This window comes from the organism of the source record quoted next, unplaced genomic scaffold (assembly GCF_019419815.1).
Source record: "Pyrus x bretschneideri cultivar Hongxiangsu unplaced genomic scaffold, Pyrus_bretschneideri_v1 Contig4, whole genome shotgun sequence".
Taxonomy (NCBI): Eukaryota; Viridiplantae; Streptophyta; class Magnoliopsida; order Rosales; family Rosaceae; genus Pyrus; species Pyrus x bretschneideri.
The window spans coordinates 13203286-13275374 of NW_025999723.1; the positions used below are offsets into that span (position 1 = coordinate 13203286).

The 72089-nt window shown below is 36.3% G+C and overlaps 2 protein-coding genes and 2 long non-coding RNA genes across 8 annotated transcripts; 1 reads left to right on the top strand and 3 right to left on the bottom strand.

Moving 5' to 3' along the window:
• The first annotated feature begins 12003 nt into the window (after positions 1-12003).
• On the top strand, positions 12004-14332 carry LOC103956315 (heavy metal-associated isoprenylated plant protein 39). Its single transcript, XM_009368286.3, has 3 exons — positions 12004-12158; positions 12535-12610; positions 13566-14332. Exons 1-3 carry the CDS (start codon positions 12153-12155, stop codon positions 13979-13981), a joined length of 498 nt encoding a protein of 165 aa, XP_009366561.1. The 5' UTR covers positions 12004-12152; the 3' UTR covers positions 13982-14332.
• An 8097-nt stretch (positions 14333-22429) lies between these two features.
• LOC125468673 lies at positions 22430-25998 on the bottom strand. The gene is made up of 5 exons (XR_007251062.1): positions 25720-25998; positions 25071-25599; positions 24581-24819; positions 24250-24467; positions 22430-22671 (listed from the first exon to the last, which is right to left on the bottom strand). It is a non-coding gene; the product is annotated as an uncharacterized LOC125468673 (long non-coding RNA).
• A 10843-nt stretch (positions 25999-36841) lies between these two features.
• Positions 36842-40766, bottom strand: LOC103956316 (1-aminocyclopropane-1-carboxylate synthase 1-like). The gene is made up of 4 exons (XM_009368287.3): positions 40561-40766; positions 40301-40432; positions 40038-40198; positions 36842-38196 (listed from the first exon to the last, which is right to left on the bottom strand). Exons 1-4 carry the CDS (start codon positions 40729-40731, stop codon positions 37173-37175), a joined length of 1488 nt encoding a protein of 495 aa, XP_009366562.2. The 5' UTR covers positions 40732-40766; the 3' UTR covers positions 36842-37172.
• A 22322-nt stretch (positions 40767-63088) lies between these two features.
• On the bottom strand, positions 63089-66988 carry LOC125468758. 5 transcript variants are annotated; one of them, XR_007251176.1, is made up of 9 exons: positions 66617-66988; positions 66210-66459; positions 65509-65630; positions 65294-65403; positions 65002-65100; positions 64307-64918; positions 64017-64186; positions 63477-63548; positions 63089-63298 (listed from the first exon to the last, which is right to left on the bottom strand). It is a non-coding gene; the product is annotated as an uncharacterized LOC125468758 (long non-coding RNA). The 5 variants fall into 5 exon arrangements; XR_007251174.1 differs by having other exon boundaries at positions 64011-64186; positions 65287-65403; XR_007251173.1 differs by having other exon boundaries at positions 65287-65403; positions 66617-66987.
• Between the last annotated feature and the right edge of the window lie 5101 nt (positions 66989-72089).

The window sequence follows — 72089 nt, forward strand, 5'->3', positions numbered from 1 at the left end:
AAAGGGGAGTGGGAGATTCATGTCATCTCCAGCCAAACCACGGAAGCAACCGCCGAGTCTCCTTGCACTCTTGTCGTTAAAACCTTGACTGTTATGCAAGCAGACCTTCCCACTGGTCAGGCACCTAAGGTTCATCCTGCTCACCTTGTCATGGTCGAGCCAACCGCTGCTCCTGTAGTTCCAAGGTTGGCTGTTGCTCCTGTCTTGGAGGAAGTGGCCACCTTGGCCAGGAAAAATCTCCCCCCAAATCCAAAACCAATGGTCGTTCTGGAGGAAAAGGTATGATGATGTTTCTAATTTTTTTTTTTTTTTTTTTAATTTCGGATGCTAATAACTCTTATTTCAGGACGACGACAACAAAGAAATCTCGCTAATGAGTCATCCTTGACCAACTAACCCCCAGGCCACTGATCCTTCACCTGTGATGGAAACGACTAACCAGGTCGATCCTTCTGCAACCATTCGCGGAAAAGGGCCTCTTCTCGAGCCTGAAGCAACGACGGAAACACTAATCCATCCGCAGGATCAAAACCTTGGCATTCTTCCTCAAGAAGTTACTTCGGTTTTAGTAAAATTCGATTCCTTTTTCTCGTTACTTTTTACCATTAGAAGTCTAAACCAACAAATATTAAATGCTAGGTGCTTAGTTATTCATTTCACCGAAAATTTTATGCACCGAAGTGTGTTATCTACATTTCCTGGCCACCTCAGTGGCCGTCGAACGTAGATAACCTTCATCAGCCACATGAACTCAGAAGCAGTCTTAAACACTAGGCTCGGCCATTAAGCTTTTTAGGTTCAAGCAGTGATCTAAGGAACATGGGCGAAGTCTCATCTTGGCATGTCTAAAACAAATTCTCTCGTGACTATTCTTTACGATTTTTCTTTTGCCTAAAAATTTTTTTTATGTGCAGCCTTCATGGGAAGTTGAGCTTGACGCTCTCCTCTCAAATATTTCTGGAGTATCTGGGTCATCTGTCGCGTCGCTCGAGCCTTCTACGTCTGCGGCCAAATCCAATGCCTTCGCCAAGTTGCAGGAACTCCTATCCCTTTCTGCCTCAGAAGTCCTTCAATGTAAAGGCCTCGACTCTGTAAGAGAGTGCCTAAATGATCTTGCAGCCAGTGGTTTGCTGAGCACCGAAACTGTTGTCCATCTATCCGATCTTCTAGAACAAACTTGGTAATACTTTACTATTTTTAAACAGGCTTTTCGAGTCGAGGATGACCTAAAAGCTGCAATAATTGCTCATAAAACTAGTTAGCTGGAGGTTGAGGCCATAAAAGCAAAGAAAATGTGGCTGGCTGGCCTTGATCATCAAATTGCCGAACTTCAACGTCAAATTGCCGAGTTTCAACAGTAAAGGTCGGCAGTCGCGTCAGAACTTGAAAAAGATTTTGAAGTAAATAAGGCTTAAATGACGGACTTTGCAGCTGGTGTAAAACAGGTCCAGCAACTTCAGCTTAATAAAAGGACGAGGCAAGCCAAAATCACAATGGGCAAAGTAAGATGGTTGGAACTGAATACCGCACTTGAAGTTTTCCTTCCTTCAACCCCTTAGGATTTTGGCCTTAGGAATCTTTTGTAACTCTACTTGTACGCCCTTTTTCAAGATTAATGAAATGATATTTTATTCTCGCATTTCCCAAGTGACTGGATAGTATTTCTCTAAAAAAAAATTGTTAATCAGCAATTTGTGAATCAAACCAGTCTAAACCTTGAGGTGGTATGCCTCTTACTAAGATCTTTGTGAACGACAAATGGTTCTTCCCAATTCGACGACCATTTACTAAACTTGGGGTCTTTAACCCCTACGGGCATCACAATTTGCAAAACCAATTCTCCCTCTCCGAACGTTTTTTGTCTGACTCGCTGATTATAGGCTCGCTCGACAATCTTCTTCTATACCATCAATAAGTTATAAGCCACAAGCCAAATTTCAAGGCTTGGTTGTACTCAGCACTTAGTAAAGTACGTTGTTAAATCACTCGTAATGAGTTTATACTTAGCTCAACCGATAACATCGCGTCGTGTTCATAGGTTAACGCGTATGGAGTCGTTCTGGTGGCTGATCGAAATGAAGTTCGATAAGCCCATAACGCTTCCTTTAACTTTAAATGCCACATACTAGGCCTCTTTTTTACCTTTTTTTTCGAGAATACCGATCAAAACCTTATTACTTGCTTTGACCTGTCCATTCGCCTGCGGGTAATACGGCATATATTGCTCGAGTCGAATTTTTAGATTTGCCGTATACTCCTTAAACCTATCGGATGTAAAGATCGTAACATTATTTGTTATGATTGTTTCTGGTATGCCGAATCTGGTCACGATGTTTTCTTCTACAAAATTACAGACTTCTTTAAACGTTAAATCGATATATGACTCGGCTTCGACCCATTTGGTGAACTAGTCTGTTGCGACGAGTATCCACACATACTTTGTTGACCCGAAAAACGGTGTAATTTTGCCAATTACATCAGTGGCCCATCCTCTGAACGGCCATGGTTTGGTGACCGAATGAAGTGATTCGGTTGGGACTCTTTGTATAGGCCCATGAATTTGACATTGTACACATCCTTGTGCGAACTCAATACAATCCTTCAATATACTCGGCCAGAAATAACTGTGTTGACGAAGCAACCATCGCATCTTTCGTCGGGATTGATGAGCCCCGCAGATTCCTTCATGAACCTCTGTGATTGCTTGAGCAGCCTCCTACGGGCCGAGGCAGAGTAATAATAAACCATCCTCGCCTTTGCGATACAACTCATTTTGGTACGTTACATAATTTGTGGCATGAACCCTTGTTTTACGATCATGTTTGCCATTAGGATTGTTGAGATACCGTATAATTAACTTGCTCCAATCATCTGGTATTGCCTCGACTGCACAAACCTCTATAAGGTCATTCCGCTCCAACAACGAGGGTAAAGACATGACTCGTGTAAGGATCATGCAATCACATTGGAGAACTTGCTGATTAACCAAAGTCGAGTGTGTTTGTCGTGACACATGTATTTCTCGAGCTAGTTTGCCTTCCAAGAGTTGTTCTCCAAAGACTATTTGAGCTAATTCGTCTGTATCAGTGTTTCAAACACATGAAATGTGTTTGAAAGTAACGTCGTCGAAAGACTTGGCCAAATAGCTAGCCACCATGTGATAGGGCGCCAGAGTGTAACTTATGCAACGATAAGTCTCATTAAGTTGGTTATCACAAGTTCGGAATCTTTAAGAATAAGGACATGAGTTGCCCGTAAATCGTGTAGGACACCGAGGCTACTGATAAGGGCTTCATATTCTGCCTAATTATTCGTACAGTCGAAATCGAGCTTGAGAGAAAAGTACTAGCGGCTGTGATTTGGGGATTGAATAACGATCCCTACACCAGCCGAGACCTAAGTATTAGAGCCATCAAAGTACATCATCCAGTAATTGTCACGTGTTTCCACCATGCCAATTTCAATGTCATTGCCCCCAGAACTGTATGGTGCAGGATGTTGGGCCAAGAAATCGACCAATGCTTGGCCTTGGACAGCTTTCTGGGGCACATATTGTAAACCGAATTTAGAGAGTGCCATTGTCCATTTTCTGATTTGACTTTTTACCATTGGCCGAGTAAGCATGTAGTGAATGGCATCGGTCTGGGCAATGACCTGAGTGACCGACGGGAGCATGTAATGTTTAAGTTTTGATGCAGCAAATAATAAGGCCAGGCAGAGCTTCTCGATGGCAGAATAATTAATCTTCGATGGGTTAAGATTTTGACTAAGATAAAAAATGGTCTGTTCTTGCCCAGCATCATTGTCTTGCGCAAGAAGGCATTTGATGGATTATTCGGCCGCTAAGATGTACAGTTGAAGAGGTCTGCTACGTCGTGGTAGGACCAAGACAAATGGAGTCGTGAAGGAGACCTTGATATAGGTAAACGCTTCTTGGTGTTCTGCATGTCATTTGAAGATATCAGAATCCTGAAGTCTCAAGAGCATGGAAAAGGCTTTCATTTTTTCGATCGAATTGGCAATGAATCGTCGGAAAAAGTTAATCTTGCCGAGCAAAGACTGTAGTTGTTTCTTAGTCGTCGGGGATAGAGCATTGATGATTACTCAAGCCTTATTTTCATCTACCTCGATACCACGATGATATACAAGGAATCCTAAAAAATTGTCGGCTGATATGGCGAAAGTACATTTGGCGGGATTCATTTTAAGGTTGTACTGGTGCATATGTAGGAAAACATGACGAAGATCATCCAAATGTGTCTGCCGACATTATGATTTGATTACAACATCGTCAATGTAAACTTCGACGGTAGTACCAATCAAATCATGGAAAATAGTATTCATGGCTTGTTGGTATGTAGCACCGGCATTCTTGAGGCTGAATGACATGACGACCCATTCATATGTGCCGAATGCCTCTGGGCAACAAAATGCGGTCTTATGAACATCAGCCTCAGCGATGAAAATCTGGTTATAACCAGCATGTTTGTCCATAAAGGATAAGATCTCGTGGTTTGCTGCCTCGTCGATTAACAAATCTGAAATTGGCATTGGATATTCATCTTTAGGAGTTGCAAGGTTCAAATTTCTAAAATCGATACAGTTACGCAAGACACCATTTTTCTTTAAAACTGGGACGATGTTTGCCAACCATTTGATGTATCGAGCTGTCCAAATAAACCCAGCCTTTAAAAGTCGAACAAGTTCGTCTTTTATGCCAAGTTGCACTTCGGTTGAGAAACGTCAAGGGGGTTGGCAGAATGGTTTACACCCAGGTTTAATTCGTAATTCATGTTCAACTTGTGTTCGATCTAAACCAGGCATCTCATGGTAACTCCAAGCAAAACAATCCTTAAATTCTCTGAGCAAATTACAAAGCTCGATTTTTACATGTTGAGGTACCAAAGCACTAACGAACAAAGGCCGTGGGTCTTCGGCCGTTCCAACATTTATTTCCTCTAAAGGATCTTTGACTTGAGGTTGACAATCCTCGAGCTCGGCTAGTGTAGCCTGAACTTTGTCTAGTGAGAGTACTGGGCCGTTGTCTCATTCGGCCAAAAATTCGACTACATTTATGCCTGAATTTGGTTGCTTGGAAATAGCATACCAATGGGCCAGCAGTCGTTCCATGGTAGATGAAATCGAGGCCCGACGTCTGTCCTGGCTATCTTTAGACATCAGTGTCTGTGATCAGATCGGCTAACCCAAGTCTCGTCGAATCCTGATGGACAGTCTCGGCGCCTACCTTGATTGTTTTCTGTACCGAAATTTTAGTCGGTCGTCTTTCTTCATTCAAACCCTGTAGGTTAATATAGCCGATGTGATCATCGTAATACCGTGCCTGAATCATATTGGCTTCAAACGGCTGATTGTCGGCTGGGTGAACCACAACTGATTTACCGTCTTAAAAGATAAGAACCTGATATAATGAAAATGGAATGCAATTTGTTTGATGGATCCAATCCTGACTGAGCAATGTATTATACTCGGTCTTAGAGTCGTCAATAAAGAAGGGGGTCATGTGAATACAACTTGCAACGCTTACCTCCAAATGAAGCACTCATTTGGTTTGGGATTTGTTGCCGACGAAACTGCTCATGGTTATTCCTGATGGAATGAGTTCGTCGTTAGATCGTCGTAGTGCCTTCATGGCAGATATGGGCATGATATTAATCGTAGCCCCACAATCGACAAAGATTTTGGAGATTGGATAACCTTTAATATGAGTCGTAACATACAGCGACTTCAAATGTTGAAGATTAATCGAAGAAGAGCGGATAAATAGTACGACCAGAACTGCTTTAAGTTTGTCATCTTTACTGGCTTGCCCATCTTCCTCGGTTGCGATGAAATCGACTTGTGTCACTTCATCGACAACTACGTCCCCAACTAAGAAATTTGGTTGGTGTGTGGTTGGTTGAAACTCAGCAAGTAGAACATAGACCATGCTGATTTCCATATTTTCGAGGACTGAAGGGCCCATCAGGTATTGGGCATCGTCCTCTTAGTTATCGAGTGTAGTGGTATGCTTTGGAGCGTCATCAACCTGATCAGCTTTTACCGTATTGGGTATTTGGTCTTGTGGTATATCGACTGGACCTGTTTCATTCTGGATGTAGTCCTCGAGCTTGTTCGTTGCTGAGGTTTGATTTTGTTCCTACAATGCTTTATAGGCTCGTTCTTTATAGGCAATTCGGGTATCCCTTATGTCTAAGTAGGCATCTAATCGCGCCACACGATCTTTCTCATCGACCGTAAGGCTGAAGAGAGATACGGCTGGAAAGACTTTAAAATGATGTCGTAAATACTGAAGGTCTTCAAAAGAAAAAAGGAGCTCGGCAGTGTCTATGTCTGTGTACGGGTCGACCTCGAAGCCGAGGGCCTAAGCTTCACATATGTGCTGGAACCTGGCCTTCATTGCTGGATCAATGGTTTTCTAAATAATCGATTTAGCATCAAAGCAATTTAGGGCCAGTTCAAGGGCTTCTTGACAAGCTTTGGGTAGGCTATACAAGTTATTGGCAGAATATTTCTTGTGAAATTCTCGCATGTACTCCAAAGATTCTCTGAGAAATGGAAGGTGCAAATTCCATCGGACTCTTATTAACGGCTCTTGCAGGGGTAATGAGGGAAGCTTGCTTTCGGCTTTGTTTCTGAAATGCTCGAAACGAGCTTTCATTTCCCTAAGCCGAAGGAAGAGTTTGATGCGCTTCTCGGACTCTTCAAGGGTGGTTTCAAATTCACGATCAATTACATTTTTTCCCTGTAGTAATTCGTCCATGATTGTCGAGGGTTGTCGGTCATTTCCACTTCCTGCTGCTTTTTTCAGCTACCATTTGGTAGCTGAAGTAGCCTGTCGTCGAGCCATGCAGTCTATCCATTGGCATCGACATTTTTGAGATTTGGATAATGCAGTATACATGCCGATAGAAGAATTGTAACTATACCAACATTGGTCTCGTGGCTTAGGTGGCTTGAAGGTTTTTTTATTCGTCGATGAACTTGAGCCGCTAAAGTTATGCTAGTAATAATCGTCATTATAAAACGGTGCGTCGAAACTAAGACGTCGTCTGGCTGAAGTTGGGCCATCCGTTCGTATTTGAGGGCCGAGCCTATTAAACACGTTCTGGCGCTGGCTTACACTGAGTAGCTTTGAAGGTGTTGCCGCAACAGTAAATGGTTGCCGTGATGTTGGAACCTGAGTTGGTTTCTCCTTTGGCTTGGTTAGGACGACGCATGTTTTACAATTGCCACACAAAACCATTGGTCCATTAGTTTCTTCTGCACTAGAGTTGGACATAGATTCGACTACGGCCAGGTCCCGACGATTCTGTAGGTGGTTCGTTTGAAAATAGATCAAGCTTGAGTCACGGCCAAGAATTCTGCTTTGGGACATGTTGTATTGGAGCGAACTCGGCTTTCCCCTTCCCTTTGCTCTTGGACAAATAAGCATCTACCATGCCAACTGTCGCTGAAGGGAAGGGATCAGTGTCGACAGTCATTTGTTTTTCAAGAAATTTTAGCTTACCTTTATAAATCCAACTTTGAATAGCATCACGGAATACGACGCAGTTGTTTGTGGTATGCTTATTAGAGTTGTGGTACTTACAATACCTTTTGCTTTTTAGCTCTTCGGCTTTTGGAATGTTATGCCCTGGCAGAAGTTTGATGATCTTTGCCAGTAACAACTGGTCAAAAATTGCATTGGCCTTGGTAATATCAAAGGTGTAAACTTTTGATGTTTTCATTGTCTCTTCAGAGGCCGAGCGGGTTTTCCTTGGAATTAATTTGAGCCAAAGCTTTGCACACGTACGGTTTATCTATCACTATCTCGACCGCGTCCATACTGGCGTATTAGGAATCCTTGCATTCGACCGATGCGTAGCTAACCGTGGGATACTTGTAAATCGTTCCTCGAGATGGAGACTTCGAGATCATTTCTTCTCGGAGCAAATAATCATATTGCTCGACGTGTTGGGCCAGTTCATATATATCTCGGAAGTTTGCTCCTAAGAATTTCTTTTTATATTCCACATCCAGGTTATTCAAGGCGATTTTGACAAATTCAACTTCAGGGAGAGGTACTCGGCACCAACTTCTAGCTGACTTGAACTTCGTTAAGTATTCCATTGGCGACTATTCAGATGTTTGAGCCATCCTAGCCAGTGATGAAACCAACATTTCCATTCCCGGCCGGTAGAATTGTTCATGGAATTTTTCGATCAGTTCCGTCCAATTTGGATGGTATTGGGCGGGAGGTTGATGTACCAAGCAAATGTTGAACCAGTTAGTGAGAAGTTGAATAATCGTAGTTCATAGAAGTCGCTATTAACATCTCTACATTATGCAGTGAACCAAGCCACATGTTCTAACGAAGACAGGGATGATTCGCCAGTAAAAAGGCTAAAGTCTAGGATTTTGAAACCTTTAGGATATTCAACTTCTCCACATAAGCTAGGTACGGATGGATGAACTTTGGGAACTTCGGCCCCTTTGTTAAGACCGAATCAATCATTCTTTGAAACTCGATCACATCGATGGATGTTGTTTCTTCTCTCTGATCAGATCCGTCTGATCTACTATTTGATCCTCATTTTTTCTCCCTACTGTTTGATCTTCCTCTTTTCTCCAAATCGATCAATTTGAAACGAGCAAATCCTATTTCGGACTTTAATGTTGACATTGGATTACCCTTAGGTGGAAGTTGCTGGGATCGATCGGTGGGTCCATTGTTATGGCCCTTATTAACTAGAGTGTCTCATATTTCTGTTAGTATGTTTATTTCTCAGCTGAACCACTGCTCAAACTGCCGAGTTTGCTCATCAAGTCGTCGTCGAAAAAATGATCTAGTTGGTGGGTCCGAAGCATCACCACCGTCTTCGTCACAATCTTCCACTATTCCTTCGACCAAAACCCCTTTCGTCATTTTAGTGAAGATTCCTGTATCACAAAGTGGCTCACAGAGACAAACTTTCCTTTCTCGACGTGTCGCGCTCAATGTCTCGGGTGTCACGGCAGCAGTAATCTGTGCCTGTGACAAGCCTTCTGGCCCTGGGTTCTGGGTGGTAAGGTTTGCGATCGATTTTCCCATGGCTATTTTCTTCTTTACTGACCGTGTTTCAACAGGCATGAACTTCATAGTTTTAGCACAAGGGTCCCACTGGATGTGCCAAAATGTTGACCCTAAAAACTAATAAGTTTACGTGGCGCACAGGCCAAGTAATTAATAAGTTAACTACATCCTTCGGTTGTGTGCGGGGCGTGCCAACTCATCAGCCAAGCTCAGCCAGGGAGTAAAATGAGTTGATGTTGCGTTGAGAGCACTGCTAACTTCTTGACCTTTTCTATTGCGACCAAGGAATGAACACGTCTTGACCTTCGGGTTCTCGAGCCTAAAGACAAAGCTGCTAGTTCTGTGAAGTTTACGGATCGTCGGCGCCGGGTTCGATCACAGCGATTATATTCATAAGAGTATAAGCACGCTGAATCGACACCAAACTATATGGACACAAATACTCGAAAGAAATATATGTCTTGATAGTGAATGTGGTTCGGCCATCAGAATGCCGAACTCTAAAACTTACTTGTGAGTCCAATCATAAAACAACTCAGATTAGGATTCTTTATCCTAATCCAACCAATTCTCGCCCAATCCTTACTCCATTAGGACTTTGAACCAAACTCTTTATCCGGCCACATTCATTTCTCAAATCTCAGCATCCTCATCCCATTGAGACTCCTTGTTATGCTAGGATTTGACTTTCCATCAATCCATCTCATACTAGGACTTGGCTAATCTTAACTGAACGGCCTACTAGAATTCGTAATAATTCTAAAAGCATACTGCCGGGCCGAGAGAACAACTCCTAACTCGGCCCACACCAATATTTTGGGCCCAAACAGTAGTAATAAGTGTTATAAGTATCAAACTTCAACTGCCTGATGCCTATATATAAGTATCATGCTCCCTCAAACTCTTATTAAAAGACTCAATATAAATATATTATTGTATTAAAAAAAACTTTTTTTTTTATAACAAATAATATTATCTACACTAAGCAGGAAAGGGGGTAGACTAAGCCTCACAATGAGCTAGCAATGTGGTTCAATTGCATCTTTAACGAGAATCGAACCTAAAACCTCTCACTTACGAGTGAAGAAGAATAACACTATATCATAATACTAAGTGATGTATTAAAAAAACCTTTAACTCTTGATAAACACTAAAAAATTCTTCAAGAGCATGCTCTAACATATACTCAATAATGCCCAATAACTCAAAGAAATAGAATAAAAAAAAAGAGAATTATCTTGAGTTTTAATTTAGGTTGTCTCATACGAAATGGAAGCTCATGCAAAATGTTGTTGGATAGTGTTGTTCACATACTCATTTTTATCCTTCACACATTCTTATTAATTTTTTTGCCATTGATCATCTTCAATTCATTCATCTGACAGTCAAAAATTGAGAGGTCGTGTGAGAAGTAAAAATGAGCGTGCGGTTAGCATTACCCTTATTTTTTTATTAACAATTGTTGTAGATGAAATTTGAACCTAGGATTTCTTTCCAGGCTTATTTTTAATCTCACTTTAACACTTGCACTCTTCCTCAATGTCCTACTTTACCCTGTTTCATCAAATAAGTTAAGAGAGTCGTTAATTGTATTTAAGTGGCATGGACAATTTAGTCTTTTCAACTACATTGGTTGTGTGACATGTGACATTGAGAGCATGTGGTAAAGTGAGTCAGTATAAAGTATAAAGACTAAAGTGAAATTTGATGAAGAGTATAAGTGTCATAGCTAAAAATAAGACTTCTTTCGATGCAATGAAAATTGAGTGTTGCTAGATCAAATGTTCATGTACAAATAAAAGAGAGAAATGATAATTACACATCATTTTTCTTGTCCTCCACACCCTTATTTATTTTTGGTATTTAGATTGAATTAATTAAACATAAACTATAAATAAGATTAAACAAGAATGTATAAAAATAAAAAATAAAAATAAAATAATGTATTGTTATCATTTTTCATATATAAAATTTTAAAATTAGCATTAACTTTTAATGTTGCCTAGAGAATACAAGAGTCACATAAAAGAAAGCTTCAATGTTTCGAAGACTTATCGAATTACGTGCGTAATGACATTAAAGAACAACAACACTTGGGATAAAACCGATGTAGTTTTTTGTGAAATACTCATTAAAATCCACCACAAGTTACACACACCTTCGTAATGATGGCAACTAACTACTTTACTAAATGGGTAGAAGCCTCAGCTGTAAAAATCAAGCTAGTGTGAGATTGTAAAACTTCAAAAAAAAAAAAATAATAAATAATAAATAAAACTTATTAAAAAATCTGAAACATGAAATATATTTGGTAAAACAACAAAAATAAATAAAATTTTAAATTGCTGTCAATAACAGTAAATACATAAAAAAACAGAAGCACCTGATTTGAAAAGCATTATCACAGAGAGGGTATTTTTTGAGGCTCCAAATTTGGGAGAAGTCATTTCAGGAAGGTGGGCTTTATAGGTCAGAGAGTAAATTGACGCGCCAACAGTTCGCGCGTGATTTGCAGTTTCAAGTTCCGAAAGGGCCATGGATATTGACTATGATAGCTGAACTCAAGTATATTGATTTAGTGATAAACCACATAAAACACCATAAGTATTTCTTTCTCTCTGAAGTATTTCACAACTTACCACATAAGTACTTCTTTCTCTCTGAAATACTTCACAACTTACACGTAAGTATTTCTTCCTCGTATCCTTCATTATCAAATTAGTTTCACTGGTCGCGCATAATTCTTGAACACGTTCTTGCACGAGCTTTCTCTCTCTAGCTTTTCTCTCCATCTCAGTTTCCACCCTCTCTTTCCTATTCTGCATTGCTTGTTTTGATACGGAAATTTTCTGGTGTGCCCAAACCAAACCCCCTCCTCTCTTTTTCATCTCTCTCTCTCTCTCTCTCTCTCTCGCTCGCCTTTTCAACAAAGCATTATTCGATTTCGTCTTGACCTCTCTTTTTTTCAACACCCCTATCTCTGTTTTCCCATTTTTCTTTCACAGCTTTCCTTCTCACAATCTCAGTTTTCAGGTTTCTTTTTGCTCTGCTTCTCTCTGGAAAAAGAAGGCAATTAGAAATGAAGGTCTGGAATCTGAAACCCTCCCCACTTTTGAATTTTCTGAATATTCATTACTTTTGCAGTCAAGATTTCCCCCTTGGGTTTTGATTCTTCTGATAACTTTTTTGGGTTTTTTTTCTCCTCAATCTTTTTTCCCTTTTGTTTTTAAGGAGCTTTAGGCATGATTGTTGATGGGTTTTGATTAAAATCTTATCAGTTTTAGAAGCTTAATTAGTCAGATGGTTCCTAATTAAGCACACAAGTCTCGATCTTGAAAGGGTCAAAAATTCTGCTTTTGGTTATTGTAGTTTTGGAGTTTCCATGAAAGAATTCTTCAGATTTGGAAGGTGTTTGTGTGATTCTAATCAGATCACTTGGTGTTTGTGTTTTGTTGTTGCAGAAGTTTGTACTGAAGTTGGATTTGCCTGATGACAAAGCCAAGCAGAAGGCTCTCAAGACAGTCTCTACTCTTTCTGGTACAAAGATATCATTATTTTACTAGATTGAATCAAGCTTCTTAATTTGGACCAAATTCATGATGTTAATTAATAATTGGTAGAAATATACTTAAATCTTTACCTTATTAATGTCATCTGTAATTGTTTGGATGGAAAGTAGTGGTTGGAAGATTCCTCCACTTTAGTTTCCTAAAGAAACAAGAGATGGGAATGCACGATTTTGTATAAAAAACAAATAAGTTATCTTTTTTGTTATTGTTCATATATGACAACTTAATTGGTTGAAAAAACAAACAGAAAGATGATGAAAGAAAGAGAAACAGATAAAATTCTTCAAACAAGGCTCTTTATTTGAATAATTTCGGAGAAGATGACAGCTAGCTAGCGGTGTAGTTTGCAGACGTATGCACTATAATTTGTGATTCAATTTCAAGGGGTTGAAATGTACTAGAAGTCTTACAAGTAATATACGTAATAAATTGGGTTAATGTCCTAAGATGAACTCTACGAGAACAAAAACCTCGTTTGGAACAAAAGGGTAAAAGCTCCTTTGATTAGGAATATACGTAATGAATTGGATTAATGTTTGTCTCTTTTTTTTTGTTTTTCAATTTGAAGGGTGAAATGTGTACTAAAAATTTACAAGTAATGAATGCATGAGCATGTCGAGCATAAATTCAAGCATTGATGATGAAGAAGCTTGCCGTTTGTTGTCGGAGTTGGTTATCCATGTTGCCTTCGGAGTTCTGTATAAAAGAAATATATTAGTAATGAATGGGTTTATTTTGGAAAACAATCTGTGTATGGTTTCTGCATGGTTTAGAGTTGCTAGTTTGCTCTGTCAGCAAGTTGATCGTATGTTACCACAAAATATAGGGTTCATATGGATCAATTCTTCTTGAGATAGTAGAGATGAAAACAGAGTTGAATAATTGAAATTCTCAATTAATTGTTTTGACTCTGCAATTTGTAGGCATCGATTCTATTGCCATGGACATGAAGGATAAGAAATTAACACTGATCGGAAGCGTGGACCCAGTGACTGTAGTGAGCAAGTTGCGCAAATACTGGCAAACACATATAATCTCAGTAGGACCAGCAGTAGAGCCTAAGAAAGAGGAACCAAAGAAGGAAGAACCCAAGAAAGATGAACCGAAGAAAGAAGAAGAAAAGAAAGAAGAAGAGGCGAAGAAGGAGGAGGCCAAGAAAGAAGAACCGAAGAAAGAAGAAGCGAAGAAGGAGGAGCCAAAGAAAGAAGAAGAGAAGAAGAAAGAGCCAGACCCCGTCTTAGAGCTCGTCAAGGCGTACAAAGCGTACAACCCCCACATGACTACATATTACCATGTGCAAAGCATGGAAGAGAATCCAAATTCTTGCGTTATTTGCTGAGCAAGCAAGCTTCTCGAACCCTGAGGTACTGAAATCTTCCCAATGCCAATAGGAGGCCAAAATCCCAAGAAAGTAGGAGCTGCATTTGTATATATAACATGGTCTTTGCCTCGTTGGAATGTTGCAAAACACTAGTAATGTGTGTAGAGCAAATAAATGTATTTTAGTGTTCTCTCTTAGTCTTATTACGGTTTGTAATGCCTCTCTTGGGAGCTTGAGCTCGCCAATTTGGTAATTTTTTTTACTGTGGTAAAAGAAAATGGAAAACTTCATTTTCTTTGGTTTTGTGGTTGGTTTTTTGTAGGGCACAGGTGAATTAAATAAAAGCATAGGTAACTCTGATTTTCTCAAGTTTGCATGGTGTGCCATGTGATGTGAGTGTATTCCTTTCAGTGTTTCTTTGTCTTTGTCCGTGAGCATACATGTGTATATGAACTGAAGGCTCATGGAGTCATGGTCCTCCACAGACGAGGATCCTCTCCGGATCCTCTTTGTGAGGTTCTTAGGGATTCTCACATCCTATTCATTTATCGTACATCATATGGTCAAAAATCATTAGGTACTATTTGTGTTTAATTTTAAATAAATGATTTTTGACCATATCATGTATGATGAACGGATAGTGACACATCCCGGCCCGGGATCTACCACATCCTAGGCCCGCTCCACCACCATAGCACAATATTGTACGCTTTGGGTCTCCATTACTCCCTCACGGTTTTGTTTCTGGGAACTCACACGAGAACTTCTCAATGGATCATCCATCATGGGAGTGTTCTCGGGCGCTACTTGCTTAACTTCAGAGTTCTCATGGAACCCGAACCTAGTGAGCTCCCAAAAGGCTTTGTGCTGCGTAGGGATGAGAATATACATATAAAGCTTACAGGATCCACTCCCTAGACGATGTGGAATGTTACAGATATAATGTGAGGATCCGGATGAGATACAAATCCCTCCTCGTTACCATTGTTTTCTGCCTGTCATTGATGTTTCTATTTTATATATAAGCTGCTTCTACAGCTGATGGGATCATGCGTGCATGGTCCCAAGGATTCACTTGTCAATCTAGTAATTATATTTTCCTTTTACTTGGTCCCTATTAGTGTAGTAGTAGTGCCACTTGATTGGATGGTATAAGTTAGCTGATGGAGTTTTCTGCTTGAAGAATCATGGTTGGGTTGGTTGTTTCCAAATCCTTTTCAAGCTCTTCCAGCTACTTGTTTTAAAGTAGGTGTATTCAAAACTCAACTCCCTATTTATGTAATGCATGAGAAATTTTCGAGATTAAGAGTCATGATGTTATTATTAATTACGTATTATAATATGAATAGATGAAATGTTTTATGTTTTATGGAGTAGAGCATTAGGGTTTCGAACTTTGAGTTTAGGGTCTAGGGTTATGACACACAAATGCATGGTAACACTTGTTAATAATGAGACGATTTGCTTCAATTTTATACAAGGTAATTCAACAAACTTCCAAGAGTAGTACTTAAAAAGCATTTGAGGTTGTTTCATTTTATCATTGTTTAATGATAATTAAGCAAAAAGAACAATCCTTTGTTTATGGAATCCACATGAAGAGCCTAATTATTAATTTTCAATAACTAATCATATACTAATTGATAATTAACGACAGGCATGTGATGCTAAGAAGAATAATTTTATTCCTCATACCTGTTCTCGCCCTATGAAGTGGCAACAGATATATGCACAATCTATGACCGTACAAATATTCTTTTGACAAATAATTCTTGAATTTTAAGGTAAATTAAAAAAAAATGCATAGAGGAGATAGATACTGAACATTCAACAACATAGTGTGTATCGAAGACAATCAAAGATTCCATTACCACGTTTCAAAGCAAAACTATTTGTTGCAGTGGGTCTGCTCTTTTGCAACTCTTCTGTCAACCATTTTCTGTGGGTGGTTTCGGCGCAGATGGCTTCAAGTTGTAATGTTGTTTGTACAAAATTATGAATGAAAAGTCGATAGTTTATCGTTTAATTTTTTAATGTTGTAATAAAGCCGATAATCCTTCACCTACAGTCATGAATAAATATGGGGAAATAGGATCACCTTGACGTAAACCACGAGTCGAAGAGAAATTCGCAAAACAGTACCCCTGCATGAGAATTGAAAAGCCCACCGAAGTTACACACTTCACAACCAAGTTAATGAAAACCATCGAAAAATCCATCTTAATCATCATTTTCTTCAAGATACCCCACTCAACCCGATCGTATGCCTTGGCCATATCCAACTTCAAAATAACCTTCTTTCTCCCTTTCTTCCCCCGGACTTTCAAACAATGTATCGATTCAAAAGCCGCCAAAACATTATCATGAATCAAATGTTGAGGAATAAAAGCACTCTGAAATTCAGATATAACATACGGCAAAAGCCATTTCAACCCTGCTTTGGAAATGATCTTATACAGAACATTACATAAACTGATTGGTCGAAACTCAATTACTCTCGTGGGAGCCGCCACTTTAGGAATCAACGCAATCAATGTAGTATTAAGACTTGCAACATCACTATTACCATTCAAAACATCTAGGCACAGATTACTCACCTCATCACCCACCACATCCCAAGACTTTTGAAAAAATAATGCCGGCATACTGTCAGGCATTAGATATATATATATATATATATATGTATGTATGTATGTATGTATGTATGTATGTATGTATTGGAAGAATCTGAAAAGAGGTTAAGCTTGGTCATTGGGAAGTATCTGGAAGGTTTTGGAGCTTAAAATAGGTAACGCATGGAGTAATTCGAAAAATATTACAATTAGATCGAAAACAATAATTGGTGCACTTCAAATGTTTTCTTGCACAACCATGCATGCATTTTCTAATGACAGTATTTAAATGATGAGAACAACATATATGAAATAAGGTCACAACCATAGTGACATATTGGTCAATAAAATTTATCCTCCTAACGTAGTGTATTCCTTAAAAAAAAAAAAAAAAAAAAAAAACAAACAAACAAACACTTCTGCTAGGCATAAACATTTGTCTCCTAAAGTAGGAGTTTATCGCCTAAGATTTTGGGCAATGGAAATCCGTTGGCAAAGGTCGTCATGCAAAACAAATCGTTGGACATTTTACCCAACGAAAATTAATATCCATCAAGCAACAACACCTTCTCCGACAAACATTCGTCAGGCAAGCCCACATTGACCAAAGAGACCCAACGACAAATGTTTGGCTGACGAAATATTTTCCTTGCCAAATTTAAATTTTTGTGTTTTTTTAAAATAAAACCCTAATTTGCCCCACGAACAATTCGTCGGGCAAGCTTTATTAACAAAAAAATAAAATAAAAGATAAACCCTTAACCCAACGATTGATGTTGCATGGGGCGCTTATTCCAAATGAGGGCTCCTATCGATTGGTTCAATATTCCATGCCGGAATCCCGCACGCCTATGTTCTGAGTTGTGTTCAACCCTCATTCTTCCGTCATCTCTTATGAGGGTTCCGTCATCCCTTATGTGCGGTGCCTATTGCGCGTTCTAGGCATCTGAAGAAAAAATTGTAAACAATTTCTGAAATTTCTAAGCTTTTTAAAATAGTTTTAATATTTCATACAAATTTATAATATTTCCAGAATTTATTATATTACTTCAAAAAAAATTATATATAAAAAATTTATCCTACTAATTTATAATATATCTAAAAATTATAGTTAATATTTTCTAAAAGTTTGTACTAGTCCTTCTCACCTCCCCCAAACCCATCATTCCCACCCTACCCGTCCTAAACGTACCCCCCTAACCAGTCTTCCTCCTCAACACGTTCCCTCTCCCCCTACCCCATAACCTGTCCCTCTTCTCAACACGTCCCTCATACCCGCACCTCCACGCCGCCCCTTCCCCAACGCGTACCCCCTTTCTTCAACCCCTCAAATCATCCCCCACCCTCCTAAACTCGTCCTTCACCAATCTCCCCAATTTTTTCCAACCCAAATTTTCGTAAAAATTATAACCTACAAATCACAAATGCACAATATATATCATACATTCACAATATAAATCACAAGCGTGGATGCAAATTTCTTCCTCCATCTTCTTGGACAAAATTGTACTTACAAAACAATTAACACCTTAGGTTCAAGGCCAAGAGCCTCACGCGCTCACGATGAATTTGGGGAGGGGGGGCTTTGGCCGAAGAACCTCTGATGCCAAAGTTAGAATTTAGAGAGAAAACTATTTAGAGAGGTTTTGTAATTTTGCAAGAGTATCAACCTAGGTTTTTAGAGAAAAGTGGGTCATATTTATAGGGCATGGCTGGTCCTCTTTGGAGAAAGAGTGGCTGGCCCTTTATGTGTTTTTTGGGTGTTATTTAGTGATTTAATTAGCAATTAATATATTGATTAGGAATAAATATATTAATTGGCTAATTAACATGATAAAAGGAATGTTTTTGAGAGGTTATGTAATTTATGTGGAATATTTTGTAAGTTATGGAATGATAGCTTAGCTAAAAAGGGGAAAAAGTGGTAAAAAAAATATATGGAATGAGATAGGTTTCAGGAACTACCTTGTAAGAGGGATTTGATGAGATGGATTTTGAATTGTTACCTTGCTTGGGCATTTTTGACTTGGTTGAAGGATGATTGTCTGCTGCTCGCGCGTAGGAAACCTATTGCACCTCAAGGGTATTTTTGTCCTCTCCTATCCAAAAATCCACGTGTTGCCTTGTGATTATTTTTGGCTCCACAAATGCCCCTACACCTGTTGGGCTGTTCGCGGAAAAGGCAACAGGTGTGGAGATTTTCTTGCCTTAGGAAACTTTGAATTGTTTCCTATTTTGATGATGATTCTCTCTTTTAATAGGAAATTAGATCCTTCTAGGAAAAGGAAATAAATTTCTCTCAAAGCCTATTAAATCAACTTTGGAGAGCAATTTACTTTACCCTACAAGAGAGAGAGAGAGAGAGAGAGCTTAGATAATATTTGTTCCCCCTCCTCTAGCAATCTTCTATATCTTGCCCGTGCAAAGGATTGTCTTTCGTTGCTTGCTTCATCCTCTCATTGCTTCTAGTTAAGAAAAATTTAATTTCCTTGTCTTCATAATTTTTTTGGAAGCCTCGGGGCTTGAAATTTGGCTCGACAGAAGTCGATCAAAATAGGAAACAATTCAAAGTTTCCTAAGGCAAGAAAATCTCTACACCTGTTGCCTTTTCCGCGAACAGCCCAACAGGTGTGGGGGCATTTGTGGAGCCAAAAATAATCACAAGGCAACACGTGGATTTCTGGATAGGAGAGGACAAAAATACCCCTGAGGTACAAAAGGTTTCCTATGCGCGAGCAGCAGACAATCATCCTTCAACCAAGTCAAAAATGCCCAAGAAAGGTAACAATTCAAAATCCATCTCATCAAATCCCTCTTACAAGGTAGTTCCTGAAACCTATCTCATTCCATATATTTTTTTACCTCTTTTTCCTCTTTTTAGCTAAGCTATCATTCCATAACTTACAAAATATTCCACATAAATTACATAACCTCTCAAAAACATTCCTTTTATCATGTTAATTAGCCAATTAATATATTTATTCCTAATCAATATATTAATTGCTAATTAAATCACCAAATAACACCCAAAAAACACATAAAGGGCCAGCCACTCTTTCTCCAAAGAGGACCGGCCATGCCCTATAAATATGACCCACTTTTCTCTAAAAACCTAGGTTGATACTCTTGCAAAATTACAAAACCTCTCTAAATAGTTTTCTCTCTAAATTCGCCCTGATTTCAAATGCGCACTCCATTTTTTTTTTCCAAATTTAATCATTTTAGTTGAGTTTTACTAACAAGTCCCAATATTATGCTTAGGTGTGATTACTATCGGAGACTCCAGCTTCCCTCGCTTGAACGGCTTCGACTTCGCAAGTATCTATGAGTGGGTCTTTGCTTTTAAATATAATACATTTATTTAGTAATTTTGGAGAGCAATTTACTTTACCCTACAAGAGAGAGAGAGAGAGAGAGCTTAGATAATATTTGTTCCCCCTCCTCTAGTAATCTTCTATATCTTGCCCGTGCAAAGGATTGTCTTTCGTTGCTTGCTTCATCCTCTCATTGCTTCTAGTTAAGAAAAATTTAATTTCCTTGTCTTCATAATTTTTTTGGAAGCCTCGGGGCTTGAAATTTGGCTCGACAGAAGTCGAGGATTTGTGTATGCAAATTTCTTCCTCCTTCTTCTTGGACAAAATTGCACCTACAAAACAATTAACACCTTAGGGTCAAGGCCAAGAGCCTCACGCGCCTACGATGAATGGGGGGGCTTTGGCCAAAGGACCTCCGATGCCAAAGTTAGAATTTAGAGAGAAAAGTGTTTAGAGTGTTTTTGGAATTTTGCAAGAGTATCAACCTAGGTTTTTAGAGAAAAGTGGGTCATATTTATAGGGCATGGCCGGTCCTCTTTGGAGAAAGAGTGGCCGGCCCTTTATGTGTTTTTTGGGTGTTATTTGGTGATTTAATTAGGAATTAATATATTGATTAGGAATAAATATATTAATTGGCTAATTAACATGATAAAAGGAATCTTTTTGGGAGGTTATGTAATTTATGTGGAATATTTTGTAAGTTATGGAATGATAGCTTAGCTAAAAAGGCGAAAAAGAGGTAAAAAAAATATATGGAACGAGATAGGTTTTGGGAACTACCTTGTAAGAGGGATTTGATGAGATGGATTTTGAATTGTTACGTTTCTTGGGCATTTTTGACTTGGTTGAAGGATGATTACCCACTGCTCGCTCGTAGGAAACACGTTGTACCTCAAGGGTATTTTTGTCTTCTCATGTCCAGAAATCCACGTGTTGCCTTGTGATTATTTTTGGCTTCACAACAAGCACACAATGTAATCATAAATTCAAACATAGGACTCACAACTTCGAAATGATTGAGAAATAATATCATTCCTTTGTGGGAGTTTAGAGTTGGAGAGATTGTCGAAAGAGATAGCAAGTGTGAGAGCTAAGGAGGGATTTTGGAGCTGATTTTGCAGTGGGGGATTTTGTGGAGAGAGATAGAATTGAAAGTTGTTGCAAATGGAGAGATCTCGGCTTGATAAAGAACATAAGGCCTTTCACTACTACATTTAACACTTCTTGTGACGAAGCAAAGTTCGTCGTGCAAAGACATGTTCCGTCTTTTAATGATTAACACAACGAAAGCTTGGTTGCAAAGTTGTCGTCGTGCAAATCTTGTGAAAAAAGTGTTTGTATGTTGAATGAAATGTTGTTCCTCGCGCAAGGGTTCTTGCACAACGAAGCTTTGCTTCATCGCATAAAATATAGGGAATGAAGCTTGTCGTCACGCAGATAACAATGGTACAAAATCATCTTCATCAAGTAAACCTTTTTGCAACAAAATTCAAGTAATTTATTATTTAATTATGAAATTTTCGTCGTTTACGAATCTGTGCGACGAATACCTTTCTTGCTTCTAATATTACGCGATGAAGGGCTTCCTCGCCCAAAGATTATTTTGTTTATTTTTTATTTTATTTTATTTTTCATCTTTTATTAAATTAAATATATTTAATTTGTTTGCAATTATTTAATTAAATTATAAACAATAATTAATAAATAAACTATTTATTTATACTATACATGTAAATGTACACACAAGTGAGAAAAATTTAAAATATCTGGGAAAAAAAAGCTACGCAAAACGTTCCGTGAAGTCTACTGTGTCGGCATTGGTATGCCAGGTCTCTTTCAGGTGAAGGGTTGGGAGCTCGATGATGGAGGAGAAGTTGGTGGGAGACTTATGTTGCACAACTACATAGTCTGCAAGATATGAGACTTCTTACCCACATAGGCCGCCATCGTTTTCTCCTGGGCCGCAATGTAAACATCCTGGGCTGCAAACTTCTACTTCAGGTCTGCCACTTCTTGTGTTAAAGTGGTGACTTGGCTCGTGACTTTTTTGGAAGATGAGGCATCAATGAGCCAAAGTCGGGCATTCCTTATCCCCCAACAAACCTTACCAAGCCTCCGACTAAGTGTATGAACCAGGGTCTCAATTAGTATATGAAACCCTGCATCCTTGGTCAGAGTCACTTCCTCCAATGGGGTCTTTAGGGAAAGTTGCAATGCCACCTCCTAGAGAACAACCTTGCCCTTCTCTAGCATCGTCGCTTGTAATAATAAGAAAAAGCATATTAATAATTAATTAAAATTTAATTAACTTTTATGCTAATTACAAGTTTAAGAATAATAAGAATTAAATATACTTACATGTAGCTGCTCAGTTGTGTGGCATCCCACATCGCCTAAGGGAGTGATCCTTATATGTATATTCCCATCTCTACCTAGCACGAGGCCTTTTGGGAGCTCACTGGCTTCGGGTTCCATGGGAACTCCGAAGTTAAGCGAGAAGGGGGCTAGAGTAATCCCATGATGGGTGACCCACTGGGAAGTTGCTCGTGAGTTCCCAAAAAACAAAACCGTGAGGGAATGGTAAGCCCAAAGCGGACAATATTGTGCTACGGTGGTGGAGCGGGCCCGGGAAGTGATCCACCCCGGGCCGGGATGTGACAGTTGTCTCATCCCCAGGTCGAACATAATCGTCTTTAAACATGTCGATCTCGCGGAATTTGGAACCCGACCGGTGAAAAGGTATCTTCTTCAATCGATTGATCTTGTTGGCCTTGGCTCTCTTCTATAACACAAAATCAACATATTAGTTCAGTCCATTTTCAAATGGATTCGAAATCTTGGAATATATTCCTGGAATATTCTCTGGAAATTCCTAGCGTTGACTTTTTCGAAATTTTCTCGAAAACCCTCCTAGGCTAATTTTGACACCCCAGCCCTCTTTTTGACATCCATTAAGTGAAATTCCAAAGATTTAACGTAGTTAACCAGGTTGGCGCCTCAGTTGATTTTTTGGTTGACCATTGACTTTTCACAAAAATTTTCAAGGACCCTTCTTAGCGTATTTTGACGCCCTGATTTCAAATGCGCACTCCATTTTTTTTTTTCCAAATTTAATCATTTTAGTTGAGTTTTACTAACAGTTCCCAATATTATGCTTAGGTGTGATTACTATCGGAGACTCCAGCTTCCCTCGCTTGAACGGCTTCGACTTCGCAAGTATCTATGAGTGGGTCTTTGCTTTTAAATATAATACATTTATTTAGTTTCCATTTATGTATTTAATAAAAAAATTTCTACGTTACACTAGATTAGATTAACGTCTATAAGAATTAGTGCATCAACAAAATTTATGAAATGATTTTACGTCAAACGGGGCACATAGGTATGCATACTATAAAGGGTTCACTTAATTATATTTATGACCATGAATAGTACTATAATGACTAGAACTATTGTATTTTTGTGGCATGACCATATTCACGTTATATGCTCATCGTGTGCTATACTGGTGTTTGTACTCGCTCGATCAAGGGCCAAGCTTCACGTGTATGTTCATATCACACCACATGCTCACTTTGGATCCATTGTAGGTGTCAGTCCTGTCCTAGATTGCTATAGGCAATTAGGACTCATATGTGATGTGTATAGCACTAGTCTTCACGTGATTTTAGTATTACAGCATAAATCGTTATTACACTCATTCTTGCTCATGTCAGAATATCTTTGCATGAACTTGTGTGTCAGCATATGTTGATGAGCACTTGTTATGATATGTTTGTTTATGCGAGATTATGTGATTACCAAACGTTAGATGTTTATTTACGAAATGTTAAGGCATATTGAATTCTTGAGATATTGTAGGCTACAATAAGTATATTCATACTATACATACGTATATTTTGGAAACTATACTTGTTTTACGGTGAGGGGTTATTATGTTTTTGAAAATGTTTTTGCAAAGCTTTACTTTTAGGCCCACTCACCCTTAATTTTTTCACCCCTTCAAGTTTTAGTGGCAGAGCTTTTGTGTCGACGAGGATTCTTGGTAATCTAGGCATTGGAGATTACTTTCGATGGTATAATTCTCATTCTACTTTTACTGTACCTTACTTATGCTCTGACATCAAGTGTGAAATGGGTTCATTCCTGCTCACATACGCACTCTTCCATTTAGGCACTTTCAGTTTAAATTTATTCACATTTTCCACCTCACTACACTTCATGGCTTCGTCACCTTCTGGGTGACAGCCAACACAGCTCAATTTGGAGTCCAGGTGGACATTTCGGGTCCGAGTATGTAAAAAAAAAAAATATTAATAATATTACTAAGAAATTAATAAAATATTATTAGTATACGTACCAAATATTTCTTGTTCTGAAAATGCTTGCAAAGCCACTCTCAGTCCTTTAGGCACTTTTCTAACTCGGAAAGGCCTCCCCAAGGAGAGCGGCCTCTTGACCATCATAGGGCTCAAAAAACTTGTGGAGGTCGCTCTTCCACTGCTTGTATTGGGTTGTGAACTGCTCGTATATGTACGTGGCCATCTTCTCATCCATGTCGTCAATATTATAGTTTGTCTACAAATACAAAAATGTTGAAAAAATATTTGATAATATTAAAATATGATACTTTATTAATATTTTTATACTTTATTGAAAGGTGAATAAAAGTTGAGAATTTGGATACTTACCGACAAATGATGGTGTATCATTTTCTTCATTTCCTCTGACATTGCTTACTAAGAATCCCATCGCATAAGGCAATTGGTCCGGACTACTTGCCCTATGTCGTGGGCCAAGCTGCTACGTTGCTTTGTCATTGGGGTTGCCTAATGTTGCTTGTCAAATCCAACAATGATACGAGCATTGGTCGCGTGTATAACCTTCGCCGTCTTCAGATGTCGGCATGGACCATAAGTGTTTTTCTTGGCTGCAAAAAAAATTTAACAGGGTCAAACACAAACTTCAAATTCTACCAAAATTTTGACAGAATCTCCTTTATAAGTATAACATTTCCCAAAACCTGCAAACAATATTCCATATCCAACCAACAATTTCAACAGGTCAATGACACAATTTGGCACAAAACCAACATTCAGAGCAGGCAATCGATGATGATATTCAACATAAAATATTTAAACAATGAAAGCCTAACGAAATACAATATTTACTATATTTTACCTGCCTGGGATCCCTCTCATTCGATAGTAGATGCCGAAGCTAAGGGGTGTTGGGCATACGAGAACATCGGTGAGTCTAACGAATGCTAAGTGGAAGCGTCACAGAATACGTCGATGACTCGGGCACCCAAGAGCCAACTCGAGCAACCAGCATAAGGTCTACATTTGCTCAAGTAAGACGGCAGTAGTACGAAAAAATTGAAAGAAAAAATTTAAATAAGTTATGCAAAAAAAATATATTAAATATTAAACATTATCATATATTACATAATAAAAATAATTATTAATTTAATATATAAGAATTTACTGATAAGTCATCCAACATAGACTTTTTCAGGTCTTCTAGCACGTTTTTCAAAGATGCCCACTCTGTAGGACATTTGTTCTTTGCAATACTATTCCAATGTCATGCGCAAGCATGATGTGCGACTCCCTCTCAAATCCATTGAAATCATCGTAGTTGATTCGCCTTAGCCCATCATTATTGATCCCCCTTTTGGCCCGCCTAAACATTCTCTTGTTTTTTATGTCTATGGAAAATATAAAAATTTCATAATCAAACTAAGTAATTCATCCAATTTTATAATCATCCAGTAAATTTTCTCAAAAATAAAAATAAAACTATTAAATCCACAAAAAATTAGTATTACCTTTCCGAGATCCTTCTCCCTCACATCCTTTAGTTGGAGCTGCAGCAGAATCAGCCATCGTACAAAAAAATAAAACAAGAATTGTGATATGAGGGGTTTGGCGAGGAAGAAAACAAGGGGAACTTGAGGGTTTTGGGGAAAGTATGAGAGTAAAAGGGAAAGTGAATATGTGATTTTATAGAACTCGTGGGACCTTTGAGCGATGAAGGCTTCATCATGCAAAGCTTGCAGTAATTACGTCACCTTAAATGTCTCAACAAACCATTTTATAGCACTTTGCGCTACAAATTCTTCCTAGCACAAGATTTTAGCGAGACAATTGTTCATCGTGCGATATTTTGGCACCAATCATCACCAAGGTTTTTTCTCAACCTTTGAGCGACATACATTTAATTTCATTGTGCAATGAAGCACTTCGTCGCATAATACTTTAATAATTTTTTTTGTCAAGATGTTTTTGCACGACGAAATTTGGTGTGCAGTGTAAAGTTTGGTCGCGCAAATTATTTTTTCTATTAGTGTTTGCCTGACGAACCATTTCATCAGGCAAGGATCTTAATTTTTTAACATGAATCTAACTTAAAGTTTGCCCAAAGTACCATTCCGTAGGATAAAGGTTTCAAAAAAAAAAGTGGCCAAGTGAAATTTGGGCGAAAAAATTTGGTGGGAAATAACGTTTGCCTAACAAGACCTAAGCAATTTGTTGGGCAACCCCTAAATTTGGAGGGAAATTCTATTTCTTTGAAAAAAAAATTTGGGGCTTTCAGGCTTGCCCAATGAAATTTGTCCACTTTGCCCTATGAAATATATGATTTTCGTCGGACAAAGCTTAAAAATTAAAAGATCTCCACACTTTGATTTTTTTTTTTTTCGGTTGCAACGGTTAAACGATCATCAAATTTGATGATCAAGTATGTTCAATATAATGTTCTAAAAAACAGCTTAGGCGCTAGGCGGTGGTGACACGAGGCGTTTTCTTGCAAATCGGTTGGGGTCTAGGCGGGCGAGGCCGCCCTAGGCAGCTCTAGGCAGGTAGGAGGTTTTTTTTTTTTTTTTGAAACAAAAAAAAAAATCCTATCTACATTACTATATTTCCTTATTTTCCTCCAATTTTGCATTTTGTGTGGTTTAAAATTGAGAACTTATTGTACATGTGTCATCCTACAATACCTCTCACTATGGTTCTATGACATATATGCTTAATGTGTTTTTAAATTTTGGACTTGTTGGATACTCTTTTTGCATTTTATTATTCTTTTGTTATCTTATCCATGGATTTCGTACAAGTTTAATTTTTTGTAAGTGTCAATATGCACTTATTTACAAGATATACAAGAAATTTACCTAAATCCGCCTAGGCGCCCACCTAGACCCAGCCTAGCTGCCTAGGCGCTAGGCGCCAACCTGCCGCCCAACTAGCGCCTAACGTTTTTTAGAACCTTTGTTCAATATAGGTTTTAACCCTCAGTTAGCATCTTTGAAAAAATAACCCAAAACAAAGGTGATATAGCCATTAAGTCATGATGCTCAGTTTGTAATTGTCCAACCTTTTGCCCGGATCCCTACTCCCTGAAAGTTTATTTTTGGTGATTTTTTTCACTATGCGATCTTGTACTATATTCAAACAAGTTGAACTGTTTGGATCGTGGAAATTAATTTCGTATATTGCATATCCCTACGATGCATTTGATTCAAAACCAACACTTTTTTTCTGTAGTTCTATTAGGTGTGATGTATCATTTTGTGGTAATCACTATTGTAAATGTTTTTAATTCATGATCATATTTGTTTATTGTATTCTTCTAGGGTCAAGAAGTGTAGTTGTCAAAGTAATTAAAATTAAAATTGGATCTCAAATAACCGTTAAATATTGATTTTTCATTTCTAACCGTTGAAGATTTTGTCCCACTACCTAATCTCCAGATGTTTGTTTTTGGTGATTTTTGGCGTCTACAATCTCGTTGGATATACCAACTATATTGACAACTGGATGGTGGAAATTAATTTTCAAGACTGCAAAAATCCTCGAAGGATTTGAATGAAATTTGCCAAACATTTGCCGTCGAATTATGCATAGTTTGCTCGACGAATATAAACCCCCTATAGACTTTAACTGACTTAATAGTTTAGGATTTCGTCGGGCAAGACTTCTTTACCCGACGAATCTTTTGGATTCTGTCCAGCAAAGTGTCAATTTTATTTTAAGCACAATAAGATAAATGAGCTTTGAACTTAAAGAAAGTTAATAGAATATTTTATGGTAGTACTTAATAATATTTGATCAGTGAATGCTCGATCACTATCAGTATACTCATATACTTCCTTATAATCCTCTTTAATATCGCTTTCATTACTTGAATCATCGCTGCTATCTTCAAACAAGGAATTTCGTTGAATTGGTGGTAGGCACTCGAGGTCAATAGCTAATGCATCTATTTCAAGTGTGGGGACACCCGACATCTTAAATGGTGGTTGAATGATGTGGTTACTCTGTACTCTAGGAAGGTTTCAAGTAGTTGCGAATGAATTGTCTTGGTGAACATTTTGGTCACCATCGTCCTGCTCTGGGTTCGTCAAGTCCCTAATATTTCTCTTTAATATTAGGGCCTGTTTGTTTGACCTTCTTAAGTTTCATTGGACTAGACTGGCTTACTAGTCTAGTGTTTGGTGCAAGCAGGACAAAGTTTAATGAGACTAAGTTGGACTCATGTCGACTAAGTTCTTCACTGTGTGGTATTAGCAAGGCCCCTCAAAATGTTTGGGATTGCTAACCCCGTCTCCGAACTTGCGTTGTGTGCAACAGTGTCATCTACAAGCATGCCTCTCTGCAACTCCATTTGCCTCCATGCCCAGATCTTAAACCCAGATTTGAAACCCAACCCACCCATGCTCATATCCAAAACAAAAAACAAAACGAAAACAACAATCCCAATAAAAATTCTTCCCACTTCCCAGAAAATTCCGAGGCGTGAGAAACAGAGGTAGCAAAGTCCATGGCAATGGGTATCAAGGGGACAAAGCCTCTACATAATTTCAGCTTGCCGTGTGATGTGAAGTGGGTGATGTTGCTTGTCAGGAAGAGATGAAGTGCAGAGGCAGGAGGCGAAGAAGATGAAGTGAAAAGGCAGAGGATTTGCAATAAAAAATTAAGTGACAAAAATGGGAGAAAAGGGGAAAGGGGAGGGAGAGGCAGAGAAAAAAATGAATGAAGAGATGGGGGAGGATTCTAGAAAAATAGGGAAAAAGAAAGTAATAATAAAATATTAATTGATATATTAAATAATATATTAATAAATATAGATTAAAAAATATAATATTATAGTCCTGCTTCTTAGTCTGATACTGTATCAAACGCTTCACTAAGTCACTCCAGCTTAGTCTAGTCTAAGCCAGTCCAGTTTAGTCCCTGAAGCTAGTCTAGTCCGAGACAGTCCGGTGCAACAAACGCACCCTTATTGTACTATTTTCAAACCACCCCTCGCCTTTGGATCATCCTGGTAAAATACTTGTTTTACTATTTTGGCAAGGATGTAGGGATCATCCTCAAACCACCGAGTATTTGTTTTGACCAACAACAAGTACATATCTTGAATGAGACTATCTGTTTTGTCATTGTTCATATCACCCCAATGACATTTGAACAATATGACTTCATTGTGGTTTGTGTATAACAATTGAATCATACTTAAAAAGTTTTCCAGAAAATAAGTATTCTCATTTACCCCTAGGATGACATGCTAGTTGGAATACCTCTAGTAATGATCAAATCCCATTCAAAAGTATACTTTCTGTGTTGCGGTCACTCGACTATTTCGGATCACAAAAAATTCGACAACATCTCTCTAGGGTTCCCTAAGTGCACAACATAGATATTATAAACAAATATCTAGTATGCACTTGAAGAACATTACAGGAATACAACCAAATTTTTCACGAATGAAACTTAGCAATGTTCACCACACATACTAATGCACTCCCAAATTGTTCAAACTGGACAATTCAAGAATCCATTAGATCGTGGAGTCGCATACTGCGTCTACACACACATCCAACAGAATCTCAAACAAGTATAAGGATTTTGCGAATTTATTATACGAAGTTAATCAATATATTTAACTTCGTATAATGAAATTTTAATAAATTTCTACCACAATTTCCTAGACTAATGTTGTCCAAATTAAATTTGCCTAAGCTACATATATTTCAATAACACATGAACTCATAATGTCACATAACACACAATTTTAACATACATAGATATCACAATTAAACAAATTCAAACTTACTAATTTATAATTAACAGACAATACGTTCCTTTCCTTTAATTTACTTCCAATCCTATCACAAACCTACAACAATCAAAATTAATTAATCACACATTTAAGTAAAAAGTTATTCAACCATTAAAAAGAACTAACCTTAAATTAACTGGGAGAGGGAGAGATGGAGGAGTGGGTGTGAGTGTGGAGGGAGGGAGGGAGGGAGCAGAAAACAGTAGCGGCGATGGCAGCATGATGAAGAAGAGCGGCGAAAGAGGATTTTTACATAGACAACATTGAGCAAAGGTTTTGTCTGTGAATTTTTTACACGTCATTGTGGGCCTTTGCCCATTGGGCTGACGAATTGGGCATTCGAGCAACATTAATCTGGCGACGAATCTCAGTTTTATCGAGCAAACCTAAAGATATTCCGCGCCATTTTTTTTCTCTTGGCGCCAAAACATTGCCCGACGAATGTTACCTTGCCCTACAACCCTCTTCCATTGTGTAAAGTTTTGAGTAAACCTAAATGTTAACCAGTTTTGCCCTACCAATGAAAAAATTAGTCAAGTGCCCTAACTAGATAAAATTTTGTTCGTCGAGCAAAATTTTGTCAGATAAGCCCCAATTTCTGGTAGTGGTGGTGACACATCCGTACAAGCAAACTTTACATTATCTAATAAAAAGAGATCGATTATAGATGCCAATCTTTGTCAAATTGGCAACCATCATACCAATGTCGAAAGATGCTTAGTGCTTCAAAACTTTGATACACATATCTTTGTAGTGGAATGTCGTCATCGAATTTACGTATAAAAAATAACCATAATGGTTACGTTCTATATTGGCTGAAAAGGACCAAACACTAGCCTTATCAGCGACTTGTGTAATCTACATAAAAGTTGTGTACACCTTAAGCAATGATATATACAGTAGAACCAATGCTGCTGGAAACAAGTGTCGATATATTGTCATGATTCGTATAATACTGTTTACAATGTTCATTTATGTTTTAAGTGACTTATTTTAATAAAGGGAAATAATAATTTCCTTGGTTCTAATATTTGTTTATTTATTATTAATAAAAAAAATCAAATGTACAGGGATACAACATTGCAATTTGTGAATTTAGGGGGTGTATTCAATTGGGAATTGAGAGATTTTAATAGATTTATAGATCCAGGGATTTTTATAGAGTTTAACTGATTTGTAGAGATTTCATGTAAAATTTGATTCAATTCCCTCGAAATCTCATGAGGAGAGGTGAGATTTATGGATGCTTAAAATACATTACAAAATCTCTCTAATTCGCTCTCATTCCTCAACTTTTCCAAATTCTTTAAATTCAAATTCTAATTGTATACACCTGAAATGTTATAAACTTCTTTAAAATTCTAATTGAATACACCTGGATTTCTAAGGATTTTAATAAACTATCTTAAAATCTTGATTGAATACACATTGAATTTCAGAGAATCACTTAAAATCTTGATTAAATACCCCTGAATTCATTAAAAGAATTAAAAAATTTCAAAATCCCAATTGAATACATCACATTCCCCCCCTCCTCCCCTCTCCAAGCTACAATCCTGCATCGCAGCTGGCTACGCTCGACAATTTGTATACCATCAGCTGGAATATGACATGACCTTATCCCCCACTAACTTCACTTAATTAAAGAGACGTGTGACACTTTACAACTTCTGTAATGCCTTCGTTATCCACTCTTAATTTGCATCCAACGAACTATATCAGCCATGTCAGCAATCTATGCTTGTCTTCAGATTATAATTTGATGATGATCTCCTTTTATGATAAGGTTAATGTAAATACACTAAAAAGGTCATGATACATATTTATCACTTCAACGGTCTTGAGATTTTGGATATATTTTATTTTCGAAGTTATTTTTGTTTTTGACTAAAGTACGATATTTATTTCATCGAATAAGAGACTTAACAAAGATATATTCATGAACAATTCAACTCTAAAGGATTCTTACAAACTAGATCTAAAAATATTATAGTAATGATGACTAAATGCAAATAGTAAGCAGACTTTAAGCACTTCTAAGTTAGCCAATTTTGAAGAAACTATATTTAGGTTTCCTTTGTTTCTATGGATTTAGGTATTCTTGTTCAATTAGGTTTGCTTTATTTCACATTTTGAGTTTGCCTTATCTATTGTTTTCTTATAAATGCCTTTCATTAGTAATTATAACACAGTTAAAATTATTTAACAGGCAAACAACGCTAAAATAAGTAGAGAATCCATTTGGCTAGTATAAGTTTCATGTTCAGCATCACAAAGAAAACAACAGCACCTAGTTTTGGACGGCAAGAAAAAGTTAAACACAATATTTAAGATTGTGGGTTTGTGGTGCTAAGAGTACTGCGTTATGATTATGATTGTGCATGGACTTTTAGCCTAAATAATAATTTTAATGGATCTAAAGAAAACCATGTTAATTAATGGATAGAGGTTTCACTGAGAAAAAAAAGCGATAACTTTCGGCATAGGAACCAAAATCGAACATAAACATGTCCCGCCGTGGGTCACACCGTCTCGTCAAACCTTCACCTCATCAGCTACATGAAAATGACTTCAGATTTACGTCCCACTGTGTTCACATCAATCAACCCCCACTAAATAAAATTTAAAAACGCTCACACATAAATACGTATACATATACATTGTCTTTCACCTTCCACCTTCTACCTTCTACCTTCCAACAGTATGGTGAAAAATTCAGCCTTTGTAACAATGACACAGTGCACGTACGTTTCAACTCTCAAGTTTATATGCAATCATGCATGTAGTTTGATTCATTAATTTGACTAATACTTCTTAGTTTTGACAACATTTAAAAGTATTCAATAATTATTTAGAAATAAGATTACTAAGAGCTCGTTGGAGTGTTTTTTTTTGGGTTTTTTAAGGTAAAATTGGATTTCATTCAAACATTAACCAAACAAAAACATAATACCAAGAAGGTTGCCTCTGAAAAAAGAGACATCACATGCAAGACAAACTTAACCCACGTTTACAGACTCGACATGGTTACTTGGCGTCAACCATGATGGTTCCGTATCTACCCAAAACAATAACTCTGGACATTGCAAACTATACTGATCTTAAACGGAGTCACGCTATACACCTCGCTTAATACATGGGTCACCACCACCTGATTAGTTTGTAACATAGCAAGTATAACATCCACATACACTTCTTCCGCAACCAAGCAAACAACATCCTGAGCAAGCAACTGAACGGCTCTAATAGAATCTGTTTCAACTACCAGTGGCACTAATCGTAAGTCCAGTGTAAAGTCCAAACCTTGATTGCATGGAGCTCAATCGCAAGAACCGAGAGCAATGGAGGTGTCGGCATAGCAACAACACCTTTAAATTCTCCGTCAGCATCACGCACTATAGCATCTACTCCACGAGTGCCGTCGGCAACACCAACCGCTCCATCAACCTTCATTACATGGGTTGTTTCTTTAGAAAACATTTATATTTATAATCACCTTTGTTAGGATTGATTTTAGTACAAAAACGTTGAAACTTCTTTAAAAATACTCAAGTGCATTATGAGAAGGGGCTTGGAAGTGTTTTATGAAAAAGCATATGATAGGTGCTTCCCTGAAAAAACACTTTTATGACCTAGAAACAATTTTAATTTCCCTCTACAAAATGCAACCATAAGCACTTTTTAGTTATCATAATATGTTTTTATTCATTTAAGAAGCAATTTCAAACAAACTCTTTAAATAAGTGTATTATTAATAGAAAAAAAAATCTCTTATTAACATCTCAAAGTGTTGTTAATAATTATAAAGCGAGTCGTGTTAAATGTAGATTAAATGACAACAAAATTAGGGTTTTCAAGTACACAATCAAACCGAGCCTTGTAGTATATAGGCATTTGTAGAGAAATGCTAAGGAGACTCTACTCTCTCAAAACGAGACTTTTTAATGTCTCTCTGCCACCTCACAGTTCCACCTTCTAACAGTTTGATGAAAACTCTAACGTTTGTAAAAACCACGATGGGCAATCAAATATACGCAATCATGTGTATAAATGCAGTTTTCATTATTATTATTTTAATTCTTAGTGCTTGACAAAATTTAGAGTTTGTTCGACAATTCTATTTTTTAACAATATAGAAACAATAAGGGCCTTGAGATCGTTTATGTAGAAAACACTTAGAAAATTGCTAGTTGTAACATCTCACATCGTCTAGAGGAGTGGATCCTGTAAGCCTTATATGTATATTCTCATCTCTACCTAGCACAAGGCCTTTTGGGAGCTCACTAGCTTCAAGTTCCTTAGGAATTCCGAAGTTAAGCGAGTTGGGAGCGAGAGCATTCCCATGATGGATGACTGACTGGGAAGTTCTCGTGTGAGTTTCCAGAAACAAAACCGTGAGGGTGTGGTCGGGGCCCAAAGCGGACAATATCGTGCTACGGTGGTGGAGCGGATGGACCCCGGGCCTAGATGTGACAATTTGGTATTAGAGCCTAACCCTGGCTGTGGTGTGCCGACGAGGACGTCCCATATCGCCCAGGGGAGTGGATCCTATAAGCCTTATATGTATATTCTCATCTCTACCTAGCGCGAGGCTTTTTGGGAACTCACTGGCTTTGGGTTCCTTAGGAACTCCGAAGTTAAGCGAGTTGGGAGCGAGAGCATTCCCATGATGGGTGACCCACTGGAAAGTTCTAGTGTGAGTTTCCGGAAACAAAACCGTGAGGGTGTGGTCGGGGCCCAAAACGGACAATATCATGCTACGGTGATGGAGCGAGCCCAAGATGTGGACCCCAAACCAGGATGTGACACTAGTGGTCTTTGCATTAATTTTTATATTTGAAACATTTTCACTTTAATGCCACCTGTCATTTTTTTCACACAAAAATAAAAAGACATTTAATGTCATTTGGGATTGAAATCGAACATGTGTAATATCCTTGAAATTATATTTTTGAAAAATGATAAATAGAGTCTTTTAAAAGTGGAAATCTCTATGGATTTTTTTGTCGTTCCCATGTTTTTAGCATAATGTTTTATAATGTTGGCATGAGAATTGACGTTGAACAGTGAGCTGACAGAAGTTCATAAAGATTCCTACTTTGAGATAGACCCCTTAGCATTTCTCTATATTTTTAGTTTTTCATCTTCAATCCCAAGCCAAAAACATTAAAAGGTCTCCTTTTTGTGTACAAAATGAAAATGTGGCATTTGTAAGTGAGAAATCTTGTGGTATTCCTCTTCACTTGTAAGTGAGAGGTTTTAAGTTCGATTATCGTCAAAATCGAATTTGAACTACACCCACCATTTGATAAAGTGAAAAGGTCCAAATACAAATGTCAATACAAAGGTTGCTAGCACTCCAAACATCTATGCTTACAAACGCCTGCTAAAATTACTTTGATTCAAAACATGTTGGAACTTTTATCAAAAATCCCAATGCTTCTTTTAAGCACTTCAAAGTGCATGCTTCAAGAAGAAATATTTGGTAGGAAGAACAATATCAGGTTTTCCTAGTACACAATTAACTTTTGTTTAGAACTTTCTCATTAGTAACCACTCTCTAATTAATCGAAATTGGAAGAGTTAAGTTAGAAACAAATTATAATATAGCGCCATATCCGACTATCCGTCACATACCCATTATTTAGATTAAATCAAATTAATTAGTTTGTATGTACATATCTATCATCATAAGTTTAATTGGTTATGGTATGTGATGATCTCATCAGTTTTAACGTCGTTCTATGAGTCATTTTGACTTGGAAATCTCGATCTCAAATTGATTCATTGTGTAGTGTGACGATGAATTAAACACACAGCATGCTCATCATATAATACTCATATATATTATATATGTACGTATATACACACACACACACACATATATATATATTATATATATATATATATTTATATATAAAACTATATACATTCTATAACGATGATGATGAACATAGAAGGCCCGGCTCACGATTAATTTGTTGGATTATCATATCCTCAATGCCTTATCTGTTTAATATTTGGGCCACTCACAGGGAAAACCAACATAGCCACGATGTCACAAATTGGCCTTTGTCAATCACCATTCAACTGATTAATTTTCAATAATCCACCTAACTGGCTAATTGAACAACCCATTGGATAATAGAGATATATAGCTCGTTTTGATGTACTTTTAAAATGACTAAAAGTGCTTTTAGAAAAAATGTTTTTGAATTCCAAAAGCACTTAAAGTGCTTTCTGTAAGAAGTACCAATTATGTGCTTCTTTCAGGAAGCATTTTAAATATTTTTCCAAGATTTATTTGTATCTTTACTAAGAATTAATTCTAAAAACATGTTCACCAAAAGCGCTTTTAATCATTTTAAAAGCACATCCAAACAAGCTAGTTCAACTTTCAAAGTCATACAAGCATGCATGCGTTTTGCACATGCATTTTAAAGATGGAAAGGGATCCTCCGGATCCCTTCCACCAAATCCACATAATCCACAAATCCGGACCCTTGAAATTTGATCCAACAGTTAAAAGTTATTATAACATTTAAGGGGACTCCCTATTTGTAGTCATTGGATCAAATTTCAAAAGCCCAGATTGGTGGATTATGTGGATTTGATGCAAGGATTCTAGATCCCTTTCCTTTAAAGAAAAACGAGTGATATGATGTTAGAGAGATTATTCACTTGAATCATATTTTGTATACCACATAATGTGGTATTTGATGGTTTAACTCCCTATTTAATCATTAAAAAAAATATACAACTATCAACTGTCACATCATCTGTTATACAAAATACAATAAAAAACAAAGTCTTTGTAACATTTTTTTTCCAAAATAAATTAGTGGTTTATACAGTGGAGAGTCCTACGCAGCCAAGCATATTAAATACTATATCCTGGACTAAAGAAAATTATTATACTCATTCTAGAGGTTCATTACCTGAATTAATTACATAATCCAAGTCATTACACTGATAGAAAATTAATATATCAATCTAGCTAATAGCTAAACTTTGTGACTTGTCAGCTCAATAATCAGCGTCTAAAGTAATTATAATGGGCAAAACTATCATGAGTACGTCCAAAACGAAATTAAAAACATAATCAACCTCTTAATTATTATCCAAAACCCTTACACACTAGAATATAGGTCCCGATACTCTTTAAGTCGTAGCTCGAACGAAAGGCGTGTGAGGCATTGGTGAATGTGGAGACAGCATGTGTGGTGACTTAACACTAACACCTTCCTGCTCAAATCTTCTTGTTGACGATGAAAAGCTCAGCCTTAGATTGCTCTGCCAACGCTTCTTAGTACTTTTCACTTGTGCTTGTTCTTGAGCTTTCTTTTCTTGCCCTACAAGTGCCCTAATCCTTTTGAGTGCAACTTCCACAGTGTCATCATCCATGTTGGCAAAGCAAACCCTAAACCAACCAGGCTCCACACATTTAAACGAAGAGCCCGGCGAAACGTTGAGCTTCACTTCGTTCACAATCACACGCCACAACACCATTTCTCCGTCGAGTGTTTGATCTTTCAACAGCCTCCTTAAGTCCATCCAACAGAAGAGGCCTGCATTGCTCTTCAAATAGCTAATTCCCACTTCCTCAAGCCCCTTCATGAAGACCCCGTGCCTCTTCGCAAGCCTTTTTGAGCTTGTCGCGAGGAACTTCTCAACAAAATCTTCATCCGATAGCATTGATGCGAGCATGTGTTGTGTTTGGGATGAGACCAGCCCGAAACTTGACATTTTTCGACCGATGTTCACCACATCATCGTTGTAGGAGTAAACAATGCCGACCCTCAAACCAGGAAACCCCATGTCCTTGGACAAACTGTAGACAATGTGGATTAGGTTGGGATTGCAATCCATGTCTTGTATGACCTCGGTGATGCATGTGTATTTTGGGGAGGTGAAGACTGTGGCTGCATAGATTTCATCACAAACCAAGTGAATGTTCTTTTGGTTTATGAATGTGACAAGGCTTTCAAGTGTGTCTTTGTCAAGAGTTGTGCCCAATGGATTTGATGGGTTTGTTATGATCAAGCCCTTCACTTTGATGTTGTTGTTTTTGGCTTTTTCGTAAGCTGCTTCCACTGCTTCTTTGGTTATTTTGAAATTGTTGGAGCTATCACAATCGACTGGGAGAATTTGGACTCCAGTTCTCCATCCGAGGTCTCGGTAAAATCTGCAGTTAGACATATGAATTCTTAATTAATAATTAATTATGAGTAAAATTAGTTAATTAAGCTTCTAAATTAGCTTGGTGACTTGCAATTAGCCCACTGAGCATATTAAGTTTGGTAAGAAATATATGAGAACTGAAATTGAAGCTAATTGGAAAATTTTAACATAACGGTACAAAGATTAAGACTTTAAACAACTCATGATGAGAAGAAACGAAGTTGGAGTTTTGCCTAAACATCCAGCTGTAAACTACGCAGACTAATTAATCTGATTTGAATTATCATCCAATGTGAATGTATGGTTGAGGATTGATGCGTGTGGCTTTGATATTATACTAAATTTCAACAATGGACTCAAAAGTCTTAACTAGTTCTTCTGATCTACCTTAATACTATTGTAAGTTTGATAGTATCATATCATACTGATTAAAGTACATGATCATTAAAATCAAGTATAGATAGATGAGTAAGAGTAGGCCAGATTCAACTTTTAAACCTTCTCATATACATATAAAAGAAAAGTATGTGATCGTCGATGATAATCCTTATTTGTACTTGATTATGATCCTAAACTAGACCTGGCAATTTCTTACACGACCCATTAACACGACACGTAAACAACACGAAAATAATGGGTTTTGGGTCAACACGATAACTAATCGGGTCATTATCGGGTCACATGATAATAACTTGTTAATAACGGGTCCTTAACAAGTTTACACGAGAGTGACACGCGAGTAACCTGTTTTGACACGATAAGAAAAAAGTTGTTTTGATAATTTTAATTTTTTAAACTACTAAAAAAACTTACTATAAAATTCAATAGACATAATGAATATGTATATATAGTTTATTAATTATTATTCTATTATTATTCTTCATTTAAATATTCAACAAGTCTCTTACAATTTATTGAAAAAAATAAAATGCAAAATGAAAATTATCTATTTTCTATCTAAGTGAGTCGCAACTTAGGCAGGTTCATAGGTGGGTCTTGGCGGACTAGGAGGGTGCCTAGGTGGTCTAGGCGGGCGCCTCAGCAAGTTTAAGCACCTTTTCTTAATTATCAAACGCATAGATATTAATTGGGATGGTGGCCAACTACCTAATGCCTAAACGGCCGGGGCCTAGACGGCGCTAGGCGGAAATTTTTAGAACAATAACTTTAAGGATTCAAAACCTTGTGGTCAAGCCCATGACTTGGGCTCCACAAGTCTCTTTCTACCAAATTCTTAAACTCACTACTCTATTGTGTGTACAAATTAAAACACACTTAGTCAACCAAACGAATGCAACAAAAAAAAAAATTAAAAAATTAAAAATTTAGCTAAATGGTCTTTGGAATTGGCATAATTCCTCAATTTGGTCTCTGAAATTTAAAATCAATAGAACCGGTCATTAAGTTTGTCCACCATGAATCATTTTGGTCATTTTGTAAAAAAATCTCCATTAAATAAATAAAATGACAAAAATACCCTCAATTTTTGTTAAAGCATTTTGGTCTATTGTTTATTAAATTAAAGGTATTTTTATCATTTTGGTCCTTACTTAACATGGATTTTCTATGGAATGATCAAAATGATTGACAGTGAATAAACTTAGGAACTAGTTCTATCGATTTAAAATCTCAAAGACTAAAGTGTGGAGTTATACCAATCTCAGAGACTATTCTGTCTAAAAAATAAAATAAAAAACAAAATTGGTGGCTCTTGGAGGAATTAAGCACTCATCTATTCGGCACGGAATATGATTAGCAAAGTACGTACGTAAAAAAAAATAAAAATAAAAAAAACAAATTTAACACAATATTTGAAATGAAAGATATGAAAGAAGCATGACATACGCTGGATAGTACGGTGAGGGGATAAGGAAAGCATCGCCGGGGTCAGCCAAACAGAACATGACCAGCTCATTTGCTCCGGTGGCTCCGCCACTCATCACTACGCGGTCAGGATCAAACGTGACTCTGCCACCTCTTGCTTTCGACATGAACGTAGCAATGGCCTGAAAATTAATTAGGATCATGCAAATTAATTATAATGCTAATTACTGAATAATTAATTTCCATGAACCATTCCATGCATGCGTATGTGTGTGTATGTATACCTGTCTGAACTCTGGGAAGCCATGGTAATCTTGAAAATTGGCCACGCTTCTGAACTTCTCAACTCCTTCAGCAGTGCAAAAAGAGGCTTTGGGATTTTTCCTAATCCATTCTTCAACCAAATCAAAGGAAAGCTGGAAACAAACGAAAGTTAAACCATGCATTTTGTTAGGTTAATTACTTCTTAACTATAATGTAATAGCTCATGTATTTTGTGTTTGGCAGTGCAAAATGTGAAGAAAAACAACGGAGCAGTGCAAACCTGATTTTCTGCAAGGCCCATCTGGATTACACCCTCAGGGTTTTCAGTTGGGTGAAAAGGGTTTTGATCGTACGCCTTCCATCCGTTGAAGTACGGCGAGTTCTCACCATGTTTTTCATTGGTTGCAATCTTCGATAGCAGTAAGCTATTTTTACTTGCAGATGATGCCATTTTCTTGGTTTCAAAGAACAAATACACAAGCAATATAGCTGAAGGGATAATGATGTATAATATTATTGCTGGAAGTCTGGAACGACAGTAGTGATTGTTTTTTCAAGCAATGAAGTGTGAGGCAAAGGGTGAGGCAGTTGTTGAATTTATAGGCAGTGGAAGATTGATTGGCAAGCAGCACAGGAACCAAATTTGAGGGAAAAGTTCGTTTCGATATTCCATAAAAATTTAATTATTGTAGCGTTGGTCAATGAGTCGTAAAGCTTGCATGTTGTCTATGATACCGAACCATCAAGCATGTAATATCCTGCACAACCACGTGTACACCAGTAGTGTACCTGTTGGTGATCCTTATATAATACATCACTTTTTCACGAAACACTTACAATTAACAGTGTAACGGTTACATTATTTTTATAATTGATAAACTATATGATAATGTCGTCATACACAATATAAGACATTGACACAATATCCTTTATTTGGATTAATCTTGACTTTATTTGTTTATAATGAATAAGATACCGACATATATAGTATACAGACGCATTATTTGTGATTTTTCACTTATATAGAAAGTTGTTTTTCACTTTCTTGTTAATTAGGTATATTCTTTTGTGTTAATTTTTTTTGTTCGCTGCATGCGTGGTGTTTATGTTTCTAGGAACGAAGCTTCCCTGAAACACCATGAGAGAAAGAATGAAGATTTTGGCGCTGACTGAAAGCGTATAGTTAGAACTTGTGATTTGATCGTAAATGCACAAGACTCACACGTTGTGTGGACTTTTCCTCCACGTTAATTTGATCAATTGCGTTACTTTACCATCTTTACTAAAATTCCAAGTCCCTCGTGTGCTGGAATGACAATGCAATTACATACTTCTTATATGGTTGGAAATCGACTTATACCATGATCCATGCCACAGATAGCTGATGAACATCTCAAATGAATGTACTTTCTGGCCCCCCAACCTTTTGGTTTAGTTCACGTGGTTGTCTCTAGTAGTACTGAAATGCCAAGCAAAATTAAAGGTGGTCTGTGGGCTGTGGGTGGGTGGAGAGGGTTGCTTCTCGTTACTCTATAGGTTAATACAACTCTCAAATTTCAGATTTGAAAGATAAAACATGTACACCCAAAAGTAGTATATATAGCACCAACTGAAGGCGATGATTGTGTATTTGACTTTAGGGCATAGTTGTCATTGAATTTAAGCATCCCTTTCATATTTGCCAATACGGGTACAGTACTTGAGATACTACCAACTCTCATTCCTATACGTACGTATTGGTTTGCTCTATTATACTAGTATAATGTCACACAACTTACATATATACTTTCGAATCATCTACTCAAAATATTTCTGTATCGCACCTTTAAACATTATAGTACATTATATTTCAAGACTATCAAAATGTACATTCAATTATTCAATATGACTTCATGTAATCAATGATGAAATAAGAACCAATAATTACTGAATGGTTCTATTATAATGGTACCGAGACTTTTTGTGATAAAATCTATACACTTGTCGTGTTGTGCAAGCCCACACTTCTTTATCCATTTTGTACTTCCATTAGAACAAAGGGATTCCTCAAGAGCTAGCTAATTAAATTTAAGAAGAGAGAAGATTACTTCCAGTAGCTCTCTAATGGCGATTGTTTTAATATATTACTTTAAACCAATATATCTAAATTTTATTGGTTCGTAGTCATTATAATTTTCTAAAGTACGAAATATGATTGGCATAAACTTTTTTTAACAAGATTCTAAAATTACTTTTTGACCTCTTTACGAGTGTTTATACATTTAAGAGACGTCGGTATCTACTTACCAAGATACTTGAATAATATTTTTCACCGGAACCAAGTTCGCACAGCAGTCATATTTGGCTGACCACAGCGGTTAACTATTATGTGCATGTTGCTTCCCCTAAGCATTTAAGCATGTTTTAGCGAGGCATGCATGCACCTAATAAATTCCTCAGTATGGTGGTGTGTGAGACATAATTGTTATTTTTTAAGCAGTTCTAATTGGAGGTCAAAAATTCAAACCATGACGGTTCAAAGTTTTAGTGAGAAAGCGTACTTACCCTATTTATATATAAGAAAATAATTTCTGCACCTTCATTTTTCTTTTGTACGTTTTTTTATTGAATTCAACAACCTAGAAAAAATGGAGTGTAGAAGTCATTTGCCCCCACACACACACACACACACACACACATATATATATGTAAACCTGTCATGATAACTTCCTTACTTTTTCTTAGAATAATAAAGAAAAATCAGTCACTTAGTATTACGGTTTAATAACATTTCTCTTCATTTGTAAGTGAAAGGTTTTAGGTTCGATTATTTCCAAAGGCGAACTCAAACCAAATTATAATGGCTAGCCCAATTGTGAGGCTTAACCCACTCCTTTATCCCTTAGTATAGATAATATCGTATGTATTGAAAAAAATAAAGAAAAATCTAATTTTGCTATGGTATAATCATATTCCTAATTAGTTATATTTTCAATTTTTTATTTTTAAATTCTTTTTATTATAATGAGGGGGAGTGGGAAGAGTTCCAAACTATTAGAATGATTTAGGGGATATGGGAGTTTCGAACCTGAGACGCATGAGTAGAAACTCAACACGTTATCTACTAGGATATTAGATCACATGCAAAAAAAAAAAAAAAAAAAAAGTATGATTTGTAGAACTCTCAACTTTTCCCTGCAGTTAGAAAAGAGTTGTATTGCGAAGCATTTTTTACACAATAAACTAAAATAAAAAGGTAATGTTAGGGAGGCAAAAAATTTAAACCAAATAATGTATCACCAATAGAAAATAAGCATGTTAATTAACGCTTAAATAATAATTCAATAATCACCCATCACATCATTTAGTATGTAAATTTGGTTTTGATTCCTTTGGTATTATTCAAAATAAAATAAAACAAAAAGACTGAGGCGGCAAGGCAACAAAGTGAGCATATTCTAAGTGGCCCCCAATGTAGAATTTGGGTATACAATAGAGCCGGCGCTAAGGGGGTGCAAGTGGTGCCACCGCATAGGGCCTCTGATTTTTCAATTTTGCATGCATATACGTATATATTGTAGTATGTGTAGAATATTGCAAACTTGAGCCTTAGCACAAGTGGTATTATTGCTTCTTTACATCAGCCTAGGGATGGGTTTGAACCTCGTCTCCATCATTTTTTAAGTTTATTTTTATTAAAAGCATAAGCTTCCACAAAATAATATAAAAATTCCACACAATAACATGAAAATTTGAATCCTGGCCCTCTAAATAGTTAAGGTAAAACAATACGTCACCTTTCCACTTGTTGATTTGTTAAATTTGTTTGTGCTATTAGAATTTATAGAAGCTTAATTGAAAACTAAATTTTTTTTTTTTTTGGACAAAAAAATTAAAAAAAAATTAAATTCTAAGCACTTCTTAGGTCCTCCAATTCACTTTCACAGACAATCACAAGTGGGTCAAGATTTGGATTCCAATTTCATCATGGTCTCCTTTTCTTGTGTAAACCGCATTTTTTTTCTTTTTTAGATATATTTCAGAGTTGAATTAACTTGAGTTCGATAGCAAGAGCCATGAGTTTCAAGAGTTCAAAGAAGTAGTGACTGTAAAGAGTAGTGTTTGATAATTATTTCGTTAAGTTTTCTTTTTTAAACTAAATTTAAAAATAATTATTAAATAAGTTTTTAACTGAAAAATAAAAACAGAACTGCTCACAACAATAGCTTTAATTTTTAATTTTCAGTTTTCAATATTTTTAAAAAGTAAAAACTAAGCATTTGCTTTTGTTGTTTTGGTGAGGGGAGGCATTGAAATAAATGGTCAAAGGGACAATGGTCAATCTGAGCGTGAGTGTTGACTATTAGGCCGTCCACGTGGGTCTTCTTTTCTGTACGCTGTTGTTGCCGACATCAGCATGCACACCATGCAGCACTACTAGAAATCCGAACAATATGTTCACTCCGTAGATAAAATTATCAATCGGCTTACACATCAAGTATGATAATATAATTGGTTGAAATTTTATTTTTAAAATATCCGATCACTTATGACAATTAGTATACCAAATTATTCTCGGTACATTAAAAAATCTTTCCAATCCGTGGTTATTACGAGCAGTAGTCATGGATTTGGCCGATCACCAAGGAGAGGCAACGCACCACTGCCGTGTTATTTATCAATGATTTGATGGTGTTGAAACACGTGATTTTAATTATTCAATATTATATTAATTCAGAACATGTGGTGAACTTTATTTGGTAATGTCACACCCCAAATCAAGAATTTTCACAAGAATTTTCACAAGAGGAGACAGACTATGATGTCAAGAATTTGAACATGTGGTGAACTTTATGTGGTGAACTTTATTTGAAATCTAATTTTCGCTAGGATGCAGCTAATTTCACTGATTAGGTTGGACTTCATATAAAAGTACCACTAAATTATTGTTAGTCTAAAAGTTAGAACTAGGTTGAAAAATTACTCAAGAAATCGAAGAATTAAGATTGAGGAATAACCCAAAATTAAGAAAGGAGAAGAATAAGAGACCGAGATCATAGAAACTGAGAAGCAGCAGAAGAAACCAAGATTGGAAAAATTCACCAAGTTAATAGCTTTATTGGCGAAGATACCATGTAAACCATACAGACAAAATAGAGAGGAAGAAGAAGAGTCGAACAAGTTCGAGAGAATTCTAGAGAGTGAAGAAAGAAGACAAAGAAACTATAATTGATTAATGATGAATCTAAGAATACAAGATTCAGTTACAATGATAACAAATTCACTAACTATTTGACAAGTGACAGTCAATACAACTATTTTATCACTAAACCTTGGTGACTATGTAATTCATCACAATTTTTCAGGAATAGACTAATAGCCTTAGTACTTAAGCTTACACGATCACGTTCTCGTTGCGTTCCACATGACAAATAATTGACACATCCATGCCTGGATCTCATAGTCGAATTGTTTGAATAAACGAGACTCACAGTGTTCTGTATGTACCTGTTTTGGTCGGAGTTTGAATAAAAGGGTTCCAGAAATTCCTAGTTCCTACATTGTCTATGTGCATGTGTGGACTGTACATTACATTACTCTTTTACACACTACAAAAATGATATCCTTTCCAGACGAAATCATTTCATCGGGCAAGTAAGTGTCGTCGCCTAAGGTTTTACCCAATCGACTTTTCTCAGAAAAAAATTGTTACACAAAACTCGTGGAGCAAAGTTTTGCCCAACGAATTTAGAATTTTTGTCGAGCAAACTATGTTTGGCTGACAAAATTGTGTCATTGAGAAAAGGGGTTGATCACGTTTGGCCTACAAAATTTCGTTGGGCAAAATCTCTATTAATTAATGAAACCCTCTTTGTCAACCAAAAGAGGGTGAAAAGACTACTTTATCTTCTATCACACAAAAAAAAAATGATGGGCAATAATGTAATTTTACAAGTTCAAATTTTACTGTTTTTTTTTTATTGAAGCCTTAGTTACAAGTAATGTTAAAATACCTCCAATATTTAAAAAAAAAAAAAAATCGTAATCAAAAACCTCCACTCCCCCCCCCCCCAACATTCTCTCTCCCTCCCTCTCTTCTTCTCATTTTCTAAAAAAGTGTGTAGGCAAATACTAGTATTTATTTAGAAAAAAAATATTTTTATTTTTTATTTAATTAAAAAAAAGAAGTTTGCCCACGAAATAGGTTAAATTTAAAAAATAAATCGTTAATTTATTTTTATTTAATTAATTTTTTTAGTTCTAATAAATAAAAAATTCCCAAAATTTCCCTAAAATTTGTAACACACAGACTCAATTTTCAGATGTAAATTCACAATTAAAAATTCATACCAATTTAAAAACCCAAATTTCATACACAAATTCGTACCAATTCACAACCCAATTTTCAAATGCAAAAGTAACAATTTACGAACTCAAATTCATATCAATTCACATACACAAATTCATAAGTACCTGGAGCAATTGGCGAGAGGAACAATGCTGCATGACTGCAGAAGAAAAAGAAGAAGAGATTTTGTGGTTGAACGTAATATTCATCAAATTTACAGAGGGAGAGAGACTGTGTGTGTGTGTGTGAGAGAGAGAGAGAGAGAGAGGGGAGAGTTGAGTACCTTGAGAGAGGGAGAAAAGAGTTGTAGAGAGAGACGATAGTTGCAGCTCGAGGAGGAAAAAGAAAGGGACTTAGTACTTTTAAAATATCAGAATGTTTGCCCGACGAATTACCAATTCGTCAAGCAAACTACGTTGGTTCATTGGGCAAAGCTTGCATAGAAATGCCACGCAGTTCAAATTTTGGCAAAAAAATTGGTGGGAATGTAATACCTTTGCCCGATTAACCATTTCGTCCAGCAATCTAAGTTGATCTGTTGGGCAAAGGTTGCATACAAATGCCGCGCAGTTCAAATTTTGGCAAAAAAATTGGTGGGAACGTAGTACCTTTGCCCAATGAATTATTTCATTAGGCCAAACCCCGAAATTTAAAATTTTCTTAATATTTTTATTTATATTCAAAAGGATAAAAGATCATTTAATTTGATCATCAGGTAATATTAGGGTGTCATTTTACCTTAAGTTAGCATATTTGTAAAATCATCCAAATGAGAGCTAAAATAGTCATTAAATCATGATGATACGTTTCTAACCGTCGAAAGATTTATCCCGTTACCTAATTCCCAAAAGTTTGTTTTTGGTAATTTTTGGCGTATGCAATCTCGTACTTTATTCAAACTAAGTTTAACAGTTGGATCGTTTAAATTGGTTTTGTAGACTACGTATCCCGTCAAAACAATAGATTCATCAAACACTTAGAGTTTTATTCTATACTTCTATTAAGCAGAAAGTAAGATTTGTTGTAACCACTAGTGTAAATATTGTAAACTAATAATCAACTCCCTTCATTGTATTCTTTTAGGGTCAATGAATGTATTTGTAAATAATCATCCTACTCTAAGTTAAAATAGTCGTTAAATCGTGTTGATATATTTCTAGCTGTCGAAAAATTTTGCCTGTTACCTAATCCCTGAAAAGTTGTTTTTGGTGATTTTTGGCGCATGTGATCTTCTACTATCCTCAAACAAGTTTAATAATTGGATTGTTGAAATTAGTTTCCTAGACTATGTATCTTGTCAAAACAATAGATATTTCAAACACTTAGAATTTATTTAATACTTTAATTTAATCGTATTACTTCAAAAAAAAATTAATTTAATTGTATGACTTTTTTTTTTAATTTAGGTATATTATTTTTTATGATCTTGCGGATGAAAAATTTTGTCAGTTTCGTTTTCTAATTTAATTGTTTTTTTTTTTTGTAAAATTAGTTGTTTAATTTAATTGTATAAGAACTAATTTTTTTAAATAATAATTTTTCCCGACGAACAATTTCGTCAGGTAATGTTTAGTTTTTTAAATTTAATTGCATAAATTTAATTTTTTTAATTTAATAGTATAAGAACTAATTTTTAATTTAACTGTTTTGCCCGATAAACAATTTCGTCGGGTAATGTTTACTTTTTTAATTTTAAGTGTATTATTTTAATTATTTTAATTAAATAGCTTTGCTCGACGAAATGGTTCGTCTAGTAAAGTCTCTGACAAAAAAAAACGTTGACCAATTTTGCTGAATAAAATTTTCGATTTCGTCGGGTTAAGTGTCTTTGCCCAACGAATGTGTTTCCAACAGCCAAAATTTCGTTGAGCAAACAATAATTTCTAGTAGTGACACCATGCATGGATAACACGTACTTACACTATATTTCATATATAGATGCATACGTGAATATGTAGTGGCGGATATATGTGTGTCAGGATGTGAAGAAATAGTGACCATTATAATTTTATCAAACATTGTTTGTGCTTATTGTGGAGCCAAAAAAAAAATTCACAAGGCGAGACGTGGATTTTTGATAGAAGAAGACAAAAATACCCTTAAGGCATACCAGAATTCCTACGCGCAAGCAGCGGGCGATCATCCCTCAACCAAATCAAAAGTGCCCAAAATAGGTAACAAATTCAAAACTATTTCATCCACCTTCATCCTATATTCTCCACAAGGTAATTATTCCATAACCTCCAAAACATTTCTTTTAAATTATGTTAATTAGTCAATTAATGGATTTATTACCTAATTAATCTATTAATGGCTAATTAACTACAAATTACACCCAAACAAATACCACAAATGGCCAGTCCCTATTCTCCTAATAGGGCCGGCCATATCCCTATAAATAGCTCTCCATTCTCTCAAAAAACTACTTCCAAGTCTCTTGCAAAAATCTACAAAATTCTCCAAACACTCTGCCCTCAAAATTCTAACTTTGGCATCCCCCCCCCCCCCAAATCATCATGGGCGTGAGGCTTTTTGGCCTTGACCAAAGGTGTGATTTGTTTTGTAGGTGCAAGTTTGTCCAAAAAGGAGAAGGCGGAAATTTGCATCCACAAATTGCTGCTTTCATTGAGAGTTGAGTCCCACACTCGTAGAAGACTCTCGCATCCAAGGTTTTCTATTTTCTTGTCCATTTGTAGATTTTTCGTACATTTTTATTATTAGAATTTTTTATTTGCAAAAATTCTTTGATAAAACATAAAAGAGAAGTACAATGGCTAGAAATTTAGAAATTCAACAAATGAAAATTTCAACATTCAAGAGATGGGACCATGGCGATCCACGAGGCTAAATGTGACAATAGGTAGAGCAGCAGCACCATCACCATGAGTTTCCACCACCGTGGCGAGGTCCATAGTGTCACCTCCACGGCCCAAGCCGTTCCATCCCAGCCGGCTCACGACACTAAGGCCACGACCCAAGCCATGTCACTCCACGCCCAACGCGTTGCCAAACAGAGCCCAAGCCTTGCATCCGCGTGCATCACACGTCAAGTAGCCCACTCTCGTGGCCCAGCCAACTCTAGTAGCCTAGCCCATTCCCGTGGCCCAGCCTGCTCCCGCCAAGCAGCATGCTCCCGCTGAGCAACCCACTCTCGTGGCCCAGCCTGCTCTTGCGGCATTCTAAGCAGCCCAAATCAGCCCAAGACTATCTCAACCATCTGGACCAACCATCGAGACTGAGGCATTTTCACCACGTTTCTTCGCAGATTTGACATTTCCTGATTCAAATCTTGTGCCCGGAGCTTACCACACTTCCACTACTCAATGAGGCATATTTCTTCCAAGCTCTTCCAATCCAAATGGCAAACAACACTTGTCTCAACAAGTCATAGAGTTGACGAGCGCCCTTGCACAACAAATAACCTTGGTGAATCAACTCTTGCAACGCACCGAGATCCAACGTGCCTCGGAATAGGTGTCTCGAAGAAAGACAAGGGCAGACAAACCTCTCCACCAGCCTCCCAGCAAGCAGCCACTTGACCGGTCATAAACCGAGGGTTCTAACATAGTACACTCCCAACTGGACCCCCGAGATAGTGTATACTCCCGTCTTAGCTCATAAAGGAGTGTGCACTCTCAATTAGGCCCACGGACAAACATACACTCATGGTTGGGGCCACACTCCGATAATCAACATGAGCAACCTTCTAGGAGAAGTGTTCATTTGCAGCAAGGCCTGCAAGGAGCATCATCCACCTCACATTGAAGTAAGCAGCACAAAGGACGGAGAGAAACAGTCACTCAATCCAGTTCAAGTTCAACCAGCAGCTTGCGAGTTACCTGCTCGCCTACTAGGAACATACCACACCCACCGCAGCCGCGACATAGACGAACCGAAAACATAGAAGAGCAACCTAGACCAACAGGTCACGATCGGGGGCAACCAAGAGCTCTACCACCCCCAACAAAGGCAAATTCAGGAAGAAGTATAAAGGCTCTTGACCGAGCGATTACGTAATTTCCCACGTAACGAAGCTATTGACAAGACGCTCCGATGAGTGACCAACATAAGCGAGTCATCTTTCAATGACAAGATCGAGTAGACGGGAAATACCCCATATAGATTGTTGGATATAAAGACTACTTCTATTCTGACCAATGTAGCAGCTCAGCCTAATGGCATGTTGGGGGTAGACGAGTACCAGAATGACACACCAGTCCAACTACTAAGAACCGGGGGCAGACTAAGGATTATTTTGGTTGTCTCAACAGTCCAGTTTTCCTCAGCTGCACTCACGACAATGATTTCCATAATCTCCAGTGCGTGAGGGTAAACCAATTCCCCGACACCTAAAAGGGTCTACTCTCCAACGTGAGAAGATAAACTAATTGCTCTCTAATGCAAGAGGGTAAACCAATTCCCCGACACCCATATAGGTTTGCTCTCCAGTGCGAGAAGATCAACTAATTGTTCTCCAATGCGAAAGGGTAAACCAATTCCTTGACACCCATATGGGTTTACTATCCAGTGTGAGAGGATACTAATTGCTCTTCAGTACGAAAGGGTAAACTAATTGTTCTCTAGTGCGAGAGGGTAAATTAAATCCCTGACACCCATTTGGGTAAGCTCTCCAGTGCGAGAAGGCCATATAGCTTAAAAGATTGAGTGCTTGAAGATCAACTAGGCAACAAATGGTTAGGGGGCAGCAACCACTTTTACACTTAAAAGTTCAGTCATCTGACACTTCATCTTCAGCAACTCTGATCTTGGCAGCTCCATCCTTGACTGCTCCATCTATGGTAGCTGAGAAATCAAACTCAAGCAGTTTCCTCATTTTTGGCAAGCAGCCTAGACGTGGCAGCCCAAACCGTTGCCCATGCCACGCCATTTCCTCAGCCCATGCCAAGCCAATCCTTGGCTTCAATCAAGCCGAGCAACAAAGGTAATGGCCCCTGCCAAATCACTTCCTTGGCCCATGCCAAGCGGACTCCTGACCCCTGCCAGCTGCCCCGCGACAACACTATCTACGAAGAAGACAAGAAAAATGAAATTTTTCTTACATTAGTGCGGCACGCAAAAAGTAATGAAAGACGGTCCTTTGCACGGGTAAGATGTAGAAGATTGCTAGAGAATGAGGAACAAACATCATCTAAGCTCTCTCTTGTAGGGTAAAATAAATTGCTCTTCAAAGTTGATTTAATAACCCACTTAAGGTGGACTTAAATAGGCTTTGAGAGAAATTTATTTCCCTTTCCTAGAAGGATCTAATTTCCTATTAAAGAGGGAATCTACATCAAAATAGGAAGTAGTCCAAAGTTTCCTAAAGTAAGAAAATCTCTACACCTATTGCCCTTTTCTGCGAGCAGGCCAACGGGTGTAGGGGCATTTGTGAAGTCAAAAAAAATCACAAGGCGACATATGGATTTTTGGATAGAAGAGGACAAAAATACCCTTAAGGCATACCAGGATTCCTACACGCGTGCAGCGAGCAATCATCCCTCAACCAAGTCAAAAGTGCCCAAAATAGGTAACAAATTCAAAACTATTTCATCCACCCTCATCCTATATTCTCCACAAGGTAATTATTCCATAACCTCCAAAACATTTCTTTTAAATTATGTTAATTAGTCAATTAATGGATTTATTACCTAATTAATCTATTAATGGCTAATTAATTACAAATTACACCCAAAAAATACCACAAATGGCCGGTCCCTATTCTCCTAATAGAGCCAACCATATCCCTATAAATAGCTCTTCATTCTCTCAAAAAACTACTTCCAAGTCTCTTGCAAAACTGTACAAAATTCTCCAAGCACTCTTCCCTCAAAATTCTAACTTTGGCATCGAAGGTTCTTCAGCCAAAGCCCCCCCTCATTTATCATGGGTGCGTGAGGCTTTTTGGCCTTGACCAAAGGTGTGATTTGTTTTGTAGGTGCAATTTTGTCCAATAAGGAGAAGGCGGAAATTTGCATCCACACTTATAATAAGGAGTTGGACTCCTTACTATATTTCTGGTTAATTTTATGATAGAACCTCAACTTCCTTCATGGTATTATAATATGTTGACTTACGTTGAAGCTCAACAACCACACATTCTTCACCTTACCCAATTTGTGTTGCTCACATGTTAGTCTTGGAAATTTGTCATATGTGAGGGGCGCGTGTAAGGATGTGAATAAAAATTTAACATCAAATGCTTATTAGAAGTTGGACTACTAGACTATTTCCTATAATGCCAAATAATTTTCTCATAAAATTTCAATTTCCTTCAATCACGTTGTTACATAACACAAGTATATATAAGAAAAAATTCACTGGCAGAAGATTTACCCATATTCTATAGGGACAATGCCACTATACACTTTGGATAAAATGTTTAATTGATTTGTGTGCCTATTGAGGTTTTTCATAAAATTTTAAATTGAGCGTACATTCTATTAGAGCAAGTCAACGGGAGGTGATAGGCCAGCTCACAGAAGCCAAAATGGTCTGGCACCTTAGCCAATTTCCTCTAGCCCAGCCTAATAAGCTGACACCCAGCCCAATGCCGTTCTATAGGCCAGCCCAGAATGTGCTGAGCCAAGGCCCAACCTATGTGACGTCATGTTGACGCCAGCATGACGTCAAGTGGTCGTGCGTCTCCAACAAGAAAAAATGGGCAGGGACCCGCATGCGTAGGTGCACTCACGATTCTAACGGGTGGTCATGTGGCTTGTTCTGGACCGTTGGATTTCCAACGGCTAGTTTTCTAAACCATTGGATTTCCAACGGTTAAAAAAGAGTTTTGAATTTGAAAATCAAAGGCTAGTGCGGTGGTGTGATCTGGCCGTCTGATCCACAGATCAACAGTCCACGTTTTTCAGCCAAAAAAAAAGGCATAACGGCTGTTGGATTTGAATCCTTTTCAAATCCAACGGTCCAGATTAATTTACTTAATAAAAATTGTTAAAAATACATAAAATTTTAAAAATATTATTATTTTTTCCTATAAAACTAAATTTAAAATTTATTATTTTATAAAAAATTAATAATATTAAAAATGGGTTGGGTGCCAACGCATTTTGTAGGGGTGAAGATCATTTGTGTTAGCGCATTTTTAGACTTTGTGTCAGTGCATTTTTTAGGGGTGGGGAAGCATTTGGCCAATTCATGGGGTCTATCACTATTCACTGAGTGGATTAAGTACTAGTTTGGTATTGAGGTACTTTTATAAAAAGTGGGTATAAAAAAAAGCTGAGCTCAATAAGGTGTTTGGTAAACACTTAAACAGCTTGTTTTCACAGTTTTGAGTGAAAAAAGCTGAAAACATGAAGCAGCAATAATGAGCTTATTCTCACAGCATAGCAGAAAGCAGTTTTTTTTTTTTTTTCAAAGCACAACAATACCAAACCAATCCTAAATGGGCTAAGTGCCAGCACATTTTTTTAAGGGTGGATTTGCTCTTAGTATAGACATGTAAAGTATTAAAACTCATTGCACCATCAATAATAAGGACAATATTGGTTATAAATAAATTTGGTAGATCTATAAGAATACATATGTGTATTAAGTGACACCAACATGTGTAGTAAGTGATACAAGAATATATCTATCGTATGTTCTCGTATATATCATGATGGTAAATTTAAGCGATCGAATTCTAATTAACATAAAAGCAATCAGAAAATGAGTGGGGAACCCAAAATCTTATGTCACGTTATTATGTTTGGCGATCTCAACATATTGTACATATGTAAGTCTCGTAAAGTCTCTATTAAGCGTGGTCCTTACTCCAGAAATACATACACATAATGTACATCTTTAGCTTCATTCAATAAAAAAAATGTACATCTTTAGCTAGCCCCGGCAAGGCAAGGGGGAAAACTTCCCAGCATGCATGCAGCAGCAGGATGTTAACTGCAGCCCACGCCCGCATGGATCGATGGGCAACCATCCCTATCAGCTGCTGCTGCTCATCTATGTTATGAAAATCTCAGTTCTTTTTCTCTTTCCATTTTTCTTATGTACAGTACAATAATTCTTTTTACCATTTTCTTCTGACTACAGCTTCATACGTTTTGTACATTGTGCATGGTGCAGTGTCCTCTCCGAAAATAATGTTGTTTAATTTGATGCTCTCGTTCACATGATGCAGTGTTGTCACGTACCATAACACGCAAAACATACGCAAGGAGTAAAAAAAACAAATAAAATTCAAGTGACAACCGCATGTGAATTTCTGTTATCAGCATGATTATAAATTTGACAATTAGACTTAAACAGACTCATTATTTAAGGGATTGGTATCTTCTAGGGTTGATTTTTCCATTTGTTTTATTTTTTTACAAAAATGAAACGAATTGTAACATGATCTAAAACACATGAGTGCGAAATGTAATTCTCTAATTGACCCTGAAATTATATACAATAAAAAATTTGTCCATTTTATTACAAAATTTTGGCATAAAGATGCGTCATGCACTTACATAAAAATACGTGATATACACCCGTCACAACTAAAAATTTCTCACACTCAAAAGTATAGCGTATAGATTAATCCTTTGTTCAAATTTTTCGGTGGGGTGATGGTGCATGATAAATGTATCAGAGTCAGTCAAACTGTACGTACGTTCAGCCCAAATTCCAACAAGCTAAAAATACCGTTCAGACCAGAACAAAAGAGAACTGTTTGACACTTCAAAATTCTCATTTTTCACTTCTTACAAATATATTTTCTCAGAAAGTTTTATTTAGTTAAAGTTTAAATAAACAATTATCTATCCAAATGGGGAGAATCGGGAGATGGATTATATTTTATCTCTCTTAATATATTTTTAATTATTAGCAAATAATTAAACAATATGCTTGGTATAATGGACTTGGCTTAGCCTTCTAGCTAGCATCCATCTTAACCCTAACTAGACCACTATAAATAGAGGTCATAGGGAGAGCGTTATAGACACACCCCACAACAACGATAACCGAAATTCCTTAGTGGAATTTCTTCCTCACACACAAATCTCTCCAAAAGACTCAGTTCACCAAGGTAGGGGTTGAGAGACTTAACGGGAAACTCTTAGAAGCAATTCTAAGTAGCCAACTCACCACCCTAGGTCCCAAATACGTGCACGAAAGTTCCAACTCGTGCGTGTTCATGGTCCCTTTCTCAAAGACGATTGTAAGAACAGGACGGTTGGTTCGACTCGAGTTTTTTCACTAGGTATAATTACTAAACTTGAGTATTTAATATATGTTGCACCCTTGTATATCTGTAACATTATGGAGATTATATTTTTAGGGGTGTGCTATCCACACAGCCCTTTTTACTTCTCCCATACCCTTTATTAATTTTTGTCCTTTGATCTTCTTCAATTCATCTGATCCGACGGTCGAAAATTAAAAAGGTGTGAGAAAAGTAAAAAGGGGTGTGTGGATATCACACCCCTATTTTTATATTACATTAGTGTACCATTTGACAAGCATGCCCCATCCCCTGACAGTACTTCCCCTGCCTCCAAGGTCTCAGTAAAAATCTGAAACCCCGCATCCTCAGACAGAGCCACAAACTTGATCCAGGAGCCACAAACTTGATCCAGGAAAAGCTGGGAAGCAGACTCCTAAAGGACGGTTTGGCTCCTCTCCACCATCGTCGCATATACCGTTTGGTAACTCTCAGCCAAATTGTTGGGGTACCTTTCTCTCATAGGTGTGGTAGTAATTAGATCCGAGAATTGGGTAAACTTCCGCTCTCTATACTGCTACTTCACAGTTTGGGATATCTAGTATGATCTGTGATGCGCCTTTTTGGGCATCCTCTTACCAGAAGTAAAGTCATTATACCTGGACGCATAATATACCTTAGCACCCTCTATCTTTTCTACAAAGGATTCAAAGGGGACATTTGTGGACTAATTCAACCACCCTACGTACCATTTAGATACGTTATGGTATTGGTTGATGCTTCTACACCTTGGTCACACGTGTGATTATTGTACACAAATTGCATTCTCCACACTGGTGGCTCAGATTAATAAGCTCAGGGTTCACCACCCTGATTATCTGATCAAATCTATTTGATTGGATAAGTTAGAGAATTTACATCGAAAACTTTCGATGGATATTGCATATCGGTTGGGTTTTGAAGTTGCACATCCAATACCATATGTTCATACCCAGAACAACCCAACAGAAGCATTCATTAAACGTTTTCAAATGATTGTGTGACCGATTGGCCTTACGTAGGGCCATGCAATATTGGAAGCAACCATGTTGGTCCACCTGAAGCCCATCACGACCCAACCTTATAAAGCGCATGTTTGTTGGTTACCAAATACGAACCTGACATATCTCATCTGCGTGTCTTTGGTTGTGTGGTCTATGTGCCATTTTGCGCTGCCCTTACGTACAAAAGAACAAATGGATCCTCAGGGAAGGATGGAAATCTATGTCGGTCATGATTCTCTTTCTAATATTCGTTACTTAAAACCTTTGACAGGCAATTTTTTTACCGCTCGTTTTGCGGATTGTCACTTTTATGATGTAGTCTTCTAGCCGTTAGGGGGAGATAAGAATGTCAACGTTCCTAAAGACCGACGCAAATTTTCGTGCACGTTCCCATTATGTCTCATCTCAATCCTAATCTAGATTGTCAGAGTATGACTAGACACTTCCTCTGATCTAGTAAAAAGTGACGAGATCACATATACCAACTACAAATATGCTTACAAAGATGAATGTACTAAATATACGACGAACCTTCATCCCGAAAGTAGGAAAGCACTATTGTGGCCTACCCTCGTACATTGGCAACTAGCCAATCAATCTGTCCTACGCCAGAAGCGTGGCAAATCACTCGGTTCGAGGATTCACTTCCCCAAAAGTGAAGGAACGTGGCACAAACAAATCTGCCCCTAGATCGTTGTCTCAATCCTTTTCATCTCATGAGATTAAATCCAGATTACTCTCAAGACCTAAAGTTCTTGGTCCAATACACTAGTTTGGATGAGATATGGAATTGGAATGAGAATATCATAAATGATGTTTCATTATATGGTAACTGACATAAATGAAAAGCACGATAACGAACTGCGTTCCGTTGATTAATGTCAACGTAGAACTGATTGGTCAACTAGAAGAATCAATTGATGACGAATTAGATGAATGAAATAGTGCGATATGACGCCTTATGGTGCAAGGTTTCTTTTATACGCCATGTGATTGATTGCAACATTACAAACATGGTTGTAGTATCTCTGGGATCCTGATACGAAATCTACATAAAGTTTCCAAAGAACTTACATGTACTAATTCAAATAGTTCTAAACTTTCACTTTGCGGATGCAAAATTATCTAGGAGAATGTGGTATACCCGTTTAAGTGAATATTTGATTAGTTAGGGACATATATGCCCCTACGTGTACAAAATCTGAAATTGCTAGAGTTGAAAAAAACTGACTCATACCTAAAGTCGAACTTTAAGATGAATGATCTTGGGAAAACTCGACATTACTTCGACCTGAAGTTTCGAGCTAGTTCTAATGGTATTCTGGTCCACCAGTCGAACTAGACCCAAAAGGTGTTACGTCTGAGTATACCCTAATCGCATGTACGCTAAATGCAAATGAGATCTTTACGGAGGGTATGAAGCATAAGGTTCCATATTGGAACGTTAGGCAACCATAACTAAGTACCATTGGCGTTTGTTGTACTTAGCATAATGCACTAGAATCAGACATCTTATGTGTTGATAATCTTTTGGCATAAAGAAGCATTACGCCTACATGCCACCACCAAATTTGGTGTTAAAGACATTTTTTCCGTTACTACGGATTTGGGCTTATCTATCCTTATCCATCTCAGAATAGATCACACCCCCTTGATCTTCGGAATGATGTCTACCTTGTGGGATTCGCTGAATTCGATTACCCATTTGACCGCACAAGGTACGTTCTCAAATGGTTATGTCTTTACCATTAAGGAACACCGCAATATCTTGAAGGTCAACCAAATAGACCTTTATTGCAAAACCTTTGAATCATTCCATATTGTTCCAAGACTCACTGTATCGCATCACGTGAAAGATATGGTCGAGAACTCTTGTTGAGCATATTCAAAATCCCTGGGTTTTTCATCCATCATTGAGTCCCAACAACGATCCATGAAGACAACATTATATGTATCAACTAGATCATGATACATCCAACAAGTCAACACCAAGCATATTGTATCTACATTAACATGAGCATCAGAAGATTGAAGTCAAGTAGTCATATCCCAAACAATCTTGCCGACCTCTACACGATGTCATTGCCAAAGTCTACCTTCCAGAAGCTTGTTCGAGGAATTGGTATGCGTAACTTTCTCACTTACGATGCTTGTAGTTTCATTTGGAAGTTTTATCAAACTCAAGGAAAGTATCCAGAAGTATACTCACTTAACCTTAATGTACTATTTTTCCCCACGATTAGTAGCATTTTCCCCACTGGGTTTTTGCTACCAGACTAGATTTTGACAAGGCACCCATCCTAGGTTGGTCATACCCTTGTGTACGTTGTACTTGTGTCCCGAAGATGGATAGTTTTGATTTAATGCAATTTCTCACTTTTTTCTCCTTTGACTATGGGCTTTTGTTCCACCTTGGATTTTGCCATAGCGAGATTTTGTGAGTTTTACCACCCACGCATTCTTCTGTTTGTTTTGAGACTCGCATTTGCTACTTGTGTCAACTAGACAAGACGACTTCATCAATTGCTTCTACATTTGCCTGAAAGACCTGATGCACCAATTACTTGAGTATTTGCACACTAAAGGGGGAGTGTTGTGATATATGTTCTTATCAATATTGTGATTGTGTAAATCTTAAATAGAGATAGATTATGAATCCTTTGGGATCTAGAAGATCTTTCCTAATAGAGTTTGTCTTACTTGAAGAGAAAGTTCATCTCCTTATTACTATAAATAAAGGCACAAGGACTGGGGAATTAACATACAATTCCTCAAGCCTATTCTCCACTCTCTTTCTCTCTATGCCTCACCCCTCAGTTAAATATAGGCCACAACAAGAGTAATATTGTTCTTCACAAAATTATAGCAAGAAAATAATGCACCCACATAATTATTAACATATTTTAAAAAATAACTACTGATATATTTTGAAACATAAAATAAATACATATAATTAGCATTGGTACATTTAGCACAATTGAAAATGGGTACAATAAATTTAAAAAATAGGGGTACAAATACAAATAAAACTTTAAAAAAAATATGGACAAAAAAATAAATTAATATATGGGTACAAATTAAAACTGAAAAGAAAATTGGTATAAATTAAAAAAGGGTTGCAAATTAAAAGTGGGTACAAACTAAAAATAAAAAGATATGATAAAAAATTAGTCATAAATATAAATATGCCAAATGTAACATTTATAATACTAAATGAATATAATTAGAAATAAAAAAAATTAATATTAAAATTATTAATGATGTTTATTAAAACCTAAGGACCTTGATCAAAAATTGAAAAGGATAGCAAAAATAGAGATAGGAACCTAATTTTAAATTAAACATTAAAAAAAAAAAAAGAGAAGAGGGGGGGGGGTGGTGGAGTGGTGGAGGAATGATGGCCACAATGAACTCTGGCTAGTGTCCTCAAAGCATGTTCGAGTATAGGTGCTTTTGGACAAGCAAAGTGAATCCATGCCCGTACCATCAAATATGTGTTCAGTCTTATACTACCAATTGGAAGTGCTCTTTTAATCATGTATGCAAAGTGCGGGAATTTGGAAGACAACAGTCTGATTTGTAGGAGGATGCCAACAAGGGATATAGTATGCAATTATATCAGCGTTTTCACAAAGTGGGAGGGGCATCGAGGCTCTGCAAGCATAGAGATTATGAAGTTTATGATAACTATAAGTTATTCAGCAAGTTTATGCATTGACGTTTCATTATTCTTCTGGAATTCTCGTTTTACTCTTTTTCTTGAAAATTAATTTAAGGAAGAAAAACAATCTCCTTTTTAGGTTTGAAAGAATAGAATTAGACTAACAAAAAAATTCATTACAACTACAATTGATTCCTCTTGCGCCTCTTCACTTGTTTTGGCATATCAAAGTAACTTTTCATGAAACTGAAATTTTTTTGCTGTTAATTATTTTCTTATGGTTGCAAGCAGAATGCTAATGAAGTAGAATCCCATTTTTCATAAGCATTCTCAACAAGGAAAAAGAAGATGAAGTTGGTGATACTATTTTAATGTTTGATTTATTTTCCTATAAATTATAAAGATTTTTCTTATTGTTTAAGTATTAGTTATAAGGATAAAGTTGTCAATTTATTAGTAGATTTTTTACTGAATGGATTATGTGAAAGTAAATTAAAAGGAAAACTAATGAAAAATGCTTGAAAACTATGAGTTTTAACGATAAGGACAAAATAAAAGATAAAGTGAATAGTACCAGGATTAACTTTTTAGTGTAAAAATATGATTTTTCGTTAAAGTGAACAACATCGTAGGCTTTTTGTTAAAACTCTCTAAATTAAAACCTAAGAAGGTGTTAGTGTAATGTCTCAATGTTAAGGGGTTTTGTGAAAACTTGATATACTTCATAAGCTATTAGTGTAATTAACCCACTAGAAGAAGAAGGCATGTTATCATTTTATCACTTGGCTATCGAATTTAAAATAAAAATAAAAATGTGAGTTCCATCGCTACCATTAATACCAAAGCCATCAAAATTTCCATAACATTAGATTTTTTTGTAAAGAAAGTTTATTATTATTAAGGTGAGGAGAGGGATGAAAACTATTACATAATTTAGGAGAAGTGAGTTTCAATCTTGGAATGCTTAAGTGAAAACTTAACACTTTATCTATTAGGATATTAGACTACATGCAAACAACAAAACGAATGCTATTGGAGATGAAATCATAGAATATCTTTTGAGAAAAATAAAAAGAATACACTGTGTTGCATTTTAACAATATATATAAAAAATCTCGTTGTGATTCATAAGCAAACAAGTGATTACCATATAGTGACGCTTAGTTGGCATGCTTAATATTTTAAGAATGGGCATTCGATTGTTTGGTTATTCAAACAAGGGCGGAGCTAGAATTTTTTTTTAGGTGGGCTAGCTGAAATTAGTATTATAATATCATATGTTTATTTTTTTTGTTTATATAAAATTATATAATAATCAATATAAAAGAACAACAATAAAATATAAATTATTCCAAAATCATAACCTAGCTGATAAATTCAAGGATCATATAAATAATTAACCTACTAATTAAATCAAGAATAAGTAATAAAGAGATTAAGAGTGTACCAAAGGTGACTTCACTGGAAAATCGTAACAGAAAAGAATTGCGGAAATAGGGATTAATAGTGGATATAAAAAAATTATTTTTCTTTTCTTGAGTAAGAAGCACATAGACTAAATCGCATAGGGTAAATGGTCCTTTTCTTTTACAAATAGTATAAAGGGGGACAAGAGATAGAACTAATTTATAATTTTTAGCATAAAACTTATTATTTATTACCTATCCTCTACTAAATTGTATATTAAATAATAACCTGTATTGAAATTAAGTAGGCTATAAGCATGAGTTTACAAAAGAATAGTATTATTCACACACCCATTTTTACCTCCAACGCACTCTTATTAATTTTTTGTCGTTGATTATCTTCAATTTATTCTATCCGACAACCGAAAATTAAGAGTAGTGTGTGAGAAGTAAAAATGAGCGCATGAATAGCACTACCCTTATAGAAAACCTCCCTAGGCTACAGCCACCTTAGCTTTGTGGGTGGCTTCGCCGCTGTCAAACATAGAGCTAAATTTTAAGGGGGACTTTCTCCAATGCACATCAAAATGTAGAATTAAGTTATATATATGTACAAGAGCAATTAGATTATTTGTCCGAACGACATCTACCGATTCTTGTTTAAATGTGTAACTTAAATATGTACATTTTTAATGTGCATTGGAGAAATTTCATTGTTTGTTTCGAGTTTAAGGTCATAAATATGGGGTTTCATATTCAAGGTCTTGAGTTGGGGACTCAAGTCCCAAACTTTTAATCCTAGCCTATAAGGAAATATAATTTATATTTTATCGCATTCAATAGTTAACAAGACTAGTCACCTAGTACTACGATTTAATAGTATTTTTTTATTAATAATGAAAAAATTTAAGTTCGAATCTCGTAGATAGTAAGCTTAATACTAATTTATTCTCTACGTGGTGTTGTATGTGTCTAGTTCTTAACTTTTTTCTGTTTGTTCAATTCAAAGATTAAAAAAAGATAGGCATACAAATGGTGAAAAATGATGTGTAGATACATTTCCGAACCATAATCCCCTTCAAAGACGCCCACAACTAGCAGTCATCTAATTCATATAAAAGAAATGTTAAAATTGTTGAATTTATCCGATTTCAGTACCACTTTCCTGACAAAAATATATAATCGAAATGAAGAGACGATGCTTAGATTTGAGATAGAAACACTACATATAGCCAATGTCAAACAGTTTTCTCCTTCCATTAAATTAACTATAGTTCAAAATAAGATTTAGATGGCTGACCAATTAAACGTCGCCAAGGAAACGCTTAGAACTTCTATTGTGTCCTTGTTGTTGGCCCCATCACCAAAAGTAGCAAGATATGGGACCTCCTCTTTATCCAGATCTAAATCGAATACCCTGGATTGCAACACATAACCATGTTAGGCGCAGAAAAGGAAACATGTAACTGGGAGATTGAACAGTTTATCAAATTCCTATGAAAAATTTGCGAAACTTGATCAGCTTCTTTTTCTTGTTATAAAAATGAGCATTATTTAAAAGTATATTGAAAGAAGACAGCTAATAGTGTACCTACCTCATATTTCACTTGAAGTTGCTGTTGCAACTTGTATACTTGCCTGCACCTTGGAATCTTGGATTGACAAAGCTGGAACAAGACTTGCATCGTAAAAACCATGTAAACAGAAATCAAGCTATTATAATTGAGTAGTGCTACACTTACCATCTATTTGTACCATCACTAGACCATCTGTCTAGTAGAGGTAGGGTCCGCAAACGCATGCAGGTTCCATCTCTATTACAAAGATGGTACAAATGATGTTATAAATAGATGGTAAGAATAACTTTTGTGGTTATAATTTAGCACAAAATGAATCACTGAATTATCCAAAGTTTTGACATTTCTACCACCCCTGCAACCCTTCCCTCAGCAAAGAAAGTAACTTTCACGCCGCCAACTGCTCTTTGATGTACTCACACTCAAGTTTCAAACTTTCTTCTTATTCTAACCCTTCCGACTATGAATTACAGATTCCCTTGCAAAATTACAAATCGTGGAACCAAGCAATCTAAGTTTTTAGACAAATATTGAATGAAAACAAGCACTTACACTCACCACTGTAGATTGATTCAGTGATCTCAGAACTTTGATTCTACCACCTCTTCCATCAGCTCCTGCAACAATCAAATTACCAGAACTTTGATTCAGACCCCACTTGCACCATTTACCTAAATACCTGTTTGTTCCATCAAACCCAAGCAAGTCCCCAGAAAATCAAACATCCCCTGTATTTTGAATTGGAATAACAAAAACAAAATTACATTCTCATCACATAAATCTTCAGGAAAATGTACTCATTCATGATATCTTGCACAGTAACTCAAAAAATTGCTTCAAAAGTTTACCTGGTCCGGGAAGCGGTTGTGGGATATGAGGCTCCTTTCTAATGTTAAACATGGGTAATCTTGTTCAACATCATCAAGAATAACAACATCAGCAATGTCAGTAGCAGGAGTTCTGGCAGTATCGTTACAAGTGGGAGTTTCTTTCCTAGTATCAGAAACTGCATCTGACCTCAATCGAGTGCACTTCTAGTTAACAACATCCTCATAGATTTATTCTTTCAATTAGGGATTTGAAAGTCCACGCTTAGCTGTGGAAAGTTTTGGAGCATCTTTATCTATTAAAGAGTAGGCATCTCTTACTTTATCATGAGCAATGGTGCTTGTACCATTTTAGTACAACTTCGATCCAGATGGTCAGTGAAGTTTGAGTTTTCTGTTTTCCTATGACACAGTAGATCATTTTCGCTTTCAGTCCTATCCAAGTTACGGATGGAAGCATAAGGATGTTTTCTTTGAACTTCTGGTGAACTGTTGACAGACACTGAATTAGTGTTACATAATCCACCATTCTGCATAATTCCTTCACCCCAAGTTGTCTTTGAAACTTTTAAAGCCCTCAAAACTTCATTATCTTTTACTTTGACAACTGTCTCCAGTTCTTGTACCCTTTATCTGATAATAGACAAAAAAAATCACTAAATTAGGTTTCACTCATTAATTGAGATTCAATTAAGCTCATTCCATCACAAACTTACCTTCAGTTTTTTAATCTTTTAGCCTCCTGCTCCAGTTTTTTGCTCTCACGAGCTTCTCGTGCAAGACCATTGTATTTGTTTATTAAGTCTTTGTAATTCCTATTAGGAGCATGAACATCAAAGAATGCAAATTAAAATATGAGACAGAAAAAAGCATACAAGGATGAAATGAAAGGTGACTGCTGTTTAATTTTACTTCAGATGGAAACACTCAAGGAAATCTCAAACATTCTGCTCCATCCATAAGAATTAAGTAAATTACAGGATAATATTTATATGGCTAACCTCTTACTCATCTCCGAGGACTTTCGTATAATATCTATCGTGTCTTTGGTGTTGGCTCCATTACCAAGAGTCGAAAGCTTTGAAACCCCATCTTCATCCAGATCTAGATCCGATACCCTATAATTGCAACCCACGTAACCATTTTAGGCGTTGGCTCAAGTGGCAAAGCATGTGTAGGGTTGAGTAAGTCTTATGTACAAACATTCTGATTAACAAAATTACAATGAGCACTTGGAAACTACAGCGGTTTTCATCTTAAGCTGCAGCTACATGTATGCTTGTTGTTTCAATGCTTCATTTTAAAACACAACTTCTTTCTGTGCCACCTCCGTACATTGACAAAGCTGACAGAAAACTTTCCTCATGAGAACCACATCAAGAAACAATCTGCTATAATCTTGCAGAAAATAAATACCGAAAATCCAGAGTTTTAATAGTAGCATCCTGACCTTTGAGCAAAGAAATTAAATATAAACTTCATAATCTTCTATTCCATTTAAAAAAATTGATGTCACAGCCCATATGAATGGTTTCTTTGTCTTTCAATAGTGGAGAATTGCAAAACTAAAATATAAAACCTTCTTCCTGGTCTAACTTTTCCGACATTATCGTCTTCCGACAAGGATGAAACAAACTATTCGGTATCACGGTTTCATTGTTTTAAATTCCTCCATTAATCAAATCAAAGAATAGTACCAAGTTACCATCATCAAACAAATATTCAATTTCAACTCTCTAATTGATACTATAATCATTGTGCTTCAATCCAATACTCAAAAGTAAAAAACGAAAAACAAAACTAACCCTAAAATGTGTAACCAAGTATTATAACACCAATTAACCAAAGTCCTAATCTAAATTCCTTTCCTTTGTTCTCCCTCAATTTCTTACACACCCAACAAAGCATAAAGATAATCCCATACCTCCTCTTTAAGCTCCTTAAGCTCCCTCGCCTGAAGCCCGAAAGCCGAACGAATCCCCAGCTCTGCCACCTCCAACCTTTTCACCTCTAGACGCAGCACCTGGGGATCTTCTCATTTGCTAATCGGCCTCAGAGTCGCATCCGCCGCGTCCCCCACCGACTGAAAATAAAGCCGGCCGGCATCCTTCTGCTTGCACACCGGGCAAGTGTACTTCTTCGCCCTTGCAGAGTACTCGAACCACTGTTGCAGACTAAGTTTCACATCCAAAACGTCGCCGTATTAAGCATCAATTTCCAATCGTGAGCACAACGAAATTAAACAAATTGAATACATATATATATATATACACACGCACATAGAGAGAGAGAGAGAGAGAGAGAGAGAGAGAGAAGAGTGGAGAGAGAGACCAGAGCTCGTGGAAGACATGGCCGCAGATGGAGATGGATTGGAGGTCCTCAGAAACGGGCTTGAGGTCTTCGTAACAGATTGAGCCGATTGTTTTGGTGAAGTTGGTGGAATCTGCATCGCGCATCTCTCTGGTCTCTATTCTAGGGTTTAGGATTTGGGATTTAGTTGTGTCATGAATTTTCTCGGGAATATGGAGCCAATTTTGAAAAATGAAGCCAACTGCGCGGGAAGAAAATGTAAAAGGAGGGAGGGGAAATGACCACACTTTTTTTATCGTGTGTTCACGATTTGGAGTTCAAATCTTCTCTCTTTTTTAAATTTAAAAGGTGTAGGAGGTATGCGGATTCAAACTAAATTATTATTACCATGTTTGATTTATTTTTTTATTTTTTTGTGTAAGCTAAATTATTATAGGAAAATTGTAAAAAATGACTCATTTGTTGCAGTTCTATTAGATTAAGGATGTAATTGTATAAATTCTAATATATCTAAGAATATCTTGGAATATTCTCTAGGGTTAGATAGTATCCTATTAGACCATCTCTAACCCTTAGGCTAAAAGCCAAAATTTTTAGCCCAAAAATTTAGCTTTTAGCGCAGAAACAGTTTTTCTGCTTTAACCCTTCTGACCTAAAATTTTAGCTCCAAATTATTAAAGAATGAACTTAGGCTAATTTTTTTTTCTTAAATTTACTTTTTTAAAAAAAATATGTAGACTATCGTAAATTACTTTTATGAACATTTTAATCCAAAAATATTTAAATTCCAATAAATATTGAAAAATCACTAAATCGATACATGAAACTCATAAAACACTATGGAAGAATATGAAAATCATAATAGAGCTGTATAAACACAAAATACATAAAACACACAGAACACATGTAAAGCACATACAAAACACATGTGAAGGACATACAAAACACATGATAGAGATAAAGCACACACATAACAATTGTGAAACACATGACACACACGAAACACATACAAAATACATACAAAACACATGATTGAGATAAAGCACACATAGAACACATGTAAAACACATGACACACACGAAACACATACAAAATACATACAAAACACATGAAACGCAAGAAACATAAACCTACACACATGAAACCCTAAACCTTCAATCATCCTCTATATAAACACAGGTTGAATATCAGTTGATCACACAATCTTTTAACCTTCAATTAGGCCTGGCAAACGGGTCGTGTCTGTCGTTTTCGTGTAACACCTGTTATCTTAACGGGTCGTGTCGTGTCACACCCGTTATCTTAACGGGTCCTTAACAGGTCGGGTCACTTTACCCAACGGGTAAAGTGACCCGACCCGTTATGACCCGTTAAGAAAAAAATATATTTTTTTTAAATTTGCACATATCACACATTGCCACATAAATATTACTTCAAAACATTAAAACATTTGTCGTTTAAGTACTATATCTTCATTCGAAAATAAGAGCCTAATAAAAAAATAATACATACACTACTAATCTATTACAAATATTAAATGTGCAAGGATATGCAAAATGAAAGAGTTTTTGTTTTCAAGATTGTAAGTCTTTCTCAAAAGTTTACACCTCTATCTACAAAATCTTCAATTTACATCGATCATCATGAAATTGTATTGAAACTTTGACTTTATCTATTGCCTTGAAGAGTTATGTTGAAGATGTTTTCAGTAAGGTTTTCCACGTCAGAACTCTCATCCACATAAACTAAGTATAGAAAAACCAAACATTAAAAATCATTCAAATTATGAGAAGTTTACCAAAATAATTATGAAAAGAAATAAAATAATAATACTATACCATATAAAAATATATTAAAATAACCGTTAAATCGTGATTTTTCGTATATAACCGTCGAAAAGCTTTGTTCCATTCCTTGATCTCTGAATGTTTGTTTTTTGTGATTTTTTGTTGATGTGATCTCCAAGCATACACAAACAAGTTTGACGGTTTGGATCGTTGAAATTATTTTTGGAGAATTCGTATCCCAACAAAATGATAGATTGACTAACACTTAGAGTTTATTTATACTTTCATTAAGTACAACATAAGATTTTGTGATATCCACTTGTTTAAATATTTTAAATTGAAGATCGAATTCATTCATTGTATTCATATAGGGTCAAGGAGTGTACCTGTAAAAAATCATCAAAATCGGAGTTAAAATAACTGTTAAATCGTGATTTTTCGTTTATAACCGTCGAAAAGCTTTGTCCCGTTACTTGATCTTTGAATGTTTGTTTTTTGTGATTTTTTGTTGATGTGATCTCCAAGCATATACAAACAAGTTTGACGGTTTGGATCGTTGAAATTAGTTTTGGAGAATTCGTATCCCAACAAAACGATAGATTAACTAACACTTAGAGTTTATTTATACTTTCATTAAGTACAACATAAGATTTTGTGGTATCCACTTGTGTAAATATTTTAAATTGAAGATCGAATTCATTCATTGTATTCATATAGGGTCAAGGAGTGTACCTGTAAAAAATCATCAAAATCAGAGTTAAAATAACCGTTAAATCGTGATTTTTCGTTTATAACCGTCGAAAAATTTTGTCTCGTTACTTGATCTCTGAATGTTTGTTTTTTGTGATTTTTTGTTAATGTGATCTCCAAGCATATACAAATAAGTTTGACGGTTTGGATTGTTGAAATTAGTTTTGGAGAATTCGTATCCCAACAAAACGATAGATTGACTAACACTTAGAGTTTATTTATACTTTCATTAAGTATAACATAAGATTTTGTGGTATCCACTTGTATAAATATTTTAAATTGAAGATCAAATTCATTCATTGTATTCATATAGGGTCAAGGAGTGTAGCTGTAAAAAATCATCAAAATCAGAGTTAAAATAACCGTTAAATCGTGATTTTTTGTTTATAACCGTCGAAAAGCTTTGTCCCGTTACTTGATCTCTGAATGTTTGTTTTTTGTGATTTTTTGTTAATGTGATCTCCAAGCATATACAAACAAGTTTGACGGTTTGGATCGTTGAAATTAGTTTTGGAGAATTCGTATCCCAACAAAACGATAGATTGACTAACACTTAGAGTTTATTCATACTTTCATTAAGTATAACATAAGATTTTGTGGTATCCACTTGTATAAATATTTTAAATTGAAGATCGAATTCATTCATTGTATTCGTATAGGGTCAAGGAGTGTACCTGTAAAAAATCATCAAAATCGGAGTTAAAATAACCGTTAAATCGTGATTTTTCGTTTATAACCGTCGAAAAGTTTTGTCCCGTTACTTGATCTCTAAATGTTTGTTTTTTGTGATTTTTTGTTGATGTGATCTCCAAGCATATACAAACAAGTTTGACGGTTTGGATCGTTGAAATTAGTTTTGGAGAATTCGTATCCCATCAAAACGATAGATTGACTAACACTTAAGAGTTTATTTATACTTTCATTAAGTATAACATAAGATTTTATAGTATCCACTTGTGTAAATATTTTAAATTGAAGATCGAATTTATTCATTGTATTCATATAAGGTCAAGGAGTGTACCTGTAAAAAATCATCAAAATCGGAGTTAAAATAACCGTTAAATCGTGATTTTTTGTTTATAACCGTCGAAAAGCTTTGTCCCGTTACTTGATCTCTGAATGTTTGTTTTTTGTGATTTTTTGCTGTTGTGATCTCCAAGCATATACAAACAAGTTTGACGGTTTGGATCGTTGAAATTAGTTTTAGAGAATTCATATTCCATCAAAACGATAGATTGACTAACACTTAGACTTTATTTATACTTTCATTAAGTATAACATAAGATTTTGTGGTATCCACTTGTGTAAATATTTTAAATTGAAGATCGAATTCATTCATTGTATTCATATAGGGTCAAGGAATGTACCTGTAAAAAATCATCAAAATCGGAGTTAAAATAACCGTTAAATCGTGATTTTCTGTTTATAACCGTCGAAAAGCTTTGTCCCGTTACTTGATCTTTGAATGTTTGTTTTGTGTGATTTTTTGTTGATGTGATCTCTAAGCATATACAAACAAGTTTGACGGTTTGGATCGTTGAAATTAGTTTTGGAGAATTCATATCCCAACAAAACGATAGATTGACTAACACTTAGAGTTTATTTATACTTTCATTAAGTAGAACAATAGATTTTGTGGTATCCACTTGTGTAAATATTTTAAATTGAAGATCGAATTCATTCATTGTATTCATATAGGGTCAAGGAATGTACCTGTAAAAATTCATCAAAATCGGAGTTAAAATAACAGTTAAATCGTAATTTTTTGTTTATAACCGTCGAAAAGCTTTGTCCCGTTACTTGATCTCTGAATGTTTGTTTTTTGTGATTTTTTGTTAATGTGATCTCCAAGCATATACAAACAAGTTTGACGGTTTGGATCGTTGAAATTAGTTTTGGAGAATTCGTATTCCAACAAAGCGATAGATTGACTAACACTTAAAAATTTATTTATACTTTCATTAAGTATAACATAAGATTTTGTGGTATCCACTTGTGTAAATATTTTAAATTGAAGATCGAATTCATTCATTGTATTCATATAGGGTCAAGGAGTGTACATGTAAAAAAATCATCAAAATCGGAGTTAAAATAACCGTTAGATCGTGATTTTTCGTTTATAACCGTCGAAAAGCTTTGTCCCGTTACTTGATCTCTGAATGTTTTTTTTTTGTGATTTTTTGCTGATGTGATCTCAAAGCATATATAAACAAGTTTGATGGTTGGGATCGTTGAAATTAGTTTAAGAGAATTCGTATCCCATAAAAACAATAGATTAACTAACACTTAGAGTTTATTTATACTTTCATCAAGTATAACATAAGATTTTGTAGTATCCACTTGTGTAAATATTTTAAATTGAAGATCAAATTCATTCATTGTATTCATATAGGGTCAAGGAGTGTAGTTATAAAAAATCATCAAAATCGGAGTTAAAATAACCGTTAAATCGTGATTTTTCGTTTATAAGCGTCGAAAAGTTTTGTCACGTTACTTGATTTTTGAATGTTTGTTTTTTGCGATTTTTTGTTGATGTGATCTCAAAACATATACAAACAAGTTTGACTGTTGGGATCATTCAAATTAGTTTCAAAGAATTCGTATCCCATCAAGTTCCAATGGTGTACATATATATATATATACACACACATATATATATATATATTTATTAAGTAGATTTAAATCTATTTATTTTGTACGTATAATTGACTAGTACACGGAGTAGTATATCACATGTATCATTATAAAAATAGTGAGATATGTCATATGTGTGATAAAAAGTTAATAATTTAAAAAAAAAAAAAAAGAAAATTCTCACCACTTCTATTAATTTTCATTTTTCCCTCTCTTTTTTGTTTCCTTTTCAACTTTTCTTATAATTTTCACTTTTCCATCCAACATCTTTCTCTAATTCCCTCACTTTTTTGTTTCATTTTCAACTTTTCTTATCATTTTCA

What these genes read in the sequence shown, in the direction of transcription:
- LOC103956315 (XM_009368286.3), top strand. An exon ending in GACAGTCTCTACTCTTTCTG is followed by an intron (nt 12,611 to 13,565) that starts GTACAAAGATAT and finishes TGCAATTTGTAG; the next exon opens with GCATCGATTCTATTGCCATG.
- LOC103956316 (XM_009368287.3), bottom strand. Translation starts at nt 40,731, where the DNA reads ATGGCATCATCTGCAAGTAAAAATAGCTTACTGCTATCGAAGATTGCA. An exon ending in GCTTCCCAGAGTTCAGACAG is followed by an intron (nt 40,199 to 40,300) that starts GTATACATACAC and finishes ATTAATTTTCAG; the next exon opens with GCCATTGCTACGTTCATGTC. An exon ending in CCCTCACCGTACTATCCAGC is followed by an intron (nt 38,197 to 40,037) that starts GTATGTCATGCT and finishes GTCTAACTGCAG; the next exon opens with ATTTTACCGAGACCTCGGAT.